This window comes from Papaver somniferum, chromosome 1 (assembly GCF_003573695.1).
Source record: "Papaver somniferum cultivar HN1 chromosome 1, ASM357369v1, whole genome shotgun sequence".
NCBI classification, from domain to species: Eukaryota; Viridiplantae; Streptophyta; class Magnoliopsida; order Ranunculales; family Papaveraceae; genus Papaver; species Papaver somniferum.
The window spans coordinates 206,914,894-206,986,982 of NC_039358.1; the positions used below are offsets into that span (position 1 = coordinate 206,914,894).

General features: G+C 36.7%; 5 protein-coding genes, 1 long non-coding RNA gene and 1 pseudogene across 8 annotated transcripts in view; 6 read left to right on the top strand and 1 right to left on the bottom strand.

The window, feature by feature from the left end:
• Window positions 1-1,507, top strand: part of LOC113335900 (signal peptide peptidase-like 2) — a 7,263-nt gene extending 5,756 nt beyond the window's left edge. Inside the window, exons 11-14 of the mRNA XM_026581919.1 lie at window positions 1-62; window positions 512-582; window positions 724-807; window positions 914-1,507. The exon at window positions 1-62 is cut by the window's left edge and continues 81 nt beyond it. Coding sequence (XP_026437704.1) covers window positions 1-62; window positions 512-582; window positions 724-807; window positions 914-1,017 — 321 coding nt within the window. The 3' untranslated portion in view covers window positions 1,018-1,507. The remainder of the gene's footprint in view (window positions 63-511; window positions 583-723; window positions 808-913) is intronic.
• Window positions 1,508-20,781: 19,274 nt separating this feature from the next.
• On the top strand, window positions 20,782-24,582 carry LOC113314063. 3 transcript variants are annotated; one of them, XR_003342249.1, is made up of 5 exons: window positions 20,782-21,020; window positions 21,267-21,313; window positions 22,173-22,336; window positions 22,803-22,848; window positions 22,935-24,582. It is a non-coding gene; the product is annotated as an uncharacterized LOC113314063 (long non-coding RNA). The 3 variants fall into 3 exon arrangements; XR_003342242.1 differs by having other exon boundaries at window positions 22,803-24,040; window positions 24,222-24,581; XR_003342241.1 differs by having other exon boundaries at window positions 22,803-24,582.
• A 1,867-nt stretch (window positions 24,583-26,449) lies between these two features.
• On the top strand, window positions 26,450-28,349 carry LOC113359046 (annotated as a pseudogene).
• Window positions 28,350-28,362: 13 nt separating this feature from the next.
• LOC113314082 (signal peptide peptidase-like 2) lies at window positions 28,363-32,370 on the top strand. Its single transcript, XM_026562857.1, has 6 exons — window positions 28,363-28,950; window positions 30,050-30,210; window positions 31,078-31,112; window positions 31,205-31,360; window positions 31,925-32,008; window positions 32,114-32,370. Exons 3-6 carry the CDS (start codon window positions 31,081-31,083, stop codon window positions 32,130-32,132), a joined length of 291 nt encoding a protein of 96 aa, XP_026418642.1. The 5' UTR covers window positions 28,363-28,950; window positions 30,050-30,210; window positions 31,078-31,080; the 3' UTR covers window positions 32,133-32,370.
• Window positions 32,371-32,544: 174 nt separating this feature from the next.
• On the bottom strand, window positions 32,545-33,907 carry LOC113314072 (E3 ubiquitin-protein ligase RGLG5-like). Its single transcript, XM_026562853.1, has one exon. The coding sequence runs from the start codon at window positions 33,781-33,783 to the stop codon at window positions 32,830-32,832; it is 954 nt and encodes a 317-aa protein (XP_026418638.1). The 5' UTR covers window positions 33,784-33,907; the 3' UTR covers window positions 32,545-32,829.
• Window positions 33,908-34,730: 823 nt separating this feature from the next.
• LOC113335910 (protein NRT1/ PTR FAMILY 4.1-like) lies at window positions 34,731-37,506 on the top strand. The gene is made up of 5 exons (XM_026581926.1): window positions 34,731-35,129; window positions 35,227-35,329; window positions 35,459-35,676; window positions 36,119-36,618; window positions 36,704-37,506. Exons 1-5 carry the CDS (start codon window positions 35,127-35,129, stop codon window positions 37,464-37,466), a joined length of 1,587 nt encoding a protein of 528 aa, XP_026437711.1. The 5' UTR covers window positions 34,731-35,126; the 3' UTR covers window positions 37,467-37,506.
• Window positions 37,507-67,742: 30,236 nt separating this feature from the next.
• On the top strand, window positions 67,743-71,129 carry LOC113335914 (probable LRR receptor-like serine/threonine-protein kinase At3g47570). The gene is made up of 2 exons (XM_026581927.1): window positions 67,743-70,483; window positions 70,562-71,129. The coding sequence occupies exons 1-2, from the start codon at window positions 67,750-67,752 to the stop codon at window positions 70,930-70,932; spliced, it is 3,105 nt and encodes a 1,034-aa protein (XP_026437712.1). The 5' UTR covers window positions 67,743-67,749; the 3' UTR covers window positions 70,933-71,129.
• Window positions 71,130-72,089: the final 960 nt, after the last annotated feature.

A 72,089-nucleotide genomic window follows, 5' to 3' on the forward strand; every position in this document is an offset into this window, starting at 1 on the left:
TATGATATGATTGGCTTTGGAGATATTATCCTTCCTGGTTTACTCGTTGCATTTGCCTTTAGGTACTGCTCTAATTTATGTGTCAAAATTATTTGTTATTTTTTTCTAAAGAACCATATGTAGCATGATACTATTCAATCTATCAGTTTTTGGCCTGGTTATATCTGATGTAGCAAAATGTAATGAACGGTACTTCTGCAGACAACAACCATATGAAGAGAACCTTATAAATTTGGACAACCATTATTAAGTTAGATTAGTATTTTCATGTGATATGAAAGTTATACAAAGATATAAGAGTAGGAAATTATGAGAAACTGTGGCTCCTATTCAAATGCTACCTGTGTTGCACATTCTGCATGAATATAAAACCTCCCAATACATATCTGAGCTATTAGCCATAATGTTGATGAGTTTTATAGTTTTACCCGATAATACTAGACCAGCCTTACTCTAGTCATGGTTTTCTTTTATTTGTAGTTTTTCACATGCATGAGCTTGTTTGATGCAGATACGACAGATCGAGTAAGAAGGGTATCCTGAATGGATATTTTCTTTGGTTGACGATAGGCTATGACGTTGGTAGGTCCTTTGCTTCGTTTTTCCTACTCTTGCTGCTCTATTTCCATTTCATCTTACTTTGAAAATGCTCACTCTATTGATACACTAGAATAACAACCCTCACGGATATCTTGTTGACGATGGATATTCTCTTGATTGCAGGTCTCATCCTCACAGATGTTGGGTTATACTTAATGGATGGGCTTGGTCAACCTGCACTCCTATATCTTGTTCCTTGTACTCTGGGTACATTTTAAATCTTGCCTCAAATGAAGATAGTACTTAACCAGTTTAACAGCGTTTTTGTTTGCGAACATACCAATTTCCTGATATATTTTACTTTTTTGTTCAGGGCTTATAGTTATTCTAGGCTGGGTTAGAGGTGAGCTGAAACACCTCTGGAACTATGGATCCTCTGCACCAGTATCTAGAGATCCTCCTTTAGGCGAAGTCTGAGCATATTAGAATTACTTGTATCTAGAGATGAAAGGATAGATAACAGGCAGCTGCAGACTCCATAGATCAATCTGTTGAAGCTTCCTGCATACAAGATAGTGATTCAAGCTTGTTGATATTCAGCAAAGATCTGTCGGACCAATTTCGATAAGATCTGTCTTAGCATATAACTCGATTAACTCGACTATACCAAATCAAATTGTGCAGTAACTAATGTTGACCCAAGGTAAGTGGGAAGAAATCTAGAGCCGAATATGGGACCTCCAGTGGCACTTTAGGATTCCAAAGTTGTTTATCTGGAAACGAAATAAAACCTTCTGTTTCTAAAGCCGAATATGCAGAAGCAACCGAAAATCCCTTTCCATTTCCGTATCTCCAAAGCCTATCATCTCTAGCAGCCGAGAGAACCAACGAAGGATCACCGATTACTTGCAACAACTGACTAACTTCCTGTAGTTCATGTTAATTCAAAGCCCTAACAAATTGTAAATTCCAAGCACCTTGTTCTGACACCATTTCCTTTACAGTAAGTTTTTTACCTTTGGAAATTCTGAACAATGTAGGAAACATCATCCTAAGAGTCTGTTCACCTATCCAAATATCATCCCAAAAGTAAATACCAGTACCGTCCCTTAAAATGAGCGGAGTACCACCTTTAGTGAATTCCCTTGCTTTCAGAATACCCATCCAGAGACTCCGACCAATAGTTCTATTAGATTGATTAGGAAATAAAGCTTCAGTAGCTCCACCAAATTTCTGAGCATAATTCTTCTCCACAACACATACTTCTTACTGCCATATCTCCATATGCATTTCGAGTGTAGCGCTTTATTAACCAGCTGTAGCTTCTTTATCCCTACACCACCCATGCTTTTTGGTAGAGTTGCCTTCGACCAAGAGACAACACATAAAAAGATTAGTGAAGTATATAAGAGGATGAAGTATATTAGAAGAGGACCCACTCACACTTTAATTCTCATGTTATATGCTTCAAAAATAAAATAAAAAACTATGATTTTAGTAAATACCTAATGGTGTGTTTGGTTGAAGGGAATGTAATCAGTTTTCTGGGAACACAATTCAATTTCCATATTTAGTAAATAGGTCATTGCTCTCATATTGCATTTGAATCTTTCGAAATTGATCTCTCAAGGGTGAGATAATGTTCTAAATCTATATTTATCCAACATTATATCATATGTCTTTGTTTGCACAATGTCTTGTACAGGGACAGAGCTACTAAGAGTCTAGTAGGGACAGTTGCCCTCCTAGATCTTATGATATTACATGTAAGGGTTTGGTAACTTGGAAATTTTAGCGCATAGGTGGGTGGGGGGTGTGGGGAATTTATTGGTAAAAGATGCTAAGATTTGGCATTCTTCCCTTATTACTAATAGCTTTCCTGGATTAAATGGTCAATGAAAGACCCATGTTGCTAGCAAATTCAAGAATTGGATAGGCAATATGCTAATATGTAGATAGTAAATTAATTCAAAATGGTTAGATAACCTTGAAACAGTCAATTAAATGCTTCCGTAACATGTCTATCATATGCCAATTCATATATTACAATTTAACAAGTATGTCAACGTGTTAGCATCCTAAAATTACAGTTAAGAAAAGGTGAAAAAATTCCGCCTAATTATTTGTAGTTCATGACTTTCAATATATAGGTTTGTCCCCCGTAAACAAAAGTTCTAGCTCCATCCCTGGTCTTGTATAACAATATCAACTGAAACATTCCAATACACTTTATTCACGTGGAAAGAAACCACTGATTAAACGAAATTTTTTTGTACTAACCTGTTTAAAAAATTGGCCTATTGTTGTATTTGAATTAACTAATGTAAATTAGCAAACAGTGGACAAGATAAGCCCCACCTCATATTTTGACACAGAAATCATTCATCAAAATATGGTTATATCATATTACAGTAAGAATATTAATATTACGCTTTATTAACTAGAATTCGTTGTTTTTAAATAATTAAAAAATAATGATTTGTGATGGAATAAAAGCTTGTAAAAAATAATTATAAATAAAAGGAAAAATATTCAAAGTCATTGAGAATATAGTTACAAAATAAAATAATTAGGAAAAGATAGTTAGAAAATAAATTAGAATGAGGAAGAAAAATGTACTTTCTGAGTCTGTTTTTTTTCTTACGTTGAGAAAATCAAAATATTAAGGAGATGGGAAAAAATCGGATGTTTTTCCGAAATTACTATATTTTTTAATTGGTTTGTTTTAACATCAGCAAAACATTAAAAATATGTTTATTTACGTTACTGAACATAATACTTTGAAACTCAAAACGTGAGTCTTTTTCCTTTTGGGTTTCTACTAAAATATATGAAGTGGAATTCTGGTGCAGCGACCCATAGATGGCATATGCAACAACTTTGCATCTCATTATACGATAATATCTCTCGTTTGCATCTCCCTGGGCCTTACACCTAAATTATAAGCCTCCACTTTGGCCTTTTGTGAAGAATAAGTTCGGAAACAGGAAGTCGTACTATCCACCTATTTATCCTTAGAGTTTCGGGCCACTGCTGTTGCGGCTCCAACATTAATAAATTTTTTGCAGTGTAATATATATGACAAAAAAAATTAAAGCAAACTATGATAAACAAATATCAAGAACATACGTCTTGAGCAAATACGAAGGAAAGCCAAAGATAGAAAGATAACCAAAACCGTATCAAACAAATATCAAGAACACACATTTGAGAAAAAGAGGAAGGAAAACCAAAGAGAGGACGAAATGACGTTTATTATTCTTGAATTCTTCTGCACAATATGAACACCATGAATAACAAACATAATTGAAGTCTTTTGTTCTTTTTAACTTTATTTTCTAAGTATTTCACTATTATATATATATTCTTATCTTAATTTTATTTTCTAAGTATTTCACTTATATATATATTCTAAGCATTTCACTATATATATTCTTAACTTCATTTTATTTTCTAAGTATTTCACTTGTATATATATATGTATGTATTTGTCCAGTGTTACTATTAGAGCACTGCTCGGTCGAACTCGTAAGCGTTGCTATCTCAAGCTTGTTTGTCAAGTTTAGTTGATCAAAACTATATACTTGATTTCTAGTCTACCTATAACTATGTATCGGATTAGGATAGAAGTGTGTAGTTGAGATTTAGACTTCACGGCGTTCACCAATTGAAGAAGAAGATCTATTGAAGAGCTTGGAGGAACTTCATCACAGAAGATATGTGGAGACTAAAACTTATATATCACTCAGAAGTCTATTCTATTCTATCATATCTTCTAAAGAGGCTAAGTCGTATAGCTATATAAACGTTTACATTATACACATTTGAAATATCGAGCCGAGTTTATCTTGTTTATATATTTCTCGAAATATGTGTTGGAAGCTTTTAGCTTTAGCTTAAACTTCATCATCTACTAGACGAGTTTAATTGGAGACAATTTAGTTGTTGGAAACTAAATATTAAGTCAAGATCATCATGTGAAAATTACCTTGAACATATTACATGATTTGTATGAGACAATCATTTGATGTTAACTTGGGAAGTTTCTATTGATCGATTAACCACTTAAAAATTACTTGAAGCTAGTGGTATGTGTAAGATTACCATTGTTGTCTTCTAAGGATGTTTCAATGATTAAATGAGAGTTTTAAGACTACTACCAATGTCTGTATATATCACAGTGTGTATACATGGTATGCGAACAGTGAAGTCCTAGTTCAAGTCCGGAACTCTTGTTTGCGAACTATGTTTGCAAACAGGTTTAACTGTCAAGGTCCAGAGTTATAGTTCGCGTACTCTGTTTGCAAACGTCTAGATAAGGCTAAGTCCGGAACTGTAGTTCGCATACTCTGTTTACGAACGGCATGACTAGGCCAAAGTCCAGAACTGTGGTTCACGTACTCTGTTTGCGAATACATTGGTGAGGTTCTAAAATCGTTAAGTATGAAATCATGAACTCAGGTTCGTTTGTGAACTCAGTTTGTGAACTAAAGTCCCTGGAACTTTAATGAAACAAGGTATGTGAACTTGTTTTAAAAACCGTGACATTGAGTTCATTCTTGTATAAGTACTTTGTACAATTACAAACCAAACCGATTTTGTTTCAAATGGTTCATATAAATTTCTATGAGAAGAAGGTTCGCGTACCACCAACATCTATATATCCCTCATTCATGGGCTTGGGCTATACACGAACCGTGATCCACAAGACTTAAGGAAAGAACCATTTTTTAGGGACCATGGTTTTTTGGGGGGGACATGATCTTATTAGGCCAACCTCCCTATACTTATAAGGGGTGTCCTAAAGTTAGGTAAATACACATTTACCCTTTACTTTATTCTAAAGTAAAACTAACTTAATAACTATATAAATCTAATCATATATATCTAATCTAAATGAATCTATTAACCAAAATCAAAAACAAAAACAGGAGGAATCGAAATCAAAATCATAACCAAAATAAAAATCAAAATAAATAAAAAAATTAGTCTCTTCTTCTTCTCTCTTTCCTTTACGTTCCACGTTGCATTGAAAAATGGGTATTAACCATCAAAATGAGTTGAAAATGGAAGTTGCAGAGAGAAGTTCGACTAGGAATTATGTGAAAAAACTTTATCAAACTAACCGAACCTAATAGAAATGATGAACATGAAGAACAGTTTGGCTATTTCGCAAAAAAAAATTCCCAACCGAACCTTAGTTCGGTTATGTCGCAAAAAATATTTCCCAACCGAATCCTAATAGTTCGGTTAGTAGCAAAAAACATTTCCCAACCGAACCCTAATGGTTCGGTAAGTTGCAAAAACATTTCCCAACCGAAACTTAAATCGGTTATTTCGCAAAAATATTTTCCAACATAATATCAGTCCGATTAAGTTGTCAAAAACATTTCCTAACCGAACTAGGGTTCGGTAACGTCGCAAAAAATATTTCCCAACCGAACCCTAACAGTTTGGTTACGTAGCAAAAAACATTTCCCAACCGAACCTAATAGTTCGATTAGTTGCAAAAAACATTTCCCAACCGGACCTTAGTTCGGTTGTTTCGCAAAATATTTCCCAACCGAATCATAGTTCGGTTACGTCGCGAAAAACATTTCCCAACCGAACTAAGGTTTGGTTGGGAAATATTTTTAATTTAATCTTCATTTCATCTTTCACTAATCATTTAGTTTATTTTTTTTTTGATTTAATCTTGTACTAATCACTAATTATGTTAACCTAATTATACAACTAATCATTAGACTAACTTAATTGAAAAGGATAATTTTGGTATTAATAAAAATATTTAGATAAGGGGTGACCTAGATTTATTTCTAATGTCTTACCCAAAATAAAACCATGGTCCCCCACAAAAAATCCATGGTCCCCAAAAAACGGTTCTAAGGAAAATTTTTAGCCCTTTCCACATTAGAGGTAAACAACCAAAATAAAAGTGGAAGAAAACAGAAGCAATAGAAAGTTAACCAATCAACAGCACAACTGTACACAACTTAAACCATTTCTTGCCCCACTTCAAGATATGTACAAATGGGGAAACGTCAGTCTTGTTACCAAGAGGCATAATACGCAGAGGAGTTCTCATGTGACACGTCTGGTTGATAAGTGTGAATAGTCTCTGTAGTATATTCAAAATAATGATGATAGTCAGGGCAGCTGGAGCTTTTTATCCTTCGTTGGTTCGAACTAGAAGAAGGATATTTCCGATTTCTGGGTTGTTCAGTATTAACAGTTTTACCACGAACAACACCCTTTCCGGAAAGATTCTTAGACTTAACAGAATTAAGTTTTTCTAAGAATTTAAAAACGCCTTCGAACGCTTTAAACAGATCTTTATCAATTGATCCATCACGATAGTATTCCTCATAGAGATCAAGAGTTAATCTAGTAAGGTTCCATATCCTTGAGCGTATTGAACGTTTTCTCAATTTTTCCTTCTTTTTATTTTTTCTTTCAGATTGCTTCTTAAGATCTAAATCTCCTATTTTAGATGAAGTAAGATTATCATGAGAACCCAGAGGTTTTAACTAGAACAATCTCTGAACAATCTTTAAGGAATTCTGGTGTGCGTTACAGATGCCAAGAGCAAGCTTTCCAAAGAAATTTCCCGTAGGGAAATTTATATGGAACGAACAAACACAAACTTATTAGGTTTACCGTGTTTGCCTGCTCTGATACCAATTAAAAAAGCGGGGGTCTAACAACACCACCCAATATTTCGCTTAGCAATCTGTATGGACTAACTCCGAAATACTTTGCTATAGAATCAACTAGCTAGTCAGACTCAATCTAGATAAAAGTATCTCAAGGAGTTAATATCTCCCTCTTGTTTTTGATATTACTCAAGCTAATAGAAATCCGCGAGTCTTAATCAAACACAAGGAATACTTGGACGGTACCAAAGACCAATGTCCAAGGATCAATCAATATCAATCAAAAACCAAAGGTTGGATTTCCAATTGATGATCACGAACGCACAACCTGTATTATTTCAATTATATAAAATATAATGCGGAAAAGAAATAACACAGACACCATAAATTTTGTTAACGAGGAAACCGCAAATGCAGAAAAACCGCGGGAGCTAGTCCAGATTGAATACACATTGTATTAAGCCGCTACAGACACTAGTCTACTCCAAGATAACTTCGGACTTGACTATAGTTGAACCCCAATCAGCCTCCCACCGATACAAGGTACAGTTGTATTCCTACGCCTCTGATCCCAGCAGGATACTACACACTTGATTTCCTTAGCTGATCTCACCCACAACCAAGAGTTGCTGCAACCCAAAATCACATACTTGATAATAAACAAATCTGTCTCACACAGAAAAGTCTATCAAAGGATAAATCTGTCTCCCACAGATAAACCCTAGGTTTTGTTCCGTCTTAAGATATAAAATCAAGGTGAACATGAACCAATTGATAATCCGGTCTTATATTCCCAAAGAACAGCCGAGATTAATCAATCACCTCTCTACAATCCTTCCTGACTGCACAGGCGGTTTGTCGAGGAATCACAAACAGTGAGACGAAGATGTTTGTGACTTCTTTATCTTGCCTATCGAAGAACTCTCACGATCTCAAGCCAATCAATCGATTGTACTCGTACGATAGAAGATGCAAGATCAGATCACACAACTACGATAAAAGTAGTATCGGTCTGGCTTCACAATCCCAATGAAGTCTTTAAGTCGTTAACCTGGTTTTAGAGAAGAAAACCAAAGGTTAAAGGAGAATCGACTCTAGCGAGCGCACTAGTATCACACACACGTGTGGGGATTAGTTTTGCTCAAAGCTAGATGTCTCCTTTACATACCTTCAAATCAAGGTTTTTCCTTAGTTACAAAGCAATCCATATTCACCGTTATATGAAAACATGATTTAGATTCAAGCTAATATTTCTCAACCGTTAGATCGAAAACTTATCTTGTCACACACACTTGGGTAGACGTTTACTGGGTTTGCGAAAACCATGCCCAAACGTGTACGTGTATGTTGGTTCAACATAGTAACCCAAAAGATTATCCATATGAGCATTTCATATTAACCCTGTTCTTCTTCACCATAACTAGTTCAATTGACTCAAATGAACTAGTTAAATAGTTGTTCAATTGCTATGAGATCTTATGTAACTACACAAGACGCAATTGAAACAAAGATGATTCGATTCGATTGAATCGGCTTATGAACATTATAGCCACGGTTTGCATAAAGCATTCCTTAGTTATTTAATGTTTCATGTTCAGAGCACATCTTTAGATCATAACCTCTTAAGTTCACAAACAAGTTCGCGGACTTAAGTTAATCGGTTGAGTTTTCCAAACTCAGCAGAAATTCTTGGAAAGAGAACTTCCGCCAGTTCGCGGACTGGGTTCGCGGACTTAGCACACAAACGAGTTTTGGAAAATCCAGCAGAAATTCTCGGTCGAGAACTTCCGACAGTTCGCGGACTGAGTTCGCGGACTTGGCAAGCCAATTCCACAATCCTTCCGATTTCTCTTGATCAACAAAGTTCGAAAACTTCGGTTCAAGGAATACATGGTTATGTAATCTAAACTCTCATTTCAATCATTGAGACATTCTCAGAGGACGCTATGTAGCCGTTATTCACAGACTGATTCACGTCAAAGCAATTCTCAAAGTGATTGAAATTTTTCATGACTTTCGTCACTAGGTGAAGATAAACTTGATCAAAGCGAAACGCTTTACCAACACATGATTTCGAGAAAAAGATAAGCAATGAATGCTCAGCTCGAAATGTCAAATGTGTATGATCTAGTCTATATAGCATACGACTTTTGTCTCATAAGAAGTAGGAGCTAGAAGAGGTAGACTTTTGAGTGATAGATAAGTTCAAGTCTCCACATAACTTTTTGTTGATGAAGTTCCACGATTCCTTGTATAGATCTTCGTCATTGTATGATAAATCGCCATGAAGTCCTTGAGCTCAACTACGCTTTTCTATCCTAGTCCGAGACTTAGCTATGTAGGCTAGAAATCAAGACTCATAGTTTTGATCACTAACATTGACAAACATGCTTGAGATAGCAACGCATGCGAGGTTGACGGAGCTATTCTCTAACAATCTCTCCCTTTTTCAATTTTAGTGACAAAACTATTAATACATATGGAATACAAAAAAGATAAACTTTAGTGGCTCCTATTCCATAGTCTAATCTTCAACGTTCCCTGAAATCTTCGTCCTTCCAAGTACTCCAATGATCCCAAAGGTTGTAAGTTTAGCATCACCGTTGTTGAAGATCCGTAGCTATAACAATGAGAGAAATCAAGATTCTCGATCATTATTATACAGTGACATAGTATTATTATGTAACATCAAAGTCCAATTGCATAACGACTTTAACAATAATACTACGGTGATATGTATCACTCCCCCTTAGTCAATACTCCATCTCGATCATGGAAACCACTCCCCCTTACACAATGATCCGAAAACCATATGTATTTGTAGTGTGAACTACATTATTTCTCCCCATTTTTGTCAATAAAATTGGTAAAGGTACAAGAACGGGATCATAATGAAATTTCCACAAGACACATTTCATAGACTAAAATAAAAATACATACCAAATAAATTTAGATGCAATCATAAAGTCGAAGCTAAATGCATTCATCAAGGAGTTTTAAGATACGAGATAATCCCTATAAAATTCCACAGCCGCACACCCCGCAAGATATTACCATTAAGCACAAGTTCAAAAGAACTCTCCCCCATTTGATGTCATTCCCGAAAGAACAACAAGACCGACCTTAATTTCGAAAGAAAAGAAGGAATTTTTAATTTGGACACCAAAAACCATAGAAATGATTTTCTATATCCAAAACTCAACCAAATTAATCACAAGTAAACCCATGATTAATTCAATTGGAATACGCAACTAAATCAAACCACAAAAGTGATCAATTTAATCGAAAGTGCTCAACATAAGTAAACTTACGGAGCTACAACTAAGGTAATCATACGGAGATGACTAACTTAATCGTTCACATACTCAATATAAGGAAAACCTTACGGAATATACGACTACATTAACCAATAGAACATGATTAGTATAGTCGTTCATATACTCAACACAAGAATTTGTGGAATATATGAAAACTCAACTACACTAATTACAAGAGAACTTATAATTAATCTAATTGGAATAAAAACAACCAAACTAATCACAAAAGTAATCAATTTAATTGTCAAAAGGTTTTGCTCGACAAAAGAAGACTTTCGGATCAAATAACTAAATAACCAACCAAGATGATTAATTTAGTTCATAATGCTCGACATATAGCATCTTATGGAACAACCAACAAGCCAATGAGAAAGATCGACTTAGTTGTATCGTGCTCAACATAAGACACACAATGGAGCCTTCACGGTAATACATAACAAAATGGATCAATGAAGATCAATATTGTGGATAACATACAAGGATCTATTATATTTTCCATCATAACAATATAATAGACTTTATCCTTGTCAAACAAAAGATTTCATCCTATTTTCCATCAAATACATGACTGCATAGGCATAACTTTTGTATTTGTCAAAAGTCCATTCGTCCTTTCATCAATACGAATACCAATTCATGAACGACTTTACTTTTGACCTCAATATGGGACCTTCAAGTTTACGGACGCAAACAATACATATCCCATAAAAAAATTGCAATATCACAAAATCATAAAGATCAATATTGCAATAACATCATCCTTCAAATATTTTTAGAATCTAAAACCAATAAACCTAAAAAATAACATAAGAAGATGAAAAATAAAAATAGCTTTGTGTAGTCACAATCATCGCTGTTCAAAGCACTAGTTATTCTTCCAACTAAACCAAAAAGAAGACATACTAGGCAACAATTCCTTTGAGAAATTCTTTATCATTCCCGAACTCCTTGTTATCGACAGCCATCGGGACATAAGGTTCACGGAGATAAGTGTCAATTCCCACGAACTGTCTTGGCTGAAGAGGTCGAATTAGGGTCCTCTAAATTTCCAAATATTTAGAAACGAACGTCTTTATTTCATAAATCTCTTTTCTTATTTCCTTTAACTCATCAAGAACATCGTAAAACTTCTGAGAGTTAGAAGGAACAACCCTGGGTTTTCTTGTATTCCTTCTTTTTCTTTTCAGGGACTTAGAACCAGGAGATTTTTCTTTTTCCTTGATTGAAGAGATAACAGTCATGTTGACATCCTTTCCATCTGAAGACATAGTTCTTTGAGAACAGTTATTAAACAACTGGATTTGTGTGAATGAATCACTTAACTCAACAAGCAGTCTTATATAAGATGTCAAAAGGAAAAAAGAATGTAGAGTTCGAAACCTATTGACAGGTTCGTATACGCCCAACTCTAAAACCCTATAAAGAGTAGAATTGTCGATAATAACCCTTTCTTTTGTTTGATAGACAAATAATAAGAAAACTAAGAAAAGAAGGAAAAACTCTTCTGAAGCCTGGATCAACACTCAATCTTGTCTCTTTTCGAACAGGCACATGAGACAAGATTTTCCCAACAACACAATCAAGTTGTGTTGCGATGAACAACGATTTGTCCATCTTTTTCCTCATGGGAGGAATCCTCCGATCTTTGTCTATCAAAACGATTTGACCATATTTTCTTTTCAAATGGTCTTATTCTATCCTTGGAAACCAACTTCTTAGACGAAGATAAGATCCTACATACCTCGGCGGTCTTCTGAGCAAGTTTCAGCTTCCTTGCTAATCGATCTGCTATTCGTTGAAGTTTGCTGGCGTGCCTTATTTGGTGCTTGTATTTGTAACACCTTGATAGTTCGTGTCCCTTCATCGAAAAAACGAGCACGTCAAACTTGGATAGTATTCAGGCATCTGAGATGTGCAAGCAGACAGACATACAGTTGATCCTGAAACATCATTGATAGGGTTTCCAGTTATCGGATTCAGTGAATCTTCCAGCTTGATTGGGTTTCCCTCTTCTCCGAACCCATTGAGGTTGATATATGTATTGCTACAAGTATCAAAATCGATGTTTTCACAAAGAAGCCCTACACTTGATTTCCTATCTTCATCGGAATCATAGGTTTCAGACATTTCATCAAGTGTTACAGCTAGACCTTTGTTCCCAGTGTATTTTCTACGATTTGGGCATTCGTTAGCAAAATGGCCAAAACCCTTACACTTAAAGCACTGAGGCATGTCCTCGTCATCAGCCTCGTCAGCATCCCTGTTTTTAGGAGGTACGCGACCGTGAGGTTTGATGACTTAGGTTTGTCTCTTGAAAACCGTTTACTTCTCTTCAACAGAAGATCCCTAAACTGTCTTGTGATCAAGGAGACTGATTTGTCAAGATCTTCATCCGAAAAATCATCCTCAGACTGATCATCCTCAGAGACATGAACACTCTTACCTTTGACAAGTAATTTAGTGTTCTTTTGTGCTTTAAAGGCAACATCCTTACCGACTTTGGATGTATGCTCATGGTCAAAGATCTTAAGCTTTCCAACCAAGGTGTTTCTGGAAAGATTATCGAGGTTATTCCCCTCAACGATGGCATGCTTCTTAGACTCGTATCTAGATGGCAGCGATCTGAGAATTTTCATCACAATGTCCTTTTCAGGAATAGTCTTACCCAATGCAAAAGATGCATTAACAATTTCAGACACTTTGTGATTAAACTCATCAAATGTTTCTTCATCTGCCATACGAAGGTTCTCCCAATCGGAATTAAGGTTTTGAAGCCTAGCATCCTTTTCACTGGAGTTGCCTTCAAATACGGTTTCTAAGATATCCCAAGCATCTTTAGATCTAGTGCAGTTTGTCACATGATGCTGAAGATTTGGGGTAATGGCATGTATGATAGCATTCAAACCGTCGGAATTTTTGCTTTGCAGCAGTTATCTCAAAGCGGTGTATTCACCAATAGGTTTGGGAACGTTTACATCACCGACTGCCACAACGGGAGCATCATAGCCATTAACCACATATACCCATGATTGAAAATCACGCGATTGAAGAAAAGCTCGCATAACAATTTTCCACCATAAGTAATTGGAGCCATCGAAGACTGGTGGTACGTTAATAGAGATAACACCTCTGTCCATAGAGTCAGATCGCTACAAACACGGACTTGTTAGGTCTTAAACGTGTTTGCCTGCTCTGATACCAATTGAAAAAGCGGGGTCTAACAACACCACCCAATATTTCGCTTAGCAATCTGTATGGACTAACTCCGAAATACTTTGCTAGAGAATCAACTAGACAGTCAGACTCAATCTAGATAAAAGTATCTCAAGGAGTTAATATCTCTCTCTGATTTGATTTACTCAAGCTAAAAAATAGCGAGTCTTTATCAAAACAAGGAATAACTTGGACGGTACCAAAGACCAATGTCCAAGGATCAATCAATATCAATCAACAACCAAAGGTTGGATTTCCAATTGATGATCACGAACGCACAACCTGTATTATTTCAATTATATAAAATATAATGCGGAAAAGAAATAACACAGACACCAGAATTTTGTTAACGAGGAAACCGCAAATGCAGAAAAACCCCGGGACCTAGTCCAGATTGAATACACACTGTATTAAGCCGCTACAGACACTAGCCTACTCCAAGCTAACTTCGGACTGGACTATAGTTGAACCCCAATCAGTCTCCCACCGATCCAAGGTACAGTTGTACTCCTACGCCTCTGATCCCAGCAGGACTACGCACTTGATTCCCTTATGATCTCACCCACAACAAGAGTTGCTGCAACCCAAAAGCAGACTTGATAATAAACAAATCTGTCTCACACAGAAAAGTCTATCAAAGGATAAATCTGTCTCCCACAGATAAACCCTAGGTTTTGTTCCGTCTTAAGATATAAAATCAAGGTGAACAGGAACCAATTGATAATCCGGTCTTATATTCCCGAAGAACAACCTAGATTAATCAATCACCTCTCTACAATCCTTCTGACTACACAGCGGTTTGTCGAGGAATCACAAACAGTGAGACGAAGATGTTTGTGACTTCTTTATCTTGCCTATCGGAGAACTCTCACGATCTCAAGCCAATCAAGATTGTACTCGTACGATAGAAGATGCAAGATCAGATCACACAACTACGATAAAAGTAGTATCGGTCTGGCTTCACAATCCCAATGAAGTCTTTAAGTCGTTAACCTGGTTTTAGAGAAGAAAACCAAAGGTTAAAGGAGAATCGACTCTAGCGAGCGCACTAGTATCACACAGACGTGTGGGGATTAGTTTTGCACAATGCTAGATGTCTCCTTTATATAGCCTTCAAATCAGGGTTTTGCCTTAGTTACAAAGCAATCCATATTCACCGTTAGATGAAAACCTGATTTAGATTCAAGCTAATATTTCTCAACCGTTAGATCGAAAACTTAGCTTGTCACACACACTTGGGTAGACGTTTACTGGGTTTGTGAAAACCATGCCCAAACGTGTACGTGTATGTTGGTTCAACATAGTAACCCAAAAGGTTAACCATATGAGCATTTCATATTAACCTTGTTCTTCTTCACCATAACTAGTTCAATTGACTCAAATGAACTAGTTAAAGAGTTTTCAATTCTATGAGATCTTAACTACACAAGACACAATTGAAACAAAGATGATTCGATTCGATTGAATCGGCTCATGAACTTTATAGCCACGGTTTGCATAAAGCATTCCTTAGTAATTTAAGTTTCATGTTCAGAGCACATCTTTAGATCATAACCTCTTAAGCTCACAAACAAGTTCGCGGACTTAAGAACCGGTGAGTTTTCCAAACTCAGCAGAAATCTCGGAAAGAGAACTTCCGCCAGTTCGCGGACTGGGTTCGGGACTGAGTTCACGGACTTACAACAAACGTTTTGGAAAATCAGCAGAAATTCTCGGTCGAGAACTTCCTCAGTTCGCGGACTGGGTTCGCGGACTTGGCAAATTCCAATTCCTCCGTTTCTCTCAATCAACAAAGTTCGAAAACTTCGGATTAAGGAATACATGGTTATGTAATCTAAACTCTCATTTCAATCATTGAGACATTCTCAGAGGACGCTATGTAGCCGTTATTCACAGACCGATTCACGTCAGAGCAATTCTCAAAGTGATTGAAACTTTTCATGACTTTCATCACTAGGTGAAGATAAACTTGATCAAAGCGAAACGCTTTACCAACACATGATTTCGATAAAAAGATAAGCAATGAATGCTCAACTCGAAATGTCAAATATGTATGATCTAGTCTATACAGCATACAACTTTTGTCTCATAAGAAGTAGGAGATAGAAGAGATAGACTTTTGAGTGATAGATAAGTTCAAGTCTCCACATACCTTTTTGTTGATGAAGTTACACAGTTCCTTGTATAGATCTTCATCATTGTATGATGAATCGCCATGAAGTCCTTGAGCTCAACTATACTTTTCTATCCTAGTCCGAGACTTAGCTATGTAGGCTAGAAATCAAGACTCATAGTTTTGATCACTAACATTGACAAACATGCTTGAGATAACAACGCATGCGAGATTGGCCGAGATATGCTCTAACAATTATAAAGGTCTGTTTGGTTAGCTTAAGCACTTATTTTAAGAGAAGCCATAAGTAACAACCCATCAATGTCCATCAATGTCCATGAGTAGCTGATGGAATGTGTTAATGGCAAATAGAATGTAGTGGGGATTTCCTGGAAGATGGTCGTGGACGATAAAACAATCACCATCCAAAAAATCCTAGAATCCCTAGGGGTGCAAATACGCCCACAATCACCCCCGACATCCCACCGCCACATCTACATCAGGTAGCTGGTGAGGACAACTGGTGTAGGATGGGTAGGGAACAACCGCCCATCATAAAGGTTTTACTACAACAAATTAGAAAATAATAACTAAATTCTATCTTTTAAAAGAATCTAATTTTGTTTTAGTACTATTATATTAATTAATAATGGCCAATACTCCTTATGTTTCAGGAAAAATGATATTTTCACTTCTTTAATATAACCCATCTCAAGCAAAAAGTGAAAGTATAACTTTCCCTAAAACACATATATATATATATATATCATATGTATCACATATATTACAAAATAAATATTTTTTGTTGTTAGATTTATTGTATAATATATCACTCTTGTCTTCGAATGATAACTAAAACAAAGTGGCATATTTCTTACTAAATCCGAAACACTCGCTCGTGCAAAAAGAAAATATACAAATTGATGTAAGAAATATTACTTTTACGCATATTCTAACATACATCATCTATCTATCTGAAGTTCCTCTTGTCGAAAAAATTCTATATCATCTTAATGGAGTAGAAAAAGTGGTAGTAAATGTGACAACAAAAACAATATAGTGTTTCATAACGACTTGCTCACTTCCCAAATCCAAATAGGTATGTAAAACTCGTTAAAAGTTTCTTTTCGCTTGGAAGTTCTTCTTCTTCTTTTTTTACCGAACTCTCTGAATTTTGTTGTACCAAAATGAATAATGCTCTTTTGATATGTTTTTTTATTTGTAGTTAACGCCCTGAATCAAGCATGTATAAACACTGTTATTCGAGTCTATGGAGAGGAACGAAGAAGAGAAAGACGGCCCATCAAGCTAGATGACCCAATAAAATGTGCTAATACATTATATTTACTAAGGATACCATAATTAACTGTGCACACAGAGTGCAAGTAATACAATTAAATAACGAATCATCAGTGTTATAATATATATCTACCTTACCGAGAGTCATTCTGCGTCCCACTACAGTTGAGAGAACGAATGACCTTACAATCGTGAATCCACAGGCTGGTAGGAAGAGGAAGTTCTCTCGTTGATGGTGGTCCAATAGAACACGATGGTGCATGTGAAGATGTTATGATCGATAATGGTGCTGCATTAGAAGATGATAATAATGCAACAAATGGTGTATGATTAGATGGTATAACATGTGTTTGGGTTCTTGTAGAATGTGGTGATGGTCGAGTATATGGTTGTGGAGATATCACATGTGGGTGAGTATTTTTTTTATAATGCATAATCAAATGTTGTCAAGTTATAATACTCAAGTACATGATAGCATCACCCATGGAAGAAACCTTGTATCCTTGAAAAACAAAACTGAAGAAAAAAAATTGTTTTACAATCTTCTCCTATGTATGTGGTGGTAGTGGTACTGAAATGGTGAGGGTACCATGTACACCCCAATCTTTTCGTATCAGTTTACTACACACAAACCTTGTGTAATCTTACAGAAATAATACCTGCCAAAAAATTACTTCAACAAGATGTTAGCTTGGTATATAGTTATATATTAGAAACGTATATACATTAATTACAAAGACAAACAATATAATGTGGAAGTAAAGTAAATAACACAATATACAAGATTTTTTTGACGAGAAAAACTGCAAAAAGTAAAAACCCCGGAACTTAGTCCAGTTTTGAATACTTTCAAAATTAAGTCGCTATACAAATTGGTTACCGCAACTTCGTATAGTTGAGACCAAGTAAAATAGTCCTAGTTATCCAGTTTTGACACAGTATCATTATAATGGGTTCAGAATGATATGTTTACCGAGGGATTATACCGAGAGATAATCCCGACTGAAACAGATTTCTGGTGGGGCCCACTAGGGAGAAAACAACGGGCTGTTAAAGGGTGAAGCCCACACCCTTTTCTGTTTCTGTCGGGATTATCTCTCGGTATAATCCCTCGGTAAACATATCATTTCTGAACTAATTAGAATGATACCGTGTCACCAACTTGGAAATAAAACCTAGAAAGAATAATCCCTTAATGACGATCTTTTTATGTTGATTTTATTTTTACTGTTTCTTTGTGCTTGACGGTTGGGCCTTGTTAGTGATGCCTTTAGAGACTCATGTTTGATATATCGTGCGATCATTTTTGTCGCTTCCTGTGTGGATTTCAGTTGCCTTCATTGGTACGCCCTGGGGATTTGCGGTTGTTTTTCGCTAAAGCTTTTATTGTATGTGGGTCATTAGGCCTATTCCTATGCACATGACAAACATCAGATTTTGCTATATATGTGCCCACTATGGGTATGCCAAAGTGCCAAACATATACTCATATATGTCAAATATAACATACATGCATACACGACAGAATTTCCAGCGAGCGCTAGAGTGTCCATCACTAGACGGTCTAAATATCGCACTTGGTCATTTCAGCGACAACTTTAGTCAAGCTGTCGCTCGCTGACTTGAACATTGCTTATCAATTCCTCATCCAACGGTTACCATTTCCTCCCTCTATAAATACCCAATTTCAAACTCATTTCAACTCACACCAGAATTTCTAAATCTCTCTAGAATTTCTCAATATCCAATTCTTTTCATCACTCTTCCAATTCCTCAAAGAGCATGGATGATAATATGAACATGGTTGAGTTCGTAACAAACCAACATGTTCTCGGAAATCAAAGAGTCGTTAATCGTGCCAATGTGCGAAGTCAAATTAGGAGGCGATTACCAAAATTTACTACTGAGGAATATGAATGAATTTCCAGGAATTATGTTTTTTTATACTAAGACTATATTCGGAGAAGAATCCCGTCACCAAATTTTATGGGAAAGGATATTTAAAATTTTTCAAGAATAAACAATGAACCCCGAAAATCGTGATGTTGGGGTGTTGTCGCATCGCTTCACTATAATGAATACGAAAATTAGTAGGTATCTTGTTTTACTTCAACAAGAAGGTCAAAACTTGAGGGATGGTGAAACCATGATCGAACTTGAACAAAGGTGTCGTATGGAATATCATCGCATCTACGGAAAAGACATCCAATTTGGAAGTTGTATGGAGATTTTAAGAGTGTTGCCAGAGTACAATCCACTATTTATGTTTTAATTTCTTAATTGTCCACTTAAATCATTAAGTTTGAAAGTTGCTTTAAGTATTAAGTTTTACAGCATGTGTTATTTTTTGTTTAAACAAAAATGTATCTCTAATCAAAATTTAAGATTGGACTAAGAATAAAATTAAACTTAATTTTTAACAATACGAGTCAAATTTTCAAATTCATTAAACTTCGAACTAATCATTAATAATCATTTTACTAGACATAAAACTAGACAATAATAGTTTGAATATAAACTTTTAAAAATAAAAATTTGGGATGATGTTTTTCATCTTGTTAATCTTCTTCATTTCACCAAACTTCCAATCAATGCGCTCATGAACAGAATTTCCTTTGTTTATCTTTTTCGGTGGCTTCAAATTTGTTTTGCCTTGTTTTCTTTGCCTTGAACTTTTCTTTGCCTTTTCTTAGTTGCGGTTTTGACTTGGTTAATATCCAAAACCTGAAAACTTCTTTGCTTCTTACCTATTTCTTTATAACTATCACATATCTTCTTAACAACATCTTCAAGCACTACTCCAGAAAAATTAAGTTCTGTTGCCAAATCAAGTTAGGTTTCAAATTGTGCCATTTAGGAAAATTTGAAAAAATAAATTACATTGATAAAGAGAGAAATTAGATTAAAAAAGAGAGAAATAGAGAAATTTTCTAGACAAAAAATTTGGGGTAAGTTCTAAGTTTGAAAATAATGTATTCAGGCGATAAAGAACTAGCCGTTGGCACTAGACTCAATAGCGAGTGATATTAATGGTAGCGCTGGCGATAAAGACTTTATTGCTGGCGATATTTTCAATATTGTTCACTAGAAATTCTGTCGCTTCGTGGTTTTCCAAAGTGCCGCAACTCGTTTGCCATGCCACCTGATATGATATGCCAATCAGGTTTTTATATGCATGTGCATAGGAATAGGCCTGAGAGCATCTCTAGTAGAGGGTGAAAGTTTTATTTTCTTATGACGCATAGGATTTTAGACCCCCACTTAAATTAAGTTCATCTCCAGCAGTGGGTGCTATAAAGTACGAAGGGTTTCAATATAAATACGAAGGTCTTAGAGAATGTCTTATCTAGACCTTCGGAATGACATCCGTATTATCTTTTTTAATAATTTTCTAATTATTATTTTAATATAAACTTTTATAAACTAATAGAAAAAATAATCAAGTTTATCTTAATCTATCTTACAAAAACAAATGGTTTTTGTTAAATTCGGTGGTTGTGAATAGGATTTTCCCTTCCATCGACGGCTGCCATTGGTTTAAAAGTGGAGCAAAGTGCAAAATATAAATCGCGGCTTAAAATGCACCCCTATTATTAGCTATCATCCGACGTCTGGGAATGTCTCACGTACACCTCATGTGTTCACTTTCAATGCGTCTAATTAATCCCTCCTGAAAAATGAAAACAAAATGCAGAGAACATCCGTTTCAAATTCCTGGAAATCAATGGGATTTGTTGAATATTGGTTTATTCTTTCAAATCAAGAGTGCAATAGAATGGAATCTTCACCTCACTAATTCACCCACATACGTTTTTTTTCACGAGCTCACGAACTTATAAATTCACATGCATCTAGGTTTCTGTCTAACAGATCGAAGAAGAACAGGTATGACTCATCTGAGGTATTTCACATTAGGGTTCTTAATTCTCTCTCTTAATGTTGGTTTTTTTTTCCCTCTATGATTCACAATTTTTTTTAGTAGCTATATATTGATTCACTATTGATTCAGAGGTATTTCACATTAGGGATCTCACTTAACAATAATTTCATTAAATCAATTCATTGACCATCAAGTTGTTGTTTTATTAGGTACTTTTCAAGAAATTTCTCTGATTGATCTTTTTATTGCAGATTTTTGTTGGTGCATGACATATAAAATCTAAAAGCAGCATCCGTAGGTAAAGTTTAATTAAATTCTACTTGATTGTTTTCTGTTGGAACTCTTATGATCAATTGTGAATGGTTACTCATAAGATGTATTATAGATTTATGTATTATTCTTCAATGTTATGGTCGCCACCTGATGTGATTTGTAAAGCAGGACATATTGGTTGAGATAACAACAAGCATCTGGTAAATCATTTATAGAGATGCAGAAATAACTATCCTTAATTGTTGTGTTTGTCAGATTTAAGTGACCTGTGAAATGTTGTGCAACACTTTGATAATGATGCTTTCACCAAAGTCATATATGTCGTATATCATTTTTTTGATTTTAGAATCACACTATTCATGTGCCTTCCACATTGGAACAAACTGAACACCATCCATCTGCCATGATAGACCAATTAGTTAGTTTGATTCTTAAGGTTGTAGGAAGACTAAATAGGTGAGAAACTAATATTTTGATATTTTTCATTAGAAACAAAATGCATAATCACGCATTCCTTACATTGACATTTTTTTTTCCTTTGGTGAGATTAAATAGATTAATAAAATCATTTTCTACGTTCACCATATTGTTTTGGTCATTGTTGCTTGATTTTTTTTTCTACATTCATAAGGATTAGTGTGATTCAAGTTCGTTAAGTATCGTAAGACCAATTTGTTAGTTTGATTGTTAAGGGTGTAGTAAGACTAATTAGGTGTATATGATAAACACGTACTGACTAAAAAGATGTAAATGAATCAATACCAGAATTTTTGTTGAGATCCAATGCTATAAGCACTTTTGGGTTCTTTTCTTTTTATTCTTGATTATCGTCTGTTTTACTGATGTATATCCCATTTAATATGGGCTCTTCAAATGGTTCCCAGATTCACACCAACTCCTCCAAACTTTTGCGGAAAACACCTACAAATCTATGTCAAGCTGAAGAAGACAAACACTGGATGACCACGTTCGAATATCCGAAAAGTGGAATGAATTTGACTTCATGAGGACATTGACCAGCTTGGATGTTATCATGATCGATGACAACGTAAGTTACTGCCAACCCTTTAAGAAATGATTTAAAATTGCATGTTGAGTTGAGCTTTATGTACACATAGTTTGAACCTGTGCGTTCACATCTGACAACAATCTATATACAATAGAGCTTCCTAGCTTGATTTTATATAATCCATGTCTGGATCACGGTGATGCATTCAAGAATTTAAATAGAAGTAAGCTGCTAAGTGGCTCAAAACTATTGACACTCAAACTGACCAAAGTAGATATTTGTTAGTTCATGCTACGCAAAGCACACCTGTACACAGGTGCTCCGTATTAAAGGAACTCAAAATAGATCCTTCATATCTGAACAATGTCCAATGTACATATGAAAGGAACTCCTCCTGTAGAGCCAAGCTAAGCCTTCATGTTTTCGCGATAGGTTCAATTACAACTGAGTAATGGATTTTGAACCGACTATCGTATTTATAAATGTTTAAATTTAATTGTGGAAGGTAACTGTGGGGGACCTTTACAATCAGTTGCAAATAAATTTCCAAGGTATGCCAATTCTTTAGCTATACTCTGTGTTTGTACATTAATGATTATACATATTACCAGTTACTGATAGCTATTTTCCTGTAAAGGTCTGGTGATAGCTATTCCAAGGAATCTCATTATTTAGTCTTAAGGAAGGTTTCTAATAATACTGATATGTCTTATGTTGGTTGGTAAAAACATAAAATTAGAGTCACTTAATGGGAAGATTGAGATTAGATAAAAATAAATTTTGATTGTAGCTAAAAGGTATTTTATAGCTATATGCTTTGTATTTATTATTGCAAAGGTGAATTAAGTTGTTCCATGGAGTATGCTAAGTAAACTGATATTATTGCGTCCATCGGTCGCTAAAATAAGTAACTAACTCAGTGACTTTATTGTATTTTTTATTGGTCCTTTTACTTGATAAACTCATGACAATCGACCATTTTAAGGAGTACATCGACCCTACAATTTTTAAGGTCTGTGAACAAAAAAATATTATGATGGATTACCACCCTGTTTTGGTGGATTGCATTAAATGTATCTGCATGGCTCTAGAACATCTTATGTTTCAAGTCCCATAATCGTAATTGTTCTCAAAAGATGTTTTTCAGTTTATTGTTTCATCCTTATGCTTGAGTTATGAGTTCATTTTATACCAGAGAAATACCATGAGAGTTGGAGTTTAGGAATTAGGATAAAGTTGAAGCTACCGAAGCATGAAATGAGTTTGGTAGGCCGTGGACGGTAAGATTGTAGAAATACCATGTTCACTATATGGTTACCTTCGTCTGTGAACTACTTAACTCAGTTTGGCATCAATTTAAGTATTTTAATAGTTTTGGTAGGTTTCGTTCTGTAGATGAAATCCTTGCTTTATTTTGTTTTTTCATTGTGGAGTATTTCGAAATTCTTCATTAGACAGACAATCCAAGGTAGCCTAATGCCGTAGTGCTCTCTTAGATGTCCATTTTGACTTGGTAGGTATCTTTGCAGTCAAGCTTTGGCTAGTAATACTATTTCAATTTCTCTTTTCTGATTTAAAAGAAAAGGTTTGGCTAATAATAGAGATGCATAGTGACCCATGCTAAATATTGAAAAAGTTGATAATTGCAACGAGTGTTAAGTATTAAATATATTATGACGGATTACCCAAAGATATTAGACTGAGGACAGCATCGACGCAGACTCTCGAAGCGGATTATCACAGGTACATATTTTAATCTTCACTCGAGAATTTCAGATACTACTCCTATATCCGGGGTTTCCAGATCCAGAAATTGGGGTTTCCAGAGGGTTTTATTAGGCTGATGATGCTACTATACATGTTTCACTTAATAACATTTTAAGAAGATAATATCCCCTTTCACTTTTATTAATGAAATATGCAGTAGTGGATTGTGTTGCTAAGAAGAATGGACGATTCAAGAAATAAAATATTTTTTATGTGTTTGGCTGCCAAGACGAAGGTGGAGTTCATCTATTCATCATAGATACAAATACAATAAATGAAACTAAGTTGTACGCTGTGGGTTATTTGTTAATATGCATATTCATTCAGTTAACCAATTAACCATAGGCAAGTTAGTAGTTGCATACCTAGAGAGAACAGTGATGAGAAAATTGCATGTGTAACTTGCTTTATGGAGTTGTACTCTGAATACCAACTGAAGTAGGCATCCAGAGTTTGTTCATCTTCCTAAGAAACTGTGTGTACCACTAGCTTAATTCAAGTCTTTATTGTTGTTGGTAGCTTGGGCGCCGTTGCTTTGGAGTTTGCAGATCTTTTTTAAATAATTATTGGGTTATTACTTATTGTTGTTTCCTTCCGCCTCAGTCAACTTCCATGCTTTGACTCATGTCCTTATTATCTCAGCATGGTTCATGTGGATCATATCTTGATGGGTGATTGGTTAAGTTATGAACACTGTTCACTTGGAACCAAGAGAAATGAGTTTGCATTTTCTTTGGATTTTTAGGAAATTGGGAAGCTGAGTGAGACCACAGAATGAGAAAGAAAATAAAGAAGAAGTTAAATATAAAAGCATTATCAAAAATTCACCCAAATAAAGCAAGAGTAGAATCATCCAGCGGAAAATTTATACACCAAAAAGTTAAATGAACAGATATACCACAACATTTTCACATGGTTAATCCGAAATATTGTTTGGATACCTGATTAACAAAAGCAAAAAACAATTTGTTTTTTAAAGTCATTCTGAAATTATGTTCCAAATTAACTTCTCATTTTATAACTTTTAGAAATCAAAAACTAATTTTATAACTGAATTCAAAATGGATAAGACGGCAACTTAAGATAATTCCCTTTGAGCGAAAAAAGTATCATGCATACTAACTTAAGATAATTCTCTTTGAGCGAAAAAGTATTATTCATCGACTAAAACCCGCATCCCTACATAGTCCATCTTGGCCACTAAAGTCATAAAATACTTTGAAAAAATTATTACACCATATTATCAATAATAGGAATTATTTCAAAAAAAAAAAGTAAAATAAAATAAAATTAAACAGTAGTGGAAAATCAGAGGACCGCGACAGAGGATAACCACATCCAAAAAGAAATAATATCCCGGGCCGTTACGGCACGGGTCATATGCTTGTCCAAAAACACAAAGATTTTTGTTAAAGGAGAGCAAAAATGGATATGAGGAGAGCGAAAATCGTAGACGACTCGCTAACTCGGACCTAGTTGGTACATTAGTTCAAAACAGACCAAACTACCCATGTTATATACCTATCAACCACACCAAATTCACACATTTTTTAAAGAACACCACCGTCTCTACTACACCATCGACGACTAAAAAAAGAAAAAAGTTAAACTCATATAATATCTTCTTCGGGTTTAATTGACAAAACCAACTGTAATAAAATCGTCATTTACAAACATCATAGCACTGCAAAAGTATCTTTCCTGAAAAAGTAATGGAAGAACAAACGAATACATAAGGACCCGATTTATCATCGCAGAACAAATAAATAAAACGAAGAACAACACATAATTGTTTAATTTTATTAGCTAACAAATCTTAAATTCAAGTAAATCAGTAGAAAGCCAACAAACCCCTAAATTTGTACCTAAACCTAATTAAAAACAGCAAACAAGAAAAGGAAAGACCTTGACTGTGAGAAAAACAACATACATGCGCAACCAATCATGCAAATCCTAATGCCAAATAGTGTTTCTTAATAAAAACAAACTTTTGCGTTGGAACAAATCGTCAAGATCCAAGGTCTGATAATCCTGGCCATGAAGTTCTTCGCAGCATGGATATCCCTCCCTGCCCATAATTTGTATAATTGCTGGTGGAGTAGATGGTGATAGATGTGTCTGCTAGGTCCGATATTTAGTAAGGGTAGAATGGTCTAATTTAAAATCATGTGTCGACTAGGTCCGAGTTAGCGATCGATTACGATTTTCGCTCTCCTCGAATCCATTTTTGCTCTCCCTTTAACAAAAGTCAAACACATTTTTGCTCTCCTTGAATGCTGTTGGAGATAGTTCATGAGCAAAACATTACTATTTTTATTAAATATATATGACCCCACGGACCTAAATAAAAACTCCACGTAGAATTATTAGTAACCACTATTGGAGATGCTCTTCATTAGGTGTCATTTATCTGGATTATTAGTATCCACTGTTGGAGATGCTCTTCATTGGGTGTCATTTGGAAAGAAAAGCGGGCCAATAAACCGGTTCAATTTCCGTTACATGACTTCCCTCCGAAATGGGAATGTTATTTGAGAAAGAAACGAAAACACTGAAAAAAAACGCTTTTAAATTAACAGATCTTTCTTCTCTTCTTTCGTTTCACTCTTGGCGTGGTGGTCAAAAGAGAGGAAATCTAGGTCACATCGACAGTGGCTTCTTCTGCTGCTGCAATTGTTCCCCACGGTGATCGAATCGCTCATAAATCCGCTTCATGCAATAACAATTTTCAGCTGGTATGACTTCCCATCACTACTGATACTAGTAGTAATGTTGTTTAATTTTGTTACTTCATCTGAGTTTGTTTTTTTTCTCCTGATAATTCGTGTTAAATCTTGTAATCCTAGGGTTTCAATTTGTGATTGTGCTTTTTAAAGAGAAAAAATTGAATTAAATCACTTGAAAGTTTAAACAATTTATATATATTTTCTGAAATGTGTACAGCATAAATGAGGATAAGTAGATGAGTTCAGGTTTAAATCTTTTAAAGATTCGAATCTCTGGGATTAGACCGCTAGGTTCATTTGTTGGGAGGAATTTTATGACTGATTTTAAGTGCTGTGTAAGGGTTGAAGTGAAGCAAATTAATATGTCAGTTTTTTTAGAATGTTCGTTCCTAACATGTGCATATTCAGTTTCTGTCTCAACGCTTCTACATTTGTGTAGTGAATTTCCTTGTAATGTGAGTGTGTTTTGGATCTTGGAAGATGTATTTTAAATCATATAAGTTATTTTACACAGAAAAGTGATGTACGCGTATTCTCGTGTCCAAGCTATGTAGTCAATATATATATATATATATATGTTTCTTAATCTGTTCCTTTCCCCTTACATTTAGCAGTTGCAACTAAGTTGATCTGAGGTATTTCCGTTATTTCATTTTCAGGTAAAGCTGATGATGTGGGTAAATAATACCAAAGTTGAAAGTGTAGTTGGTTTAGGTGGTGCTCTCTTGCAAGCACATGCAGACAATGCTCTTCGACATCCTGCCGCTTTCGCAAACCCGTCAAATTGCTGCTCAAGTTCAACCTCAAATGTAATTCTTTCGCTGATATTTTTATACCGAGCATCTAAAATTATGTTGTACACAGCATGAGATGTTAATACGTTAGTTTGAACTTCGTAATAGTTTGTTAACTGTATAGCGGAAACATTTAGGTTGTATATGGGTGGAATCAAGCTTTACAAAGGTTGATCTAAGTTACGTGATATTACTTATTATTCTTGACAGACATTTTTGTCTGCTGATTCTAGAACTTTCTCACTTGGTACTCTTTACTCTTTGGTGTGTCTGGAATGGATTACGGGGATAACGTTCTATGTTATACTATATCCACATTACAAATTTAGCATGGCTACTCTTTATTTTCTTTTGAAATGATCAATTGTTATTGTAGATCATGTTTTGTTCAACCTGTTTCAGTTATCAACTTCTAATGCACTGTCTACACGCAGAGATTGTGCCTTTACAATGAAAGCAGAAGTTTCTGAATCAGGTGGTGCGGTGCATCTAGGTTATTGGTGATCAATGACAATGAAGGTATTCCTCACCTGATGGCCCAATCAAATTAGTTATGTGAAGTTTATCTTTTGAATGCTCTATGATCATTCATTTTGCCATGTTGATTAGATCCCTTATATGTTTTTCTCCATACATTTTCTGGCAGATCTTTACAAAATGGTGTGTTCTTAAAATCATACTTCCATAAACATAACATTCCAATTCATGTTGTCATGGTCGCGAAGTTGACAGGAGAGATTATGAAGGTATTATGTTAGCCGGAGGGCGGGGTAAGTTTTTGTTGTAATCTTTTGGTTTGATTTCAATTTGAATTGATGCATGGAATATGTTGTTCAGAAGATTAAGCAAAGGCTACTTACTTTTCGGGGTAGGTTATGAATTTCACTTGTATTCTTGTATAAGATAATGAATGGTATTCTATTCTTTTACTGCCATACCAATAAAGTCTTGCTTTGTCAATAATTATTAGATGCAAAAGGTAGTTGAAAACGTCCTTGGACCATGGGAAAATCCTTTTAATTCTTACATACAGAGAAATAAGTTTGCTAGAATCCGTATGTAATCAATAGCACGTCTTTAAGATGGAAAAGCAAGAAAAATGAACACAGTAGTCTTCATTCAACCCATCTATTATTTGTAACATTTGTTACCTTTCTCCTTTTAATTCATATAACATTCCGTCTAATTTGAATATGGTTGCAATGTAGTGGAGCTTCTATTTTGCTCTCCAAACCGCCCACTTGTGGACATTTCAGTGATATTTCTATTTCTGATGGCCATTGGGACTATTGTCTGTGTGTCTCTTTGGTCGGAGTTTATTGCTTCTGAGCAAGGTCATGAGAGTTATGATCAGCTGACACCAAAGGTTATTCTTTTCTTAATTGATTCTTCAGTTTCGTGCAAAGCATTAGTCATACGTTGTTACGTGAACCAGAAATGGCTATTTCTTATCTTCATAGACAGAATGTGATATTTATGGCTAGCCTCACCTCCTCTCTTGGTCTGAAACTTTCACTAAGGACTGAGCTCTGATTTTTGCCTCCACGTTCCATCGAAAGACTTTTTTCTGGGAGTGTAATACTAAGTTTTAGTTAAGATGAAAAGAAATGTGATAAAATATAAAGTATCCAGATCGTATATCTGCAGACAGTTTTTGGGTTCGCAGTTAGACATGTTGGAATTTGGAGCTTGCATTTTGTAACTGTTTTAACTTTTAACATATGCGTTCAAGTGATGCTCAGCTCTTTCAAGTTGAGACATATTTTTGTTGTTCATTAGTTCTGTTCCATCCGGATCGCTTTGGTCACAATTCATGTTATTCAATATTGCTTGGTGGAAAATTAGATGGAAAATCCTTTTAATCGTGACCATGTGAGACTTCTGGTCCAGAACCGCATTTTTTTTCTTTTTCTTTTCTTTTTCTTATTGGATATTTCTATAAAGAGGTTTAGCTTTAGAAGTACCATGTCTATATGCTTGTAAGGTCTCATACATTAGGCCAGTGACAAGTGCAAGTCGTTCATCCACGGACCGTAATACTAACATCTGCACACTTCCAACCACACATCTCAGATGCTTTGTATATGCCACTGTTTAGTAAGTAAATATTCGTGCAGCTTAAGTCCTTGTCAAATCTTATGTTCCTGGTTAAGTTCCATTGAAATGGTAATGGTGATTAGAATCTTAATAGGAGATTGCTTCAAACTGGACTATAGTACAATCCTCATGATGTTTTAAGTAACTAATGAGGTGATTTCATGTTTGGATGAAAAGAAACTGAAACAAACCAATGCCTTCTGAAGGAAAATCAAATGGCGTCTGAGCAGAGTTAGCTTCATAGACCTAATACTTGCCTGCCTGAGTTTTATTTATTTATGTTTAAACTTTCTCTTCTTCTCTGTTGCTCTGGAAATGAGTTGGGGAGATGCAATTTCTAAATCCTGTTTTGTTTCTTGATTCGACAGGTCTCTTCTTCTGCTGAGACTAAGGAGGTTTTTGATATAAATGCCAGGGCTGCTGTGGTATTTGTCATTGTAGCATCAGTCTTTCTGATGCTACTGTAGTCGGCGTGGTTCATTTGGCTGCTGATCGTACTATTTTGCATTAGTGGAACTGAGTTACTGAGGTACATAGCTTTTTTAGAATTTCCTTCTTGCTCTTTTGTTTCATCGAAACTTGACTAAATGGTTGCTTCCATCATTGGGCATCAATTGTAAAGGTTTGCTTCATGACTGAGGTATTGGTGTTCTAAGTATAAGACCTTCTTACTTTGTCTACTTGGGATATTTATTTTTGTATTTAATGTTTGCAGAGGTGCCATTAGTAATTATCAGTAACTAATATGCACAGCAGACCAGAAGAAACGAGATAGAAACATTTGTGCTTCATGATCTTTTGCTGAACACCTCATTGTTTTTTGTTTACTTCGCCACACAGTGCAAATATTACAAGCAAGAAACTTTAACTAACGCATCAGCGTCAAACTTTATTAATCACCACCTGTGTTTCTTTTTCGTGTATTCTTATGAATTTGCAAGTCTTTATACTCGAAAAAGTTTTAAATCAAATTTGAAATCGACATAACCAAATAGAAGTACATTACGCATTCATGGAAGGTTAGGAAAAAAAGTGGTATTTCATATGCTTTTCATCCCATTAGATGTGGTATGTGGACTTCATGTGCATAAGGCAGATCTTTTAATATACTTAATCTAATTGTTGGTGACCTTTTAATTCTCATAGGAAATTACTCTGAGTACAATGGTGGTCCGAAGCTCTGCTAATTGTTGGTAACCTTTTTGTGCTAATATTGTCTTTACCCATAGTTATGGACATGCCTCCCAGACTTTTTTGGAATTTGAACTTTCCCCCACAGTCCCTACAAAGGAAAGTAAACCTTGACCAATGGACAGCGTCATTGATATCGTGTAAATAGTAATTAACCGGATTGCTGAACTTCACTCTGATGTTTTTTTTTTCCTTCTATTTTCAGGGAATGCACGCTTGCCTAGTTACAGTGATCTTAAGGTAGATGAACGATGATCCAGATGTTAGCAACTACTTTGACATGCCATTGTATAGCTTTTTTCTCATCTTAGTATTGTGCATCTCTCTTCCAGGATATTCAAGAATTCTGGGACTGAGAAAGTAAACCTTCCTTGTCTTGGGGAGATAACAGTTCTTTCTATGGGGGTGTTTCCGTTCTGTCTAGCATTTGCCATCTTTTGGGCTGCCAATCAGCATGTATCATATGCATGGGTTGCCAAGATGTTCTTGTAAGCTTCTTGCTTCTTCATTTTTAGTTTGCTTTTAGTTCATTCTTACTTCTTATTTCACTGTACTTGGTTAATAACCACTTGATATATATTAGAGCGTACATATTACTTGTTTCGAAGCTAGAAATGGTGCATGTACAATTCCTATACCGTTGGTTTTTGGTTCGTCAAAACTCAAAAGTTTTTTTATTGTCTGGTGTTGATATCTTCATGTTCTTTGAAAATTATATAATCACCCAGATCTTGGGAATCACGATTTACTGGAGGTTCAGTTCTGATGCATCAAAGCTACCTTTTGTGTTTACTCTATTTTGGGAATTTTTGTATACATGACCCTCAATAGTCAATACTGGATAGAATATAACACGATCGTATGGGGTGTAGACACACAGGCTGCTTTGTTCAAGAAAGCGATAAAATAGGACAACTGTCACACTTTCCATTGCACAAATTCTCTTTATTTTGTTCACTTCATCTTACTTTCAAAGTGCTCACTCTACTGATACTCTAGAATAACAACCCTCATGGATATCTTGTTGACGATTGCTATTCTCTTGATTGCAGGTCTCATCCTTACCTATATTGGGTTATACTTGATGGATGGGCATGGTCAACCTGCACTCCTGTATCTTGTTCCTTGTACTTTGGGTACATTTTAAAACTTGCCTCAAATGAAGATAGTATTAAACCAGTTTAACAGCGTTCTTGTTTGCTGACATACAACATCCTGATATATTTTACTTTTTTGTTCAGGGCTTATAAATTATATTAGGCTGGCTTAGAGGTGAGCTGAAACACCTCTGGAACTATGGGTCCTCTGCATCAATAAACCTAGAGATCCTTTAGGCGAAGCCTGAGCATATTAAGGTTAATTGTATCTTATCTCCTGAAAAGCTAAGAAATCTCGAAAATCTGTATGTAATTGAATTCTTCTTGTTGATTTCTTCTATATCTGAATTGGGTTATTTCCAAGCTTCATCACAAGTAAATCAAATCAACTAGACGATCCATAAGCCCAATTGTATTTACCTTCGGAACTTACAGTTAGTATGAATTGGATTTCTTACTTGAATGAAACATGCTACAGAAGAAAAAGACTCGACATCTAGAGATTCTAGTCGAAGTGTGTGGTTATCACATTGATATGCAAGGTTTCATGTATAAGAGTAGCATAATAAGAGCCATTTTCACAAAACAATGACATATATTCAAAGAGGAATCAAAAACAAGAAACTTAAAAGAACACCTTGTACTGTTGTTAGTTGAACCAGATCGATTCTTTTGTGTTATCTTGAACAACCACTACCTAAAATGAAATCAGAACTAATAGACTAACAAAAAACAGAAACCAAGTACTTGCAAGCTAGAGGCACGTTCTGTTGATCCTCATCAGGCTAATGAAAACTCGACGCAATCGTGAAAGAAATCCTCCTGCTGGCTGCTGCTGCACTTTAAAGAGCTCAAGGTCTTTAGAAAGGTGGAGGAAGAGCAACCTTTCCAATAGTCTTGTTATTTCTAGAACTCAACAATCCAAGTTCCACAGTGGCCTTATACTGAGAAGGAATCTCCATCAAAGCCGAAAGAGCGAATTCCGTCTCTCTTTTAGTCTCCGGCAAATCTTTTGACATAATCTCAGTAAAATTCACAAACTGGAAATTATCAAAAGCACGAGCAGGGATATTATCATCAAACTTCTTCATTAATTCCCAAGGTCCATCTCCAACTCCAACTAAAACAATCGACAACGGGTACTCGCTGGCTCTCACAATCGCGTTAATAGTCTCTCGCTCCTGTTCCTTCTGAACCTGTCCATCAGCAATAATCAACAACACATGGTACTGACCACCACTTTGATGAACAATTGTACTCGCCATATCAATGATCGGAGCAAACGACGTCGGTCCGGAGAGGCATACATGCGGCACCAAATCTCTATACCTGGATAACACCTCTTCAAATCCATTACAGACTTTATCCTTGTAAAAACTGAACACATGTTTATCATTCGTCTTCACATCACCAAATCCGAAACATGGAATTAGGTTATCTTCATCGAACGCCGATAATGTTCTTCCGATTATAGATATCGCTTGTTCGTAAGGGTTACGGGAGGTTTTGTTGATGGAATGTAAACACTTGTTGTTGAATGATTTTTGACCACTCCATTCATTGCTTTTTGTGAAATCGATACCGACGATCAGATTTGATGATTCTAGACCTGCGTGTGCTAATGCTGTTGTTACTTCTTCTAAAGAATTGTAATTATCTGCGATTTTTGAGTACTTTGATTCTGAAAACGACGACGACGGAAATCCTCTTGAAATTGACGTATTCCCCATCTGAGACTGAGAAGAAGAGTTCTGGAGATAATTCGACGAAGAAGATCCTCTTGAGAGTGAGGATTTAGTGTTTTTATTCCCCATCTGAGAAGAATTCTCTAGAGATTTTCGTAAACCCTATTAGCGGAGGTCGGTTTAGTAGAGTTACGGCGGTCCAAAGATAAGGAAACACGGAGCCCGATAAGAATGGGATTTTCTCAATATTTTTTCTTTCTTCTGTTTTATAAAAAGGAATCTTGAATTGCGATCGCAAACTCCGCCATCTGGACCTGACGTCTGGCCAACTTTGCTCAAGGGCCAAATTGGTCTCGGAGACGCCAAGAGCCGAGTTTTTTGTTTTCACACCGGTGGTCTTACAGGTGTAGCGTCATTTCTGCTGTATCCCCTTGGTCAGAGCTTGTTGCTCAACACCCGTATGTGGTCCTGTGATCAGTGACCTCGATAGGAAAACAAAAATTTATTTTAGGGTCTTATAGGAGGGTCAACGACTGATCAGCTTTACTTAGGGTCAGGACAACTTGACCAAATTATTTTTGTACAATTTTGCAAGAAAATGGGTAATTAATACCTCTGTTTGTTTGTTTATTCAATATTTGAAAGAAAAAAAGACATAAGTATAAAGTATGAATGAATCAATGAAGTGCACTACACGTCTAATGAGCCAAGTCCTCGGACTAAAACGGAATGTTGACGATAGGAAGAAAACTGTGACAACAACAATCTCAAAGTTTATGAAAACTTGAACCTCTTGAGTAGCATACAAAACTGCAACAGTAAAAAAGAAGATCGTCACCTTTGCAGTATCTAGCTCAGTCATGTTCTAAACACTGTTAATATTTCAGGTTGATTCAACGAAACTGACAAAATATATTGTCATTCTTCTGCAAGCCTTATCTAACTTATTTATCACGTGCGCAAATACATAATGACACAATGAGCATACACTTTTTAGCACTCATATTTCACATTTATTTATGCACATCTCAATCAAAGCAAATCTGAAAATTTTAAAGTCTATGTTCACAGTGCACTCAGGAGCTCAATAGCACTGGCCGTATTGAAATGCATTTTGTATCCTTTCAAGTTGGGGTACAAATATTAGTTCCTATCCATATTTGTATCGTTTACCAATTGATTCTCCATTATGTGGAGTTTAAATGCATTTTGGAACCTAACAAATAAAGGAAAATTAATCTGTGACACCTGGTCTTACTAGTTTATGAAGTTTGGCCTGAATCAAGGAACCTCTTATCTCAGCATTAATTACACCCCATATAAAAAAAAAACTATTCACAAACCAGATGACACAAACTTGATCTCATTCTTCATCAGCACTTATCTCTTCTTCTTTTTCTCCTGCTATTCTCTCCACTTCAGTATCTGGTGTCTGAAACTGAAAGCACTCTTGGGTCTCCCTCTAAGCTCTCATGGTAATTTTAACATAATAATTTATATTTTATTTTACTTTTTACTTATTTTGAAACTTCATATGCAATGTAGTTTAAGTGCTCGTGTTTTGAAAAGCAGGCACATGATATTACAGAAGAGAACGATGAATTTGTTGACTGGAAAGGAAGACAAGTTCAAGAAGCCAAGCATAAGGGAATCAAGAGTGCTGCAATTGTTTGTGGTAAAACAAAAACAAAATCTTTTTTAGTTTTGATCAATATTATGGTTTGAAGGAGTATCTTGCCAAATAAAATAAAGTAAAAAAAAAAAAATATTCTCTCATATCTTTGTGTTGTTTAATTACATGCAGCTGTTGAGGTCCTGGAGAATTTGGTGTTTTTATCAAATGCAACCAATTTTGTGAGTTATTTCCGGTCATCAATGCATTATACAAGTGCTGAAGCTGCAAATATGGTCACTAATTTTATGGCAACTTCTTTCTTACTTACTGTTGTGGGAGGTTTCATTAGTGATTCTTTCTTCACACGGTTTAAGACATTTCTACTCTCTGGCTCCATTGAATTACTGGTAAGTTATATTATTCACATAATCGCTCATTAATAATCTAATTGTATCATTTCAATAAACAAATTATGGTATAGACGAAATATCCATCATCACTACCTAACAACTTTATCATACGGCTAGAAAAATAAAAATGCACTTCAAATTTAATTTAAGGGCCAGGCTGATAAACGTGAATCAGGCTCCCACACAAAGAACGTTTTTGCTGCAAATGTATATTGTTATCTTTAGGCATTTGGGGTGACAAATTTTCATGATTGCTAATAGGGGATACCGATTTATCTGGGGGTGTACAATTCCTAAGGTGAAAAATGTGGAATTTGGTACACCCCCAAATAAATTGGTGTCCCCTATTAGCAATCATTAAAATATTTGGAATTCATTTTGTGATGCACAAGCGGTCAAATGTTAGCTTTAGATAGATATTTAACATTTTACAATGCAGGGATTAATTATGCTGACAATCCAAGCAAACAATGCTAGACTACGGCCAACCACAGGAAACCCGCCATCTCAATCCCAAGCTGCACTTCTCTACGTTGGACTTTATGCCATGGCCATAGGCATTGGAGGGATAAAATCATCATTGCCTGCACACGGTGCTGACCAACTTGCACACAGTAACAAGAGACTTATATCGAGTTTCTTTAATTGGTTTTTCTTCTCTCTTTGCACTGGTGGACTACTATCATGTACCATTATGGTTTGGATTGAGGAAAATAAAGGTTGGCAATGGAGTTTCAGTATCTCGGCTGCGGTTCTCAGTCTTGCGATCCTTCTGTTCTCAGCTGGATACCCTATTTACAGATATAGACTTCCTAGTGGAAGTCCAATAACAAGGATTTTCAAGGTGTTTTTCTATGCGGCTCGGAACCGAAAAGCACAACAACCAGCTGCGATGAATCAAAATGAACTTTATAGCGGAAGTTCATATGCCAAGTTCAGGTAAATTTAATATTGAACTGCTTGATCGTCGACATTTTTGATTTAGTAATTAGTCTATAATATCTCTTGCACTTTTTTTTAACAGGTTCCTGAACAAAGCGCTGACCAATGATTCAATAAGTTTAAGTCAAGTCCAAGAAACCAAGACATTTCTTGGTCTCCTACCCATATTCGCAAGCACGATTATGATGAACTGTTGTTTAGCACAGCTTCAGACCTTCTCAGTTCATCAAGGAGTAGTTATGAACCGAAAAATTACACGTAGTTTCGAATTACCGCCACCATCTTTATCAATATTTCCACTAGTTTTCATGCTACTTTCAATTCCTGTATATGAACATTTGGTTCTCAAGCTACTAGTCAAGAAAAAGAACCCATCAACATCCCCACAAAAAACTAGTATATTTCCACCCCTCAAACGTATCGGTCTGGGTTTGGCCTTGGCGTCAGCATCCATGGCCGTTGCTGCGATTGTAGAAGTCAAAAGACGGAATTACTCCGTTAACGACCACGTAAAGTTATCTATTTTCTGGTTAGGATTTCAGTTTTTACTACTTGGTGTGTCAGATATGTGTACACTAGGAGGAATGTTGGATTTTTTTTATTCTGAAGCACCTGAAAGTATGAGAAGTATGTGCACTGCCTTGGCTTGGTGTTCTACTTCGATGGGATACTTCATTAGCTCCATACTCGTTTCCATTACTAACTCGGCGAGTCGACACGCTGGTAATGAGTGGTTGGGTGGAAGTAACTTGGATGAGAATCGGTTGGATCTTTTTTATACTGTTCTTTGTGTTCTCAATTTTCTGAATTTGCTCAATTACATGTATTGGGCTAAAAGGTATTAAGGTTTGGTTCATGTATTAATTTTTTTTGATGGATATTACTTCTACGACGAAGGAGTTCTTTACTGATGATATTTTGCTATTGTTGGTCATAAAATTTTTAGTTTCATTTTCTTCTTTGTGCTGTCATAATATGTTTACTGAGTTGAATTTTCTTCATTTTTATTTAACACTCCCTCCATTACTGAGTTGATTAACATTCATTTAACTAGTTCGGACTTCGGAGTTTTCATCAATTTATGATTATTTTACCTCGTGTTTATTACTCTCTTTGCATGATGCTAAAGGCTGATACCACTTCTGTTAGGGGCGATACCAATCCAGGATCCAACGACTGAGATTACTTTGTCCTATATGGATTGGTACCTGCCCCTAGCAGAAATGGTATCAGCCTTTAGCAATGGTGCTGTTTTTGTACGTCAGTAGTATACAAGCGCCCCATCAATTCCCACTGTAAGTAAACATTTGGTTGTCAGTTGTCTTGCAAACTAGGGGTAAAGTCGAATTGACGTCGGTTGGGGAGGATCATTTTTGGGAAATAGGACAAATACCATTTTTGTGTGTGCTGAATATCACCTAGACTCCCTTAGCCTGGTGGAATGGGTAATGCTTTGCATCCCTGAGGGGGAGGGATCAAGTCCTGGTACCTGGTGGTGGTGGTGGATGGTAAACTTGTGCTACTAGTAGTACTGAGGTATTCCAAAATACCTTTTTTTAATACTTTTTGTGGTGGATGGTGAACCAGCGCCAGTAGTAGTACCGAGGTATTCTAAAATTTTATATTACTTAATTAAATAGCTTCATCTTCATTTCGAGCTACATATCCTTGGTTGTTGGTAGAGGAACAATAAGAATATCAACAATGTGTACAACTACTTGACGGTCGGTAACAAGGACCCATGTTACCAAAGCTATGCCAGGTTAAATCCATCCTCAAACATGTGACTTTATGGAGTTTGTTAAAACTGGAGAGTCTATTTCAAATTTCTAGAACAAAGTTTTTCTTAATTTAGCTAAACCGATTTTGTAACTGAACAAAGGAAAAAAAAAAAGAACATCTTCCTCATAAGAACCTCGAAAAGAATTCTTTTGATATTATACAAATCCTATAAATGCCAAGGGAATCTTCTTTTACTGAACCCAAATTACTATTCCGAGGGTTTCAAAGAATAAAATAAAATCGCATCAATGGGTCTCCCTTTCACATTTCAGTTTTAGAATTTATAACACTTTTTTTTTTCTTGCTACAAAAAAAGGTTTTATCAGGAGACTCCCCTTTCCAACTATTACACACCCCTCCTTTACGAGTATGTTTAGCTAGTTTATCATCACATTTATTTGCTAATTTGTTTATGTGCCTTCAAGAATGAGAATAAAACAAAATTAAAAGAGTCCTAATGTCTTCAACTATGCTCCTCAATTCCCTGAAGTATCAGATGATTTTCCTTGGATAGTTTGTGTGAGACTTTGATAGTATGATTCAAGAACATCAACGATGTTCTTGAATCCTAACTGTATAGCCAACTTTAGCCCCTCCAAAACATCTAAGCTTTCCAAATGATCTACTCCTAATGCTCCATTGAAGCTCATGCACATTAATGCTACATGTGTACCTGCACAATCACAAAAGATTAGTCCTAAACCTCCAAGTTTTGTTCTTTCACAATAAGAAGCATCAGTATTCAGTTTAATATGATTAGAATCAGGAGGACTCCATCTTGTCAGCACATTATTTCTAACAGTGTTAGTGTTTATATTATGGACTTCAGCCGCGTTAGTCATGGATCCGTTGATGGCTTGCACTAGCTGATGAGGATTCTCAGATTTGTTTTCAAAGACTAGGCAACATCTCTTTTTCCATAAAACCAACAGATAGTAGCCATTTTGGTGATGATGGTGTTGTGTGATGCTGTGAACTAAGAAAAAACCCATTCCCTGATACACGACCACTGATTATCTGCCAATCTATAGCCTACACTGAACCATACTTCTCTTGCATAGGGGCATTTGTTAGAATATGAAGAGTAGTCTCAGTCGCATATTTGCATCTCCTACAAATAACTTGTGTTATTCTTCTACTCAATCTTTCCTTGGATGGCACTATGTCTTTAACACACTTCCAGATAAACAATGTTACTCTCAGAATGGCTTTAATATTCCAAACCTTTCTCCAAATATTATTACGAGTAGGTTTGTAGAAGGCCTGTCCATTGTGATTCTTTAAGTTGTAGAGAGCATAGTAGGCAGACTTGACTGTAAAGCTATTATTCTTGGTCAGAGTCCAACATAGCTTGTCTTCACAGTTTTGAGGGATTCTGAATCTAAGGATCTATTGTGTTGTGTCAGAATCAAACAGATTGTTGATCAGCCGAATCTTCCAAATTTACTATCCTCATCAATTAACTCAGAAACAAATTTGAAGGAAAGTGCATTGCTTGCATAACTAGAGGGAGAAGGAGGATATTTTTTATGTGGTAACCACTGATCCTGCTAGATAAGAATTTGTTTACCATTGCCCACTGACTAGCAACTAAATCTTTTGATGAAATCAAACTCAGTACTAACACTCTTCCAAGACCAAGTAGAGTCCGCCTTTTTAAGGGCATGAAGAGGATTAGACTTTTTAAAATATTTAACTTTAAGAGAACTTACCAAAAGGCTATCCTTTGTAGTGCAAATTCTTCAAGCAGCTTTTGCCAATAATGCATGGTGAAAACAACGTAAATCTCTGAAGTTAAGACCACCACCCTCCACTGTCTTGCACATACTTGAGAAGTAAGTAAGAAAAAGTCCCTTCTTTTCTGCTTTACTCCACCAAAATCGAAGATGGATCGAATTCATATTCTTTAAACTTCTTTTCTGGGATTTTGAAAGAACTCATTTGGTGAAGAGGCATGATACTTAGGACATTTCTTACCATAATACTTCTCCCAGCTTGAGATTGGGTAGTGCCTCTCCATTTCGATAATCGTCTTTCCATGTTACCTATTAGATTGTTAAAGGAGACTTTTTCCTTTTTGTTGAGGAAGAGGGGAATTCCCAGATATTTCTCATCTATATCCATCTTCTTAACATTGAGAAAGATTATAAAAGTAGAGGTTGCAGATGAACTAAGATTCTTACTAAAACTGCTGCTAGATTTTTGATAATTTAACAACTGACATGAGCTTGAACTGAAAGCCTACAAAATATCTTGTAGACATCATGTGTTATATACTTAGATTAGCCTTAGCAAAAATAAGGAAATCGTCTGTAAATAGTAATTATAATATTGAAGGAGCTCTTCTTGCAATCTTGATGCCGCTTATACTTTAGCTGAAATCAGCTGCCACCATGGCTTTAGAAAAAGCTTACAACTATAAAAAAGATATGGATAAATAGGATCTCATTTTCGAACGCCTCTTGTGGGTTTAAAAGGCTTACAAGGAGATCCATTCAATTGCACAGAGATCTCTGTAGTTGAAATTCACTGATATATAAGTGCGCACCATTCATTTGCAAAACCCATACGCTTTATTACTTCCATATGAAAGTCCCACTCTAATCCGTCGAATGCCTTTGACATATCCAATTTTAGAGCAAGATAGCTGTCACCTTTTCTTTTCCTCTTCAATGTATGAATGATTTCATGAGTGTTAGAGCACTGCTCGGTCAAACTCGCATGCGTTGCTATCTCAAGCATGTTTGTCAATGTTAGTGATCAAAACTATAAGTCTTGATTTCTGTTCTCTTATAGCTAAGTCTCGGACTAGGATAGTAAGTGTAGTTGAGCTCAAGGACTTCATGGAGATTCATCATACAAGTAGAATATCTACTCAAGGAACCAGTGGAACTTCTCGACAAAAAGGTATGTGGAGACTTGAACTTATCTTTCACTCAAAAGTATATCTATTCTATCTCCTACTCTTTGAGACAAAAGTCGTATGCTATTGTTTGAGGGTGAAAACAGTTTCTGCTGGTTTCGGTAATTTTGTGTGTTGTGGGTGAGAAACGAGCTTAAACCCTAAACAATGTACTACAAGGGAGTACTTTAGATTCGAGAGATAAATATGTACAAATCCATCCTAAACCAAGAAATGGCCGTTCCAGACTTGCTTCGGTCACAAAGTGAAGGAGAAGGGTTGGTTTTAGGGAGGGAACCGAAGAAAATGTTAAGACCAGAATAGTTTATTCTGGAAGATTAGTTGTTTGACTTGTATCAAAAAGTGAGAGCTAAGAGATGGGAAAGCTAACAAGTGATTTCTGAGTGTTGTATGCTCCTCACCAAAACTTGTTGTTCGGTGGAAATAAGTAAGACCTATTTATACAAGTCGAAGTGAAACGTACTCTGATCCCATAAGAAATGGAAACGGATGAGTAAATGAGAGGAGGTGGTAACCGGTAACGCCTGGAATTGATGTTCCATAATGAAAGAAAGCGTTTAACCTCCCTGTATTTACTAATCGCCTCATCCTTATGACACTGTCTTGTAACGGGCGTAGTGTACGCCGCACGCTGTAAACCGCCAAACCAATACCCCAATGAGCATCCCCTAGTTTGTGACATGTGTTGATGTCTCGAGTGTTTTCGTGGAAAACATGTAGCATGTTGCTGCTGTTTGGCAAGTTGAGATTGGGAGACTTGCCGGCTCGGTGGTGACCTTCGACGGTCGAGATTGGAACGGAGACGTGGCTGGCATGGTTTGCCATTGGCACGGTGGTGCGGCTGGCATGCTGGCATGCCTTGGCGCGGAGATGTGGCTGGCACGACATGCTATTGGCACATGTGGTGTGGGAATTAGGATTTGGCCTATTGAAACCCTAATTAGTATTAAAAAAAAAGGTACCCTGGTAAATTTCTCGCAGACATATTAAAGGGTTCAATAAATGAGCTTAGTGGAGACATTATTACTCAAGTTCTGTGACGTCACTGTCTGACTAGGGTTTTATGATTTTAACCCTAAGCTAAAAACCACCATTAACATTAAGTCCCCTGCTTAGCTCGGGAATGGGCATTGTTGTGAGGTAAGCATAAGATGGTGACAGACAGGGAAAATATCGAAACGTAAATCATGCAAGATGGTAAGAAAGATCCGTCTAACCTTTTTTGGAAGTAAGGAGAATCTGTGATCCTCGTATTCGGCGGCTTTGCGTAAATTCTGCTCGTGGTACTGCAGGTTAGGCTGGAACGGATCCGCTAGTGTAGATTTGGTGTGAAGGGAAGCTGCTAGCACTGGTCGGATTGGACTTGGAGCCGTTAGCACTGGATCGGCTTGGAATCGGAGTCGCAGGTACCATGCGGCTCGGAAAGGAACCGTGAGCGTTGGATTGGCTTGGAACGAGCCGTCAGCATTAGTCGGCTTGGAATAGGAGCCGCAGGTAAATTTGGCACGGGCGCTGATCTGTTGGCCTGGCATGGCATGAGTGTTGGCTTCGAAAAGATAAAAACTTGCTTCAGTTTCGTGGGAAGGTGACGACGACTTCGGGAAGATAACAACTTGCTTCAGTTCCGTGGGAAGGTGACAACTGACTTCGGGAAGATAACAACTTGCTTCAGTTATGTGGGAAGGTGACGAATGGCTTCGGGAAGATAACAACTTGCTTCAGTTCTGTGGGAAGGTGACGAATGGCTTCAGGAAGATAACAACTTGCTTCAGTTCCGTGGGATAATGACAACTTTGTCTAAATTAGGGTTTAGCATGCCGAAACCCTAATTAGCGCCCCTTACTAGAATCGTCGTAGAATTCTCGTACGAACTCGGATTTTGACGGTTTGCCCTCCATTTTAGGTTTTGAGATCGTTTAGGAGGTGAAAACGACCCGACAGTGAAACACAGGAAGAATTCAGGAGGGATGTTGTGGGCCTGAGGTAGCATAGTCGCGCCGAGTCATCTATTCCCGTTCATGGAAAAAGATGGAAATTTTATTCTGTGCAAACTCTAGAAACTCCGTCCATATGAAAATAAGTATTGTCATTCTTCTATTTTCTGTTGCTCGTCCGGATCCGTGCTTTCGTCTGCAGCGTCTCTCCAGTGGATTCCAAAATTTTGCATTCTTGGGACGGATGGATGTGGTTGCGTTGTCGGTCCATCCTTGATTTTAGGTTGTTCAGTGCCTGAACCTTCTGATCGCGATGACAATATGTTGTGGATGCTTGTATGGTCGAAATCTTTCGGAGCCACTAGATGAAATAGATGAGTTGGGAGACGTTTCGTTTCCGACGTGCTGCTATCAAGTCTTCAAGGACTTTGTTCCAAGATACATCATTTGAACCATATTCTGAATCTTGGACTATCGTATGGAATGGGATGCGGTGAGCAGTCCCCAGTTATATTTCTGTTAGATCCGATGGCACGACCGAACATGTGAATGTATCTCTGTGGCTTGCTTTTGGAGTCTTCGATGCACATGTACGGCTTCGTGTTGAGAAATTCTTGCGGCTCGTAAAACTTCGACAGTGATGATGTTGAAATCAGAAATAACCGGGTTGAGGGGGTGAAAGCACCCTGTGCTGGTAGCCCCCACGTGTAGCCTACTTTCATTGCATCGCCTTGAATTCATGCCCACGGGATTTGATACAAGCTTATTGTACTCTTCTGGATGTGACGCTGGGATGCTCAGAATATCATACAGATGAAATACTCTGGATAGAAAAGTGGTAAAAATGAGAGAGTTATGTTGTTTATCGTGGCTCCCTCTGCTTCTTCAGGAAAATGTTTCAGCCGCGTCTATGGGGTTATCTCATGAATCTTTGATGGTCATCGGGATGGACTGCGATGAGCAGTCCCCAGTCGCACTTTTCTTTAGTTTCTTAAGTTGTTTCTTCTGAGCAGTCTTGGGATCCACCACGGCCTTGTAAAGTATTGCAAGCGTCTTCTAGACAAAGATGTGATGATATTTTTACGCTGCACCCTTGAAGAGTAAATGACCTCGTCGTGACTATGACCTTTTGGTTGACCTTGTCTTCTGAGCTTTGACAGTGAAGGGATTTTGTGTAGATCCTCAGTCCCCAAATGTGGTTTACATGTTTCCATCTTTGTAGTGATCGTGTTTTGGTGAATCTCTCGCTGGTATCAACAAACGAGCGGCACTGGTTCTCGGCAGCAGATGTGATCAGGAGAGACTACATTGTCATGGGATCAAAGTAGGTTGGCTGGATGCGCAAGCGAGCAAACTGTCCATGACCACGAGCTTTGGCGGAAAGGAGGCGTTGAAGCGGTTTCGGTTCTTGGAGAGGACGTTGAAACTTATAGAACAAAAACGCTAAAGCTTCGTCTTCGGATCCTGGAGCAGCTTATGGAGAGAATGCTGAAGCGGAGCGGCTGCTGGAGCGAACGTTAAAGCGGAGCGGCTGCTGAAGCGAACGTTGAAGCGGAGCCGCTGCTGGAGGACGTTGAAGCGGAGAGGCTGCATCAATCAGTGTGTTGTCAAACTGGACACCCTTCAAGCGAACAGTGGTTAGGAGTCCCCAGTTCCATATATCAATCGTGCTTTCCAAGAGAGGTTGGGGTTGGGGAACATCTTCCTGGCTGGAAACATCTGCTTTCCTGATGCAGTGCGGTTGAGGGATGCAAATATGTCTTGACGTTGTGCCTTGGGTAAATATATAATCTCACATAAATGTTCCATCATAGACTTCACGATTTTGCGGGTGAAGTCCCCAAAAATCATATGTCTCATGATAGGAAAAAAGTCTTTGTGAACTCAGGGGGGTTGCTGATTTTCTTTGCTTCAATTTGGAGAAGTCGTTCCTGATCTTTACGTGTGATGAAATTATATGTTGATTCCCTTCTATTGGGCGTTCAAGAGCAACGCTGGAAGGATGCAAGCTGCTGGCGCTGGGAAGATACAAGCTGTTAGCGCTGGAAAGATGCAAGCTGCTGTAAAGATGCAAGATGTTAGCGCTGGAAGGATGCAAGCTGTTAGTGCTGGAAAGGATGCAAGCTGCTGGCGCTGGAAAGATGCAAGCTGCTGTAAAGATGCAAGCTGTTAGCGCTGGAAGGATGCAAGCTGCTGTAAAGATGCAAGCTGCTGTAAAGATGCAAGCTGTTAGCGTTGGAAGGATGCAAGTTGCTGGCGCTGGAAAGATGCAAGCTGTTAGCGCTGGAAAGATGCAAGTTCTTAGCCCTGGATCGTCTTGGAATGGGCGCTGGCTTGGCGAGGACGCTGGATTGGCATGAACGCTGGCTTGGATTTGGTATGGCGCGGACTGTTGGCTGGGCATGGCGTGGACTATTGGCTTGGCACGACGCTGGCTTGGCGTGGCGCGGAGCGGCGCGGACTTGTTCTTGCGGGCCCAATTTCCTCTTTCCATACGTAGATCAAACATGAAATCATTTTCTTATTCAAATTCCAAAAGTGGTATGATTATGGAAGGGGTTGGCTCTCCTTTATCTCGTATCTTTGTTATCACGTCCTGGTGTTAGCGGTAGCGTGGTAGCAATAAAGTGGGCAATCATATTCCAGCTATGTACTCCAGCGTTTCTCTTTCAATTTGTTCTCTTGTTTTCTTGTGTTGGTGCAAACCCTAGCCATAGGTATGCCTTCCATAAATCTGTAGAAATATTTTTCTTCTGAACTGGTGTAAACCCTAGCCATGGGTATGCCTTTCATAAACTTGTAGAAATACTTCATCATAAATAATTCCTCTTCGAATATCACCATAGTAACGTCGTCTACCTCATGAATAGTGACGGGTAATCATTACTATGCAAAGTAGTCACGTACGGGTAGGTGACTGTTTTTTTTTTGAAAGGCAAACAAAGCGCCTGGTTTATGGTTTGATTTGAATTGATAGATAACTGTTATCTATGAGGATTTTGGATTATTCTTTTGGAATGAATTATTTTAAAATAATGTTGTTTTGGTTATGACTATAAGTAGCATAAGTATCCCAGGAAATCCATGAAATTGTGAATGATGTGCGACTGTAGAAAGCATGAAATGAAACATGGGAACAATATGGTTATCGTTTTTTATCATCTCTGTGAAGATTTGAAGTAGTAGACCGTGTATTTTGTATAGCAAGACTTACTCGGTTTTTCGGATCTCCTAACGAAAAATGGATCTTCCGGGTGCAAGTATGAGTTTTGTGGGAAGCGCCGTCGTGATTGTGGAAAAGTCCCCAGTCGTCCCTGAGTCATCTGATAATCGAGTCGTCGATCCCTGAGCAGATCGTTTGCTTTTACCACCTTGGAAGTCCCCAGTCACCCCTTGTTGTGTGATGACTGGTAACTGGGCTGCCTGGTAACTGAGTCGTTGATCCCTGGTCGGATCATTTGTCGCTACCATCCCGAGACCTGAGTCAAACGATGAGATCGAGAGTTGAAAATTGACAGCATAACCGAAAGATCAATCTCCCACTATGGTCGCCAATTGTTTGAGGGTGAAACAGTTTCTGTTGGTTTCGGTAATTTCGTGTGTTGTGGGTGAGAAACGAGCTTAAACCCTAAACAATGTACTACAAGGGAGTACTTTAGATTCGAGAGATCAATCTGTACAAATTCGGCCTAAACCAAGAAATGGTCGTTTCAGACTTTCTTCGGTCACAAAGTGAAGGAGAAGGGTTGGTTTTGGGGAGGGAAACGAAGAGAGTGTTGAGACCAGAATAGTTGATACTGGAAGAGTAGTTGTTTGACTTGTATCAAAAAGTGAGAGCTAACAGATGGGAAAGCTAACAAGTGATTTCTGAGTGTTGTATGCTCCTCACCAAAACTTGTTGTTCGGTGGAAATAAGTAAGACCTATTTATACAAGTCGAACTGAAACGTACTCTGGTCCCGTAAGAAATGGAAACAGATGAGTAAATGGGAGGAGGTGGTAACCGGTAACGCCTGGAATTGATGTTACATAATGAAGGAAAGCATTTCACCATTACTCCCTGTATTTACTAACCACCTCATCCTTATGATACTGTCTTGTAACGGGCGTAATGTACGCCGCACGCTGTAAACCGCCAAACCAATACCCCAATGAGCATCCCCAAGTTTGTGACATGTGTTGATGTCTCAAGTGTTTTCGTGGAAAACATGTAGCATGTTGCTGCTGTTTGGTAAGTTGAGCTTGGGAGACTTGCCGGCTCGGTGGTGACCTTCGACGGTCGAGATTTTGCATCTTGAGAGGAAGGGTAGCCGTTGATTATTGCACGTTTGGTAGCCAGTGGCATGAAAGCATGGACGACATGGTTAGGCATGGCCAAGCTAGGATTTTGGCATAGTTTAGGCGCGGCCATAAACTAGGGTTTTAGTATTGTTTGGGCGCGACTAAATTAGGGCTTGGCGTCAGGCCAAAGGTTGACATGCGTTAGATGGTAACCTTGGACGGCTAAGATCCGCATCTTATATGGAAAGGTGGCTGTCGATTATTGCAACCCTTCGTTTTGGCAGCCAACGTCGTGAAGGAAAGGATGGCATGGTTTTGGCACAGTGGTGCGGTTGGCATGGTTGGCATGCCTTGTCGCGGAGATGTGGATGGCACCACATGCCATTGGCACATGTGGCATGGTTGGAATACCTTGGCGTGGAGATGTGGATGGCACGACATGCCATTGGCACATGTGGCATGGTCGGCATGCCTTGGCGTGGTTTAGGCGCGGCCAAAATTAGGGTTTTAGCGTTGGGCCAAAGGTTACCATGCGTTGGTTGGTGACCTTGGACGGCTAAGATCTGCGTCTCAGATGGAAGGGTGGCCGTTGATCATTGCAACCCTTCGTTTTGGCATCCGTAAAGGGAAGGCTGGCATGGCATGGTTTAGGCGCGACAAGGTGGCTGGGACGTCATGCCATTGGAAAATGTGGCATGGTCGGCATGCGTTGGCGCGGTTTAGGCGCGGCCAAAACTAGGGTTTTGGAATTGGGCCAAAGGTTACCATGTGTTGGTTGGTGACCTTGGACGGCTAAGATCCGCGTCTCAGATGGAAGGGTGGCCGTTGATCGTTGCAACCCTTCGTTTTGGAAGCCGTAAAGGGAAGGCCGACATGGCATGGTTTAGGCGCGGCAAGGTGGCTGGCACGGCATGCCATTGGCACATGTGGCATGGTCGGCATGTCTTGGCGCGGTTTAGGCGTGGCCAAAACTAGGATTTTGGCGTTGGGCCAAAGGTTACCATGCGTTGGTTGGTGGCCTTGCGTCTCAGATGGAAGGGTGGTCGTTGATCATTGCAACCCTTCATTTTGGCAGCCAACAACATGGTTTAGGGGCGTCATGGCTTTGGCATACTGTAGGCGCAGCCAAAATTAGGGTTTGGTGCAAACCGTGATGTTTGGCCTTAGACCGCAAGTTGCCATGCGTTTGGTGGCAAACTTGGACGACTGAGATCCGTATCTCAAATGGAAGGGTGGCCTTTGATTGTTGCAACCCTTCGTTTGGCAGCCAGCGACATGGTTTAGGGATGGCATGGATTTGGCATGGAGGCGTGGATGGCATGGTTTTCCACTGGTACGGTGGTGCGGCTGGCATGCTGGCGTGCTTTGGCGCGGAGACGTGGCTGGCATGGTTTTCCATTGGCACGGTGGTGTGGATGACATGCTGGCATGCCTTGGCGCGGAGACGTGGCTGGCATGGTTTGCCATTAGCACGGTGGTGCGGCTGGCATGGTTGGCATGCCTTGGCGCGGAGACGTGGCTGTCATGGTTTGCCATTGGCACGGATGCGGCTGGCCAGCATGCCTTGGCGCGAAGACGTGGTTGGCATGGTTTTCCATTGACACGGTGGTGCGGCTGGCATGCTGGCATTGCTTGTCATTGGCACGGTGGTGCGACTGGCATGCTGACATGCCTTGGCGCGGAGACGTGGCTGGCATGGTTTGCCATTGACACGGTGGTGCGGCTGGCATGCTGGAATGCCTTGGCGCGGAGACGTGGCTGGCATGGTTTTCCATTGGCACGGTGTTGCGGCTGACATGCTGGCGCGCCTTGGCGCGGATACGTGGCTGGCATGGTTTGTCATTGGCACGGTGGTGCGGCTGGCATGGTTGGCATGCCTTGGCGCGGAGGTGTGGCTGGCACGACATGCCATTGACACAGGTGGTGTGGGAATTAGGGTTTGGCCTATCGAAACCCTAATTAGTATTAAAGAAAAAGGTACCCTGGTAATTTTCTCGCAGACATATTAAAGGGTTCAATAAATGTGCTTAGTGGAGATATTATTACTCAAGTTCTGTGACGTCACTATCTGACTAGGGTTTTACGATTTTAACCCTAAGCTAAAAACCACCATCAACAACTATATATATAAACTAGATCATACACATTTGGTATTTCGAGCCGAGTATACCTCGCCTATCTATATCTCGAAATATGTGTTGGTAAGCTTTTCGCTTCGACCAAGTTTGTCTTTACCTAGTGACGAAAGTCATGAATGTTTCAATCGCTTTGATGAGAAATAGTGTAACAACTATATAACATCCTCTAAGAATGTTTCAATGATTGGAATGAGAGTTTAGATTACATAACCAATGGATTCCTTGAACCGAAGTTTTCGAACTTTGTTGATCAAGAGAACCGGAAGTATGGCAAGTGCCAAGTCCGCGAATTCATTCCACGAACTGCCGAAGTTCTCAAACCCGAGAATTTCTGCTGGAGTTGACAAACTACTTGCGTGAGCCAAGTCCGCGAACCAGCGTAGTTCTTGAACCCGAGAATTTCTGCTGGAGTTTGTAAACTCTATCCGGTGTCTTAAGTCTGCGAACCTAGTCTGCGAACTTGAGAAGGTTCGATATCTAAAGATGATTTCTGAACTTAATCTTAAAAGACTAAGGAATGCATTGCAAACCGTGGCTATTAAAGTTCATGAACCGATTCGAGTGAATCAAATCATCTTTGCTTCAATTGTGTCTTGTATAGTTACATAAGATTTCCTTACAATTGAACAAATCTCTTAACTAGTTCATTTGAGTCAATTGAACTAGATATGGTGAAGAAGAACATGGTTGGTATGAAACGCTCATATGGTTAACCTCTTTGGGTAGACTATTGTTGAACCAAAAATGTACACGTTTGGTTGTGCTTAACAAACCTAGAAGTGTACAATCATTTGCGTATGACAAGCTAAGTTTTTGATCTAACGGTTGAGAAATATTAGCTTGAATCTAAATCAGGTTTTCATCTAACGATGAATATCGATTGCTTTGTAACTAAGGCAAAACCCTGATTTGAAAGTCTATATAAATGAAACATCTAGTATTGTGCAAAACTAATCCCCACACCTTACGTGTGATACTAGTTTGCGTGCTAGAGTCGTTTCTCCTTTAACCTTTGGTTTTCTTCTTCTAAAACCAGGTTAACGACTTAAAGACTTCATTGGGATTGTGAAGCCAGACCGATACTCTTTTATCGTAGTTGTGTGATCTGATCTTGCATCTTCTATCGTAATAGTACAATCATATTGATTGGCTAGATATCGTGAGAGTTCTCCGATAGGCAAGATATAAAAAGTAATCACAAACACCTTCGTCTCATTGTTTGTGATTCCACAACATCTTGTTTCGCTACCATACGATTAAGATTGTTGTGAGGTGATTGATTAATCTTGAATGTTCTTCGGGAATATAAGACCGGATTATCAATTGGTTCCTGTTTACCTTGATTATTATCAAAAGAATGAACAAAAACTTTTAGGGTTTTTCTGTGAGAGACAGATTGATCCTTTGATAGACTTGTCTGTGTGAGACAGATTTGTTTATTGTTAAAGCCTGCGATTTTGGGTCGTAACAATTCTTAGTTGTGGGTGAGATCAACTAAGGGAATCAAGTGCGCAGTATCCTGCTGGGATCAGAGGTGTAGGGAGTACGACTGTTCCTTGGATTAGTGGGAGACTTATTAGGGTTCAACTATAGTCCAGTCCGAAGTTAGCTTGGAGTAGGCTAGTGTCTGTAGCGGCTTAATACAGTGTGTATTCAATCTTGACTAGGTCCCGGGATTTTTCTGCATTTGCGGTTTCCTCGTTAACAAAATTCTGGTGTCTGTGTTATTTATATTTCCGCATTATATTTGTTTATATAATTGAAATAATACAGGTTGTTCGTTTGAATCAATCAATTGGAAATCCGACCTTTGGTTGTTGATTGATATTGATTGATCCTTGGACATTATTAGTCTTTGGTACCGTCCAAGTTATTTCTTGTGTTTGATTTGAACTCGCAGGATCTGCTTGAGTAAATCAAATCAATATAGAGATATAAACTCGTTGATATACTTTTAATTGATTGAGTCTTGTTGATTCTCTTGAAAGTATATTCGAGTTTGTCCATACATATTGCTAAGCGAAATATTAGGTGGTGTTGTTGGACCCCCGCTTTTTCAATGAGGAAGAGAAATATTGTCTGATATGAGCCTTCCAGAAACATAGGCAGATTGGAGAGGAAATATAACTTCATGAAGGACAAGTTTCATTCTTCTAGCCAAACTTTGGAAATAAGTTTGTACGAAGTGTTGCATAGGGAAATTGGACGATAATCTACTGGAGAACTTGGATTTTTTACCTTAGGCACAAACATCGATCTAGTTTTGTTTAACCTCTTACAAATGTACCCACTTCTAAAAAAATATTGGATCATCTTTACTAAATCATCTTTAACAATACCCCATTGAGATAGATAAAATCCAGTTGGAAAACCATCCGTACCAGGTGCCTTCCAATGATCCATACTTTTTAGGGTATCTAGAATCTCATCTTCAGATGGAAGACAGTGAGTCTAGCATTATCTCCAGGAGAAATAACAGACTGAATGTGCTGGAGAAAATCATAGTTTTGTGTTGGAGAAGAGGTGGTGCTGATACTTTAAAAATGCTTCGTCATAAGTTGTGATAGATCTTCTTTTTCAGTGCACCAAGTCCCATTATTATCTCTTAAAGCATCAATCCTATTTCTTGACCTGCGCCTATTAGCATTTGCATGATGGAATTTGGTGTTATACTCTACTTCTTTAAAGAAACTTTATTATTTTTCTGCATCCAAAATCCGTTTTGATTTATTCCCATTTATCTATATCACTTTCCACTTTTAGAATCTCCAAAGAATTGTCCACCTGACCATTTGCTTTATGGAGAACGTCTAGCCAAGAATAGAGGTCTTTGATATTAATATCCATATTACCAAATGTAGTTCTATTTCATACCCCCAGTAGCTTACTTGTGAGATTTAACTTGTGATTAATATTGTGAGTTGTACTTCCTTGAATGTTAGAACTCCAAGCTTTCATGATATGCTCCTTGAAATAACTGTCTTTCAACCAAACACTAAAAAACTTCCAATTTCTACCAGAGCAATTATCAGTCTTGTACAAATTTAAACATATAGGAGTATGATCAGATGCAAGATGAGTTAAATGAGATAAGTTAAAGTCTGGGAAATTAATAATCCCATCATCATTTGTAAATGCTATGCCCAACCTTCTTTTTATCATCTTGTTCCGTGTTTGTTACTAGTACAAGTAAAAGACTTGCCATTATAACTTAAATCTAAAAGTATGCTTCATCAATACATTGAACTATAGATTTACAGGTTCAACTAGAAGCACTATTTTTCCCTACTATATTTGTTGGATCAAGTATTATGTTTAAGTCTCCAATCAACACCCACAGTTGATTAATTTCTAATCCTATTTATCTTATAAAGTTCCATTGAGACTTCTTCTCAGTTGGCTTACAATACCCATACACACATGATAGGAGCCATTCTGGCTTAGAAGGGTCATGTTTAACTAGATAGTGAATCATGTTTTTAGAGGAATACACAATATCCAGCATAAATCCATCTTTCCAAAAAAGTAACAAACCACCAGAAAGACCAATGGAAGGCTCATAAACTTTATTTGGGTAATCTAAGCATTTAGAGATCTTGAGGATTTTATCAGAGTTTATCTTGGTCTCTTCTAGAAATATGACGTTAGGTTTATGAGTTTTAGAATGAATTTTAATATGGTTTATAGTTTTTTTTTTATCATTAAAACCTTCACAATTCCATGCAATAATCTTCATTTTAAACCAGTATATATGATAGGAATGAAATAGTTTAAAAGCATAACAGAACTTAGAAATGAAAGTTTTTCACATATAAAAAATATGAAAGTAATGAAGAGGATATACCTGAGCAGTCTCTCCATTGTCATCATTTATGGGCTCAGCTTGTATTGTTTCCAAATTGTTATTTTCCACCTCAAATGCTGGACTACCGATCATACTAGTAGAATCAAGAGTATCCAAAGTTTTTGGAGGAATTACATGAATGTTATGGGGATTCATTTGTGGATCATCATCGAGAACCGAGTTCCTCATCCTTTTAGGTTGTCTAGGAGCAACAATTGAGTTTTCTTCTTCACCTATAATAGTTTCTTCTTCTTCAATTTCTCGTAACATAGAATTAGATAGGCTGCGCTCATCTTTTCTTACAGTTTGACATGCACATCATAGAAATTCATGGAAAAGAGGCAATAATTATAAAAATCTACAATCTATGATATGACGAGGGGTTTCCTTTTATTATTTGCTACTCACATAAAAATTTAGCATCTTATTTTCTTTTTTTATGTTGTCAAAGTATGTTTATGAAATTTTGAAATTTAAATTTTCAAACTAACCAATTAAGTCATATTAAAAATTATTTACATGATGGCTTTCAATAGAAAGTACAAAAAATAACAAGGAACTCAGTAACCTATTACAATGAAAGATACAATAAGCAAATAAATTAAGGAGAAAAATATCAAAAAACTGTGAAAATCGTACAAAATTCTTGAGATCCATCAAATTATGATTATATCTCCTCATGTTGATTGTTTTTTTAATGTCAGTTTACCAACACCCGTAATATAGAAAATTTCCAAAATGATTAAGCACACTTGGTTGGTGATTTTTTTTTGATAACCGAAAACAAAGAACAATTAACAAAGAAAATCGTCTCTGGGCTCTGAAATAAAAAATTCTTAAATTGTAACAAGATAATAAAAAGCTAACCAAGATGCGAATATAACAAATATTATTTACCTTGACAATCTCAGAATTTTTGAGCACGTCCTCTATTGCGAGATCCAAGACACGTTGGGAGATAATTGTAGCTGAATAGCTTGGTAACTGTCTCTTCTCTATTTTACCCTCTCTCTATCAAACATAGCAACACATGAGAAAAAAGAAACCGACCACACTCTTCTTCTTTTTCTTTTTCTTCAGCTTTGTATTTATGAGTACAATTCATCTTCTATCATGAAAATAAATTTTTCTAATGTCCAAATTGATGCATGAATAGATGAACTTTGTATTTATGAATACAATTCATCTTCTATTATGAAAAGAAATTTTTCTAATGTCCAAATTGATGCATGAATAGATGAATGGATTTAGTACATGAATGGATCTGATGCACCATTGATCTAATTAAAGGATTGCTATGAAATGTGAAAAGGAAAATACATCATAACAAAATCTAGCATGAAGAATTTGATTTAGCGGGACTGAGAGAACATTAGCTTTTATCTGTCTTGATTTTTTTTAATGGGAATTCAACCAGGTAAACCGGATAAAAAACCAGCTGGGTCAGTTAGTTCCTTGGACCGGAAGATCCAACCGGATCACTAATTCTGCCACGGTTTTTAGGGAACAAACTGAGTCAAGGGTGAACCAGGTTACCGGTTAGACCGAGCAGTCTGATGCGGTTTTCGAAACACTTAGTAAATGTAAATGATATTGATAAATACCAGTTGTTGCTGATTAAATCTTCCAAAATGACATCATCCATGTCAAATACCCCTAATGATTCCAATAGTAGAGTCTGCATTGTTACCAAAAAAAAAATTACTGGGCAATTTGGCACATTGATTGTCAACACATGAAATAAGTCTGCTTTTCCAACCCTAAACTACTTGTAGTTTTTCAAATCATAAACAAATGCATTAACTTCAGTTCCCAAAACTTGACGGGATTAAGTTAGGTTTTCGCCACATCATGATATATTCAATCCATAAATTCCCCCAAAAAAATAAAAAAACCCTAAACATTTGGTCGAATCCCAGAAAAATAAGATGATCGAGAATTAGTGCCACTCCTTCCTCAAAATCATCTCTTAAACATTGCGAGAGATCTGCACGTTGTTTGTCTATGCAAAAGGTATTTATCCTAACAAAACAAATAAAACAAAAAAAAAGTCAAAATATTAACAAACAATGTTAAATGTTAAAACGTCTGGAATACTAATAAAAAAACAATAAACTCAAATTTTTTTGAGATTAAGTTTTCATAAGATGTTAATTCTGAACTTTTGATCAGTGATAAATGTATTTTCAAATATCATGATTATTTTCTGGATTTGAAGGTGGCCCAATTATGGATGGTGTTGATAAATAGGGATATTGATATATTACCAATTAAGATCGTGATTGATTCTTAGAATCAAATCAAGGGCTTCATGACATCTGATACATACCCCAGGATTATTACCGTTTAGCGTATCTCGTCTAGTTAGATTCTCTCTAAAGGAAATCAGGTGTCGTATATAAGAGGTTTCATTTCCTGTAATAATAATAAAATATTAATTCAGTCAATTATAAATAATCAAATATATATTCAGTCTTTCATATAACCTAATTAAACAAATATGTAGATAAAAATATACCTTTTACTTTTTTTATTTTACTTAACAACAAGTTTAAGCCCCTCTTCATTAGTTGAGTTAATAATAATCTCTGTCATACTCACTAGTGTCAAAGATTGTAGAAGGATGCGTGTGGGGCAAAATTTGAATCCTCACGTTTTCTGGAATCAATTTATCATGAGCCAATCCATGCTCGCGCCTGATCCCATCAAGTGCACAGGAAGTCCGTCTATATAAACATCAAAATGTGTTTTAAATAAACAATAAAACCGATTATTATTTTACATTAAAACATATGAAGTGATCCTTGTGATAAGACGTCGGTTTGAAAGAACTCGCATGGGAAATTAGTAATATTCATTAAATGTACCGAAAAGTTTCCAAGATGGCAACTGTTGCATTCACGTATGATACGACTTTCATTATCAAGTATGCCGGTACCTTAGCATTGACTTCCAACAAATTAAAAAGAAACCTTTTTTTTCATATTATCTTTGTTATTAATCTTTATTACATTTTATATGAATAAATCTTTAATTTTTCTAAGGTTGTATATTTTTGAGTGAGAAGGTGGTTATGGTGAGTGTAATAAGAAAAAGAAGCACATACTATATTGTACATTTATTTTTCTTCTCTAAATGATATGTGGATCTTGCTCAATGAGATCTTGGAGTTGTTGAGCATCAATACGATGATTTTCTCTTATGCTCAAATATTTGGATTATGATTTATATTGGAGTCCACTTTGGAACAATTTTAACTTCTTTTTATTTTTTTTTTGTCAAATTTTCAACGAACTAGAAATCTTATCCTTCAACATGGATGTGTTAGATGAAAGTGAGAAGTATACCACATATAAAAGGAAATTTGGTGATCTTTGTGTAACCGCCCAAGTATACAAAAATGTTGTCAGGTTATAGTCGAAAGAAACGTAACCCACCCAAACGTCTTAATCTCTATTTTTATCGATCACGGATGCGTTAGTTTTTAAACTAGGGAAAAGAGATTAAAATTAAAAACTAACATAAGTTATTCTCAAACGTCACATTTTAATCTCCTACTTGAATAGATTATGACGTTTGAGAATAACTTATATTAGTTTTCAAAAAGGGGGAAGAGATTAAAATTAAGATGTGTTATAAAAAAGAAGAAGGTCATATTATATAAAATACACAAAAAAAGAATTAGTTGTTAAGTCACTGTAGAAATCTTCTCTCGTCATTGGCCTTACAAGCAATTCTTTAAATATTATTTCTACGTTAACCTTACAAGCAATTCATCGAAAACACATTATCGACGTTAACCTTACAAGCAATTTATCAAATTTCAATTCCATATTGAATTTATCATGCATAATACCATTAGACAGTGGGAAAAAATCAAGTTAAGTATGATGAGAAGCTCAATTAAGAACGTTGGGATGCATAATGAACAACTAATTTCTTTCACACAAGTTTCAATTAAAATGCCAATCACAACAAAATTATTAGCATGTTCAATTCGTGAAGTGAGCAAATCATCTAATAAATAAACACAATTGAAGCTGTTTATACAAAAATTTTAAATGAAGCAATCAAAGTGGTTGAAAGACTTATAAAAGAACGATTAATTGTGGGATACGGAAAGTAATTGGGGGATAATTTACTGTTCATGTCGGCATGGTTTTTCAGTGCCGACAATCAAAATCGGCATGGTTTTTCCATGCCAGCATGAACAGTAAAATATCCCCCAATTACTTTCCATATCCCCTAGTTAATCGTTCTTATAAAATTGTACTTGGGTTACTGAAATTCACGAACCAATTTGTTGAGTTTGCAAAATATTTATATTTGGGTATTTTTTGTTGACATCGAAGACATTGAGTTCACGAGCCATTTTTTTCAGTTCGCGAACCAAGTTGTTTTTTGAGGTAAAACCTATAACTTGCTTGATAGTTCGCGGACCGTATTGGTTAGCTCTCACATTTTGATGCACGGTCCTTATTGAAAATTATGCGTATGCACTTTCTTCTTTGCATTACAAGGCAAACTTGTCTCATTGATGCACGGTCCTTATTGAACCTAAACACCCTTCTTGGTCATCAATTACTATAGATTGGATCATATTCATTGGCGCTTTTGTTAAGGAAACAAACTTATGCATGGGTTATGTTTTCATAATCTATTCCGATCAACCAAAAACCTTTCATGCATCTTGCTGCGGGCTCCGAATGAGTTTCTTCAGCGCTTTATGCAGAAGCCCTATCATTATATCAGGCAACCAATTAGCTGAAAGATAATCTCCTATTAATTGTCGGTATATGACGGACTGCAAATATCTATCGGACATTGTCAGCAACAACAGTTCTAGCGTACCCTGGAAAGAGGAAAGTACAGTTCGTCAATATAGGTCACTAACGACGAACACTTTGGCATAGTCAGCTAAAATACGATGCCTCCAGCATATGACAACATATATCAACAACTAATTTTGAAGCCCACAATCTTATGTAATGCTTCTATAACAAGCACCAAATTGCAAACCTCTTGTATTAATTAATATACCTCCATGTTTCCATAAAATAAAAAGAATGTTGTAGGGCTTACGGCCCATGAGTGTGCGGCCCAACTAGAAGCCTAAGGATTTCTCTTTACATGTATATAAATGATACTTTACCTATGTAATATGCTAATCAATAGAAATCCTTCTCTTCTCTGCCTCTTCCTTTTTCCCTGTTATTCTACTACAACACGTTATCATGCACGAAGCTATACAACAGAGATATATTGGATCAGTTGATTTTTTTTTTGTTGTATGGATGCTTTACCAGGTATTTCTTTTGAACAAAGAAATTTCGTTTCATAGTATATATTAGGGTTCCACGAAAGCATGATTATCAGACGTATAGATTTCAACATTAGATTTTCATGAAAATTTAGTATCTTCAACCTAATTAGTCTTTATTTACTATGTTAAAATTTCAATAAAATCGGAATATTATGCAATCTCCAAATTCTGATTTTAGTAGAACTGTATTCGTTTAGAAAACCCTAATTATAACAGTGTCAAAAAACCTAAGTTTCGTATAATTTTACCCTTTGGATTATTCTGTAATTTTTATATGTGGTATATGTTATCCTCATGGAGCTATTGTAAAAATTTCATAAAGATCCAACCATGGGACATACTCCAAAGTACGTGATAGTTCCTGTTGCGTCCACCGAAACGTGAATTGGAACAGTTATACAGCGTCATAAATATCATTTTATCTTGTCGTTGGATGTCTTCGAAATTTTAATATTTTTGTCGAAACATTGTGGTTAATCTACAGTAAAAGTTTCATCATGATCGGACTATGATGCATTTTTCTGTCGATCAGAACAGTTGAAAGAAGAATTTTTTCAATTTTTAGGGTTAACGATATGTTTTGGGCTCATATGCTAATAGTTTCACACTTATTATCAATAGGCCTAAATATTTTATATATAATGGACCATATATGTTTATATTTATTAAACATGACCTTGTCAACCCAATGGACCGGGTCTTGACCAAATAGTTGACCAGACTTTGACTAAACCAATTCGACTCTAATTTGACCTTTTGAACTCAGATGTACTTGAGCACCACTAAAGAGTTTATGATGTGGAAGTTTGTGTACACAAGTACAATACTTTCTTCATAAAAATCTTCAACTTATAAAGATACACCTTTCAAAGAGGAAGTCGTACCTTCAACATTTCCGAGGCGACATATTAACTTCAGACGATGTATTGCTTTGAAGGAAGTTTGTCGAAACATTCATTTTCCCCCAAACTCGAACGTCAAGTGGGATGTAATCCACTTGTTAGACTATAATGAGTATATAATTTTGACAATGATATGTTGTAATTAAAAGCATACCTCACGTTTTGTGGAAAGAAACTCACAAAAGTTTGCATGAGTCAGAGATGTAATTCTGGCTCCAGTAGTAATGATACAAAGTAAATGTATCTACCTATAATGGGACAAAGATGTAATTCTGACTCATACCAATCAGAGTCACAAATCTTGGTATAAGCATTTTACTGAGAATGATACAAGCGTTGTAATGCAAGTATCATATATTAGTAGTAGTCAAATACAAGAGATATAGGGAGTTTAAAGGAATACGAACACACTATATTCTTGAAGAAGATCATGCCCTATACAAGAAATTTGCCAGGTCAATACACTTACCCATTTTTTTTTCTTACCTTTATTCAATCGAACTCGTATGGTTAGATTCTACATTTTGATCATAAATTCTTGTCTACATGATAGTTTGACATATATTTCATTAGCTAAAATAAAGAAATTTTTTTTGCGAAGAATTAAATTCATTGTCCGCACTTATGGAATGAAAAGTACATCATTTTCATGAGATTGAAATACTCTAAAGAACTTGAGATATACTCAAAAGTACTTGAGTTATAAGGATCATTCGTACATTATGATGAAAAGTATATCATCTTCATGAACGGTAACACTCTAAAGTAAATGAGATAGATTTTCTTTTGTTACGTAATAAGGTTACACCACTTATTACACGAAACTCTTAAGGAATTTAAATTAGTTGTTGAACTATTTCCTTATAATGTGACTATGATGATTGGGATCATCGAGCGAAGCAATGCTCAAATTTTGTTTCCAAGATGGAACAAAGATTAAAAGTCACAAAAGCTCTATATGTACCGAGAGCTAATCACCTTGTTAAATTCCAAAGAGACCCATGAAAGTGGATATCATATGGAAACTCACAATGATGAGAATGTAATTGATTGCATCTTTTATAGTCTCTAATATATTTGGAAGGAAATATATCTTAGAGAAACTAATGAGTCAATCTAGTGAAATGTAAATCACTATAGTATTTGTATTATTGAATCCATATTGAATTCGACGATGAAATATCGGGAATTGACTCATACAGACTTTGACATAACCATAAAGGTACTTTGGTTGTGACATGATGTTTCGTTTTGAAAGGAATCATACGTACATCACTGTGTTTGAGTGGACGAGACAACGGGAAAAATATTGACATGAAGTAACAACATATCTCTCAATAAGTGTTCTCTAAAGAACTAGATGCACAACCCCCCTTCCCGTTATGCTTTTAAGTAAGAGAGCGTATCACTCATTTCACAAAGCCTTCAGTAAAATAAGACCTATACCATCCTAAGATGCAAATGGTAAACAATCCATATTAGAAAGAAAACGAGGTGATATTTAGAAAAATATCCATGCAGAATGCGAACCATTAAAGTGACTTATGGCTCTCGTTGGATTTTTTTACATTTTGGACTAGTTATAGTTCCCAAGTAATGTTGCGTTTGGAAAACTACTAGCACACATTATACATGTAAGGACTCACCACCCCTTGTAAATGCTAGAGAGTATACATCAAAAGGACTTGATGGTTATTGCTTGTTTAATATGATCAATGTAGAGCATCCTATACCCTATGGTCTCGCAAAGGATATCATCAAAGGTTACATATGGTGCCTAAGGCATGGCTATGCATACAAACATACCTTCAACTGCTTGGGGAATATGCAATATTACATGCATCTTCACTTATTTGTTTTAGACCCACAATTGGGCAACCATTCTTTGCATACCAGTTGGTAACTGGATATAAGCCTGAAATTTTGTGTTCTTACGCATTTTTGGTTGCATTATATATGTGCCCTTACAACTCCACATCGTACTATGATGGGTCATCGAAATGATTAAGTGATTATGTAGGACAAGAATTTCCAACAATTATCCGCATTTTAAAACCTTTGGCAGGAGATCTCTTACCGCTAGATTTGCGGGTTATCACTTTAATGAGATAGTCTTCCCGTCGTTAGGGGGAGATAAGAAAAAGTATTTTCTAAGGAAACGATAGGAATTGTAGTTGTGTGTTCCCAGTGTGTATCATATTGATTCTTATACTCCACAAATGTAAATGTGAAGTAAAAGAATAATCGATTTTCAGAATGAATATTGATGTCGCTAAAGTGATGAGATCACATATACCAGCTGCAACCTACCTACAAGGTTACAAATCCTCAATAATGGATATACACCATAGACTAAGGTGTTGCAACTACACTTAGTGGAAGTGTGGTTGAGGTCGTGGCTCCATAAAGGAAGTTGGAGAGACCATTTGGTTCGATCAGTCCTCACCTAGAAAGGAAGTAGGTGAGGAAGGCACAACTTACTTATATCATCAGAAATCATCTCATAAGATTGTATCTGAATATGTCCATGAATCAAACTGGAGGACGCTCCGAAGTTTAATGATTCCAAAAAACAATGACATCCCTAGTGGATTATGAGAATGTGCACGAGGCAATGGAAAGATCATGCGAGCATATTGATGATTAATTTCATATACACTTGCTTAAGGAAATAGAGCAAGATAAGATCGAATTGTTCTCCTTGTTGCTTAATGTCAACGAATAGCATATTTGGCCTATAGAATCCAGGTAGAACTTGGTTCTTTGACAAATATACAGGTATTTGGTGTGTTAGTGCTAACCAACCAAGTGTAAAGCCTATTGGACATACATGATTAATTTGTCATAAAACAAAATGAGAAGAAAGAAGTCTTAAAGTATAAAGACTCGCCTTGTGGCACGAGGTTTCTCACAAAGCCCTGAAATTATTTTGTAATGAACTTCATAATGTTCGCCTACTCAGTTAGCTTGGTGATTTCAAAAGGACTTGAAATGCAGCATATGTATGTGGTTATTACGTATCTCTGAAAGAATCAAGAGATAGAAGATATTTACAAAAGTACATGATAGCCTTTTGTTACCAAAATCAAGTGACTCTAAATCACATAGTGCGTTTACATTTAGATAGAACGCTCACTTATAGATAGAAGCAATCAGGCAGATGTGGTATACCCGTATAAGTGGATATTTGATTTGGAGGGGATAGACAAGTAAGTTATTTTTCCTTGCGTATTCACAAGAAAGTTCCTTATTTGGAATTGTAGCTACATATGTCAATGGTACAGACATGATGGGTACTCTTGATGTAATAAGAGACCTTAAAAGCTATTTGAAATCCGAATTTGAGATAAAAAATCTGGGAAAAGATCGACCGAATACTGAGCTTGTGGTGTATCATTCCACCAGTTTGCAGATGTCTAAAGTTGTCAGGAAATTTAATAAAGACATGCATCCTGATAGCACTCCCATGATTAGTCGAGGTTCAAATGTAAGTAAGTGGCCATTTCGTCTAAAGGAAGATGACGAAGATTTGTTGGGGATGAAATTCCCATATCTAAGTACAATATACACATTGTTGTATTTAGTATAATAATATATTCGATTAAATTTTACATCCTCATGGAACTTGTTAGATAGATATAGCTCAGCGCCAACACAACGTCATTGGAATGATACAATGAATGTGATCATGTACTTAAAAGTAACCATTGACATGAGTTTTTTTTATCCCAGCAAACACATAAAAATGAATGCTAAAAGAACTGCAATCCAAAAGTTGTTGATTATGAAGGAACAATAATATCTTCTCTGACGAAAGTAATCAGGGAAGATATGGTAGACTATTTTCTACGTCATTACCGATATTCAGTTTCGAAAAGTACATGACTAAAGAAACTGTCTGGAACAACTCTGAAAGTAATCAGGGGGAGATGACGACATCAGGGGGAGGATCCAATGATATGATGTCGACATATTTTACTTCGAAGTTGAAGTTGTGTTGTACTCTTTTTCCCTTCGATCGAGAATAGTTTTTCCCAAAGGGTTTACTCGACAAGGTTTTTAGCGAGAAAACACTAAAAACATCAAGTATGTTGAACGTTGAAGACATAGAGATCGCGTTGATATTACTGAAAATATATGAATCAAAGAAATGAAACGTCATATTTTCTTAAGCAACGTAACTTCCAGAATCAACAACATGGTCTTATAAACATTCAAGTCACCAAAGTAAAGTGTGATAAACTCCTTTTGAATGCATTGGACTAATGAAAATTATCTGAAATCAGGGGGAGCATCTAATGATGTGTTGAACTATTTTCCTTCTCCGAGGTTGCTTTTTCCCACAGGGTTTTGTTACTCGGCAAGGTTTTTAGTGAGACAACAACAAACACCGGGAATATAATTTCCCAGCTAAGGCTATTATCTTTCCCACGAGGATATTCTGCTTTAAGAATTGTGAAGCAACTAGTCAACTTCAATGAAGCAAAGTGATCATCTGCAACGGATCACCTTTACTTGCATCTATCACGTTGTACGCTTTTCCCTTCGTCAAGGTTTTATCCCGCTGGGTTTTCCTTGTCAAGGTTTTAATGAGGCAACATATTTGAGTCCATCTATGTTCTAAGTTTGCTTAATATTGTACTCTTTTTCTTTAGTTCAGGTTTTGTCCCTCTGGGTTTCCTGACGAAGTTTTAATGAGGCAATTAACTTAGACTCGTCGATCTTTGAAAATCGTATTGCATGTGATGAACTACATGTAAAGTACGTGACAACATGTGAAGTACTACATGTGAAGAGTTTTACAAAGATTTTGTCCCACTGGATTTTTCCTTGTCAAAGTTTTAATAAGGCGATTGATTTATGCACACGTCATCAAGAAGAGGACGACATTTGAAGACCTACATTTGAAGCACTATATGTGAAGTAATACAAACTGAGTTCTATTGGACCACACGAGGGAGAGTGTTGTAGGGCCTACGATCCATGGGTGTGCGACCTAACTAGAAACCTAAAGTTTTCTCTTTACATGGATATAAAGGATACTTTACCTATGTAATAGGCTAATCAATAAAAATCCTTCTCTTCTCCACCTCTTCCTTTTTTCCTATTATTCTACTAAAACAAAGAAACAATTTTTATATAGTCGGGCATATTTAGATATTTGGATAAGTGAGTGAAATCGACCAAGCGCCATACATAAGGTAAAGTGAAATTGACCATATACAAATATCACTTTGTGTGCGCTGTAGCTCACTGGGACTCCCTTAGCCTGGTGGAGTGGGTAATGCTTTCCAACCTTGGGGTTGGGGGATCAAGTCCTGGTACTGGTGGTTGTACGGAATACCGAGGTATTTTAAAATACCATTTTTACTTTTTAAATTTGCCGAGGTATTTTAAAATACCATTTTTAGTATTTTTTTTGAATCTACTAGTGGTTGTACCGAATACCGAGGTATTTTAATATTTGAGAGTTTGATTTTTCGATTTTCTAAAAAAAAGTTCATCCAAATTTATCTAAATTTAGCCATTCCTTAACCAAATTTTCTCGATAGAACCTTGACAAGAACTTTTAGCATTCAAATTTAACCATTGTCTAGAGGAAGTCTTACGGTGGAATCCATCCATCTTCCACGCCATCTCAGCACTTGGAACTGTGGATGGAAGCGCAAGTGTAATGGTGGAATACTAGAAACGCTATTCTTAATGGAGCTAAAAAAACGCAATTAAGAATGAAGCTTTTTTTTCCAGCCATTAGATTTCAACAACTCATTCTAAATTTACGGATAAAAAAAAAGCAATTCTTAATGGAATTTTTTTAGCGTCAATCTTATTTGCGTTTAGCGCTATTCTTATTGGCGTTTACATGAATTCCACGAACTCTTCCACCAAACCATGGAACCCTCCTTGGGTTTTTTGGGGAAAGCCCCAACTTGGAAGCCACTAGACTTGACATTCCATGATTTTTCCACACTTGGAATAGGTTGGATCCACCATAAGACTTGCTCTTAACCAATTTTTCTCAATAGAACCATGACAAGAACTTTCAGAATTCTTTTGGATGTTAAAAGACCAAATTGTCCTTACTATTTTCATCCAAATTTAAACCCTGCCGATTAAAACTAAAACCTAAAACTTATCAACACAATTTTCAAAATCTATTTAAAACTCAACATGATGAAATCAAAAAAAAAAAAAAAAAAAAGAAACAAAAAATACATACGGGTTTGAGATTGGGTATGATTTTATCAAAAGTCGGCGGGTATTTTTTTGTCGACCCTGCCGACTAATACATGATTCCACAACGCCGGTAGAGTATTTTTTTGTCGACCTTGCCGACTAATACATGATTCCACAACGTCGGTAGGGTATTTTTTTTTGTCTAGGTTGAATATCGTGATGACTTTTCATCTATGAAATTAGCATTTACAAGGTCGTCACGGTATTCATCCTTATACCTTGCCGACTATAGTTTAGTCGGCAGGTTATGAAATTAATACCTTGCCGACTAATCATGCGTTTCTAATGTCAAAAATCCTATAGCCGGAAAGTATTGTTTTATCGACCTTGCCGACTATTCATACTTTCAGAATTGAAAATGTTGATTCCTTCTGTAATTTTGAGTATGAAATCACTCAGCAGCTTTGCAATCCCCTTTGTAGAAGTGTTTGGCTAGTAGTATGGTTTCATTTCCGTTACAAAAAAAATCTCAAAACAAAAAAAAAAATCCTCAAAAATCATAACACATAACCCTGAGTTCAATCCAAATAATACCTAATTTGAGAATTTTAACTCAACTAATTAACTAACTAAATTAATTGACCTAAATACATTATTAGTGTTAATTAAGCAAGGATAGATTACGCATTTTGAAAATATATGGTTAAGGGGTGTTCTCTTTTACTTCAAAATGCTCAGATTTTGTCTCATTAGGTATACCCCAATTAATCTAGGTATACACCAATTAATCTAGGTATATCCCAATCAAGCCAGTTTTGACATTTCACTTTTAGGATTTATAACACATGATTTCACAGTGAATACCGTGGCCAAAGGACCTGATTCAAGTTGTTTTCAAAGAAGTATTATTTGAACGTAACTTGGAGTCGCGCAAAACAAATTTACCATTTGGCGCATCAAATCTGAATCCGTTGGAATTTAAATTATATACGGTTGTGTTATATGCGCTCAGTCATAGGAGATTGGGCGTGTCTGTTCCGAGCCATCAAATTTCTTTAAATGTTAAACCCAACGGTTCCAATCTTTTGCGCAAACCAATAGGCGCTATTCAAAATAAAACTTAGCTTTTGAATCAAGTTGACGTGGTTAACGTTGGATCCTGAATTATGAAGGATGATAAGAGCTGGCATCAGAGTTAGCCTCAGAAGAAAAGATTGCAAGCTGCGATCAAAAGAATGTTTGGGCACGGCAAATTTGATTACATAATTCACTTTTCATATTTTTTTTTTTCAATTGGAAAACACAAATTTAGAGTAGTAACTTCAATATCAATTTAGCTAAAAAAATACCATGTTTAAGTGGTCGTCACGTTTACTCCAAAGTAGGAGCAGTATAGGTTGGAATTCATGTCATTATCATGCAATGACGGACTTCAGCAGGCGGACGTATCATTTCATTGTTTTGTGGCTTACTATCATAGGATGGATCTTCTTTATTTATTTGTAGCTTCATTGTTGCCTTGTCTCTGTCGGACGGCAATGGTTTGTTATTTATATATATACATTTGGTTGGTCATCCTTCAAGAAATGTCTCAAGAAATTTTCATCCAAACCAGGTTACAACCTTTTACTGAAAAGTGTACTAACGACTCATTTATTAATTATTAAGGTCCAGTTCATATTTGGCAGGTTTCATGATGTTGAATCTTCTTAAAGTCAATCAAATATATTTGTTTAGTTGGAGACGGCAGAATGAGTTGCATAAGATGGATAATATGATCATCCAACCTTGTCGCAACCACTTTCAATATCTCTAAATATCAGCAATGGAGGTTAATAAGACTAGTACGTTGTTACTGATCATCTATGTTATCCTTGTTCTAATATTACCTACATCTTTATCAGCTATCACTTCCGGAAACGACACGGACCGATTTGCTTTACTTGCATTCAAAGATAGAATTACAAGTGATCCGTTCGGCGCACTAAGCTCATGGAACGATTCTTTACTTCATTGCAGTTGGACAGGAATCACTTGTAGTCGTCGGCATCAAACTAGAGTTATTGTCTTGAATCTGTTTTCCCAAGGTTTGGTAGGTTCTATATCTCCACACATTGGAAATCTTACTTTCTTGAAAATTCTCGACCTGGATGTCAATGAATTCAGTGGTGAAATTCCGCAAGAAATTGGTCATCTATTCCGGCTTCAATTTATTTACTTGTCAAATAATTCGCTACAAGGAGAAATTCCAAAGAATATAACGTCGTGCACTGATCTTAGATTTTTGTATCTAAATAGCAATGAGCTGGTTGGGAGAATTCCTCCCGAGCTTGGTTCCCTATCTAATCTTGTTATATTAGAAGTCTCTAACAACTACCTAGACGGAACAGTTCCAGTTTCGCTTTCAAACCTTTCGGCTCTCGATACATTTTCAATCACAAGTAATAGTTTACATGGCAGCATTCCGCCGGAGCTAGGCAAGTTATCAAGTTTGCAATTTTTTCAAATCGGCGGAAATGAATTATCTGGTAATATTCCTTACCAACTTTTTAATATCACGTCTATCTCTTTAATTTCTATTGCTGCCAATCGACTCGATGGAACCATTCCCTTTGATATTGGAATCACTCTCCCTAATCTCGAATGGCTTACGTTAGGGGATAATAGATTTTCCGGCTTACTACCGAGTTCAATCTCCAATGCTTCTAGATTGTCTACACTAGATGTGGTGAATAATCACTTCACTGGACCTGTACCACCTAATTTGGGAACCTTACAAAGTCTTGGTAGGCTCAATATTGGTGGGAATAATTTTGGAGCTGGTAAAGCAGATGACTTGAGCTTTTTTCGTTCATTATCGAACTGTAGTCGCTTAGAACATTTCTCCATGGCTTTTAACAATTTATCCGGGCAACTTCCGGATTCGATGGCCAATTACTCAGCGAAACTTAGTACTATATACATTGGGACGAACCATATATTCGGTAGCATCCCATCTGGACTTGAAAACCTTGTTAGTCTGAACGGATTAGCCATGGAGCATAACATGCTTACAGGAAGTATTCCGGAGTCAATAGGTACGCTGTCAAATTTAGTAATTGTTTCGATGTGGGGAAATCAGCTCTCTGGTATAATCCCATCAAACATATGCAACAGTAGTCAACTAGAACAAATTTATTTTGGAATAAACAAATTAGAGGGTCAAATTCCATCTAGTTTAGGCAGTTGCCATAAACTGCAAATATTAAGGCTTCAAGGAAATCAACTAGTAGGTACTATTCCTAAACAAGTCATGGGTCTTTCTTCACTATCAATTTCTCTGGACTTGTCTCGGAATCTCTTAACTGGCACTTTACCTTCTGAGGCTATTGCCTTAGAAAAGATTGTCAGAATAGACCTATCCGAAAATCAGTTGTCTGGTAACATTCCAACTTCTTTGGAGAAATGTCTTGGTTTAGGATACCTTAATTTACAAGGTAATTTCTTTGAAGGGATCATTCCTCCATCTTTAAAAAGTTTAACAGGAATCCAAAACCTAGACCTGTCACGCAATCACTTGTCTGGTCCAATTCCTAAGTATCTTGAGTCTTTCATTTCCCTTGAGTATTTGAATTTGTCTTATAATGAGTTTGAAGGAGAAGTTTCAAAACAAGGAATTTTCAAGAATATAAGTGCATTTTCAATACTTGGAAACAATAAGCTATGTGGAGGTATTCCTTCACTAAATTTATCGAGTTGCCCGGGGCCCGGCTCTAAGAAACAAAGCCAAGTACATTTTCCAATTAAGAGACTGCTTTTCATATTATTTGGAGCAATCATTTTCGTCATTTTTCTCGGTTCAATTCTTATATTCTTCTGGAAGGAAAAAAAAATGAAGAAATCTTCTATTTACATCTCGGACTCGGAGACTCCTTCAGATGAAATGTTTCAGAAGGTCTCATTCAGAGAGCTTTTTAATGCAACGAATGGGTTCTCTGTAGAAAATTTAGTTGGCGCCGGCAGTTATGGTTCTGTTTACAAAGGTGCAGTGGTACTGAGCCAAGAAACAAGTAGTACACTGGTGGCGGTAAAAGTTCTCAACCTTCAAAGACGAGGAGCTTCAAAAAGTTTCATGGCTGAATGTGAAGCACTGAGATCCACCCGACACCGAAATCTGGTAAAGATAATGACTTCTTGTTCTAGTGTTGATTTTAAGGGAAATGAATTCAAAGCCCTGGTGTTCGAATTCATGCCTAATGGGAGTCTTGAGGACTGGTTGCATCCAACGACAAATAACAATCAGAGGTTGAAAGAACGATTCTTGAGTTTTACGGAGAGATTAAATATAGCCACTGATATAGCTTGTGCATTAGAATATCTTCATATCCATTGTCAGACACCACTGATTCACTGTGATCTAAAGCCAAGTAACGTTTTACTTGATGATGAAATGAATGCACATGTCGGCGATTTTGGATTAGCTAAGTTTCTTGGCGGAGTCATCATCAACGACGAATCTAAATATCATCCCAATAGTACTTCAGTAGGTGTAAGGGGCTCGGTTGGCTATGTTGCTCCAGGTAAAAAAAAAAATTCTTTCATTTTAGTAAACTCGTATAATGTCTGGACTGCTGATTAATTTTATAACTGAATCTCAGAATATGGAATGGGTAGTGGAGTGTCAACTCATGGAGACGTTTATAGCTACGGGATCATGTTGCTAGAGATGTTTACCGGAAAGAGACCTACAGATGACATGTTTGAGAATGGATTTAACCTCCATAACTACGGCAACATGGCTCTTGTTACTGATCAGGTCGTACAGATTGTAGATCCTATGATACTTGTTTCTCTAAACAACCTAGATGAAACTGAAGCTAAGATGTCTGAGGCTTTGACAAGGATTGTGAAACTTGGTGTTGAATGTTCAAGCAACTCACCCGAAGACAGGATGGAAATGTTACGGGTCGTGAAAGAGTTGCAGTCAGTCAAGAATATGTATCTCTTGGATTTGGATATAGAACTATAGAAGGAAAAAGTATACTATATGGACGAACTTCCAAGTTATATATTAGCGGTTCGATTCTCTGACCAAAAGAAAAAAAAGGAAAAAAACTTGGACGAGAACTGGTTGGATCTGTTTTACTGTTCTTTGTGTTGAGCTAAAAAGTATTGTTAAAGTTTGGGTCATGAATTTTTATAAATAAACATCTAACATTTCTTGTATTTAGTTGTGAAAAATTACTTCCAGTTTTGCAAATAATCATAAAAATTTACGATTTATTGGATGATGAACGGATTCTTTAGTGATGTTTTTTTAGTTTCTTATATATTTTTCTATATTTTGCTGTCATCCATGTTCGCTGGGACCACTTCAGCCTGGTGGAATGGGCAATGCTTTCCATACCTGAGGTGGAGGGATCAAGTCTCCTGGTACACGATGGTGGTGGTGGCGTGTATGGTGGAGGAATACCAAGGTATTCTAAAATGCCTATTTATTTATTTTTTTAAATACTGGGCTGTTTTGGTAATCATTATTTTATTTTTTTTTAATACTGGTAACCATTATTTTAATGGATTATTAGTCCATAAACCATTTTGCAAATTATAATGAATTTTATACGTGTTTGGTAACCATTATAATAATTGATTATTTCAATCATAATTGAAAAAGTTGTTTTGAAAATTTATTATAATCAATTATTTTTTCTTACAAACTCAAATTAAATTTTTTTCTTCTTATTTTCTCTAAACTATCAAAAGAGAGACACATTCTAGAATTTTAACTAAACCACTCCGACTGCTCTCCCCTCTCTCCTCTGAATCGGGAAAAAATGGTTTACCAACTCAGTTAGTAAAATTTATTTTTCTTAATTCTCCTTGTTTACCAACTCAGTTAGTAAAATCCATTATTTCCATAAACACAAAAAAGTTTTTGAAATTTATTATAGTCAATTATTTTTTCTAACAAACTCAAATTAATTTTTTTTCTTCTTATTTTCTCAAACTATCAAAAAAAGAGACACATTCTAGAATTTTAACTAAGCCACTCCAACTGCTCTCCCCTCTCTCCTCTGAATCGGGAAAAAATGGTTTACCAACTCGGTTAGTAAAATTTATTTTTCTTAATTCTCATTGAATCCTTTAGCTTATTTTTTGTAGATCATTATGAATTCTCATTCTGTT

What these genes read in the sequence shown, in the direction of transcription:
- LOC113335914 (XM_026581927.1), top strand. Translation starts at nt 67,750, where the DNA reads ATGGAGGTTAATAAGACTAGTACGTTGTTACTGATCATCTATGTTATC. An exon ending in GGTTGGCTATGTTGCTCCAG is followed by an intron (nt 70,484 to 70,561) that starts GTAAAAAAAAAA and finishes ACTGAATCTCAG; the next exon opens with AATATGGAATGGGTAGTGGA.
- LOC113335910 (XM_026581926.1), top strand. An exon ending in CTGGCTCCATTGAATTACTG is followed by an intron (nt 35,677 to 36,118) that starts GTAAGTTATATT and finishes TTTACAATGCAG; the next exon opens with GGATTAATTATGCTGACAAT. An exon ending in AGTTCATATGCCAAGTTCAG is followed by an intron (nt 36,619 to 36,703) that starts GTAAATTTAATA and finishes TTTTTTTAACAG; the next exon opens with GTTCCTGAACAAAGCGCTGA.
- LOC113314082 (XM_026562857.1), top strand. Translation starts at nt 31,081, where the DNA reads ATGCACGCTTGCCTAGTTACAGTGATCTTAAG. An exon ending in CTAGTTACAGTGATCTTAAG is followed by an intron (nt 31,113 to 31,204) that starts GTAGATGAACGA and finishes TCTCTCTTCCAG; the next exon opens with GATATTCAAGAATTCTGGGA. An exon ending in TGGGTTGCCAAGATGTTCTT is followed by an intron (nt 31,361 to 31,924) that starts GTAAGCTTCTTG and finishes TCTTGATTGCAG; the next exon opens with GTCTCATCCTTACCTATATT.
- LOC113314072 (XM_026562853.1), bottom strand. Translation starts at nt 33,783, where the DNA reads ATGGGGAATAAAAACACTAAATCCTCACTCTCAAGAGGATCTTCTTCG.